This window comes from Bufo bufo, chromosome 4, assembly GCF_905171765.1.
Source record: "Bufo bufo chromosome 4, aBufBuf1.1, whole genome shotgun sequence".
Lineage (NCBI taxonomy): Eukaryota > Metazoa > Chordata > Amphibia > Anura > Bufonidae > Bufo > Bufo bufo.
The window spans coordinates 366,753,709-366,825,797 of record NC_053392.1 but is presented as its reverse complement, the minus strand read 5'-3'; positions in this window follow the sequence as shown (position 1 = coordinate 366,825,797).

The following is a 72,089-nucleotide window of genomic DNA, read 5'->3' as shown; positions in this document are numbered from 1 at the left end:
CTCTAAAACATTAGAGGTGAGGGCCTGCTGCTGATCTGACCCTCTAAAACTTTAGGGGTGAGGGTCTGCTGCTGAGCTGACCCTCTAAAACATTAGGAGCATGGGCCTGCTGTTGATCTGACCATCTAAAAGATTAGGGGCGAGGGCCTGCTGTTGATCTGACCATCTAAAACATTAGGGGCGAGAGCCTGCTGCTGAACTGACCATCTAAAACATAATGGGCGAGGGCCTGCTGGTGACCCTCTAAAACATTAGAGGTGAGGGCTTGCTGCTGAGCTGACCCTCAAAAACATTATGGGCTGGGGACTGCTGCTGATCTGACCCTCTAAAACATTATGGGTGAGGGCCTGCTGTTGACACTCTAAAACATTAGGGGTGAGGGCCTGCTGCTGATCTGACCATCTAAAACATTAGGTGTGAGGGTCTGCTGCTGATCTGACTATCTAAAACATAATGGGCGAGGAAAGAATTTAACTGAATGTCACTGATATTTAGGATGCACAAACGTTATACAGGAGATGTAGCGCAGGTAATGTTGCTGTCACCAGCGGCGAAAATATTAAACTGAATGTCACTGTCACTGATAGTTAGGATGGCAAACATTGTACAGGAGATGTAGCGCAGGTAATGTCGCTGTCACCAGCAGAATTTTTTTTTTACTGAATGTCACTGATATTTAGGATGCGCAAACGTTATACAGGAGATGTAGCGCAGGTAATGTTGCTGTCACCAGCAGCGAAAAAATTTAACTGAATGTCACTGATATTTAGGATGGCAAACGTTATACAGGAGATGTAGCGAAAGTAATGTCGCTATCACCAGCGGAGAAAAAATTTCATTAAATGTCACTGATATTTAGGATGTGCAAATGTTATACAGGAGATGTAGCGCAGGTAATGTCGCTGTCAGCAGCGGCCAAACAATTGCGCTGAATGTCACAGATATTTAGGATGTGCAAACGTTATACAGGAGATGTAGCGCAGGTAATGTCGCTGTCAGCAGCAGCCAAACAATTGCACTAAATGTCACAGATATTTAGGATGCGCAAATGTAACACAACAGATGTAACAGCAGCGGCTAAACAATTGCACTCAATTTAGCGCAAGTTGCGATAATAATATATATTGCAGCCAGATAAAACAATTTTCCTTAAAAGGACTTTTGGGTCTCTAACACTTTTCAAGACTAAACCCTGCCTAAAAAAAAACAATTCCTGTCCCTACACTTATCTGTCCCTTCTGCCAACAAGTGTGCAGGGAGAAGACTCGAGCATCGCGCTCTAGCATGCGCGGTGTTCGGCCGAACACCGTGATGTGCCGAGAATTGCGATGCTCAAGGTTAAATGGTGATGCTCGCCCAACACCAATAACATGCAAACAGGAAGTGACATCCGTTGTTGGTCCACATTGAGGTTTGAGATAGTTTGTGGACTCTCACTGCAATCCTTGGTAGCCATTTGGCGCCGGTGGTGTCGTGGAGTGGGCCTGCTGTGTAACCTGCACTCCCTGAAGTGTATGGTAGCTGTCATGGCACCTAACAGGTAGTATACAATGCAGGTACGTGGAACCTACACTCCCTGAAGTGTATGGTAGCCGTTATGGCACCTAACAGGTAGAATTTAGCGTAGGAACCCGTCTAACAGAGATCGCCTTGACGCTCGGCAGACGGGCTCAAATAATTTTGTACAAAACGATTTGCCAAGTATCTCGCACTTATAGTGTAGCACTTGTTATTATTACGCAATTTTGTACTTTATATTGCAGTTTATTGTCGCATTGCATGTTTCTGTCTTCCACATTGAGGTTTGAAGCACAGAAGTGGAATACAGCATATACAGCAAATCAGTGGGAGACCACATGATGCTTGTCAAATAGTCACAAAGTAGTCGCATGGGCAGCGCCATCTTGATAACTCTCAATAAGTAAACACATGCACAGGATCAGAATGGATGGAGAAAATGTCATACTGAAAACTAGCAATTCAATAGAGCATAAGAAGGATAACAGAGAATGCAGGTGGATAAAGTATGCCACCTGTTGGAGACTAACCAACTAGGTAAAATGATAGATAGATAGATAGATAGATAGATAGATAGATAGATAGATAGATAGATAGATAGATAGATAGATAGATGATAGATATAGATAAAGTTCTACATTCTTGTTGTGATTGCTTGTTCTAACAGATATCAAATGTATAGTCCCTAGTAAAAATATACATTCTTAAAAACACATGTTAGAATCCAACATATCCCAGTATAGATAAATTTGCCAAGACATAGTAAAGGACCAGTATCCAAAACAAGTGGTTTGTTGACAAATACTTAGGGGAAGGTCACTGACACCTGTACTGGTGCCAATTATGTAATCTTCTGAAGCATATCCAGGATGAGACTCTAGCTTATAATGCAGAAATCTAATAGCGGGTTCTCTCCCTATACTCTCCCTACAATCCCTTGCCTGGATACATGGTAGTCACCCCAAAAAGAACGTCCCCACTCAGTTGATGACTTTCCTCTACTTGTCCACTTTATCCACCCAGCCGCAATTGCAGAACCTCCCAGAACTTTGGCCTGAAGAGCTGGTGTACTTTATGTATGTGACTACATTTTAATTGCCAAAATTGCAAAACGGATCCGGACCCAAGTTGCAGACGTGTGAATGGACCCTAAAAGTGTGGTTTCCGCCATTTCACTGTAAGCCGAGCATAGGGAGAGACATGACAAGCACTATAGACAGTTTTCCTAAAAGCTTTTAATTGTAAAATATTGGATAGGGAGAATGCAGGGACAGTGTAGGGAGATTGTAGGGAGAGTTTTTACACACTGTAGGAAGAGCATAGAGCAGTTTCCTCCCTGTTTAATTGATACGTAATTTCATTAAGCCTTGATTCTTAAATAAGCTATCTAATTATACTGTTATTGGGGTGTCCACCTTGTTTAATCGATAAGCAATTCAGTTAGCCCTTGATTCTCAAATCGGGGTGAATAAGCTGGCAAGCTCTATTGTTATCGGAGTGTCAAATAATTTTGATTCTCAAATTGGGGTGAATAGGCTGTCTAATTTTACTGTTATTTGGGTGCCCACCTTGTTTAATAAATAAGCAACTTTATTATGCCATGATTCTCAAATTAGGATGAATAAGCTGCTCAAAACTTAGGTTTAGTACTGTACGGAGATCTGTTTCCGTACAGCATTAAATTAAATGGCCTCCGACAAGGCGAAGTCAGTTATTCCCAAGTCTCGCAGGACTTCGGAGAAAAACGTTGGTATTTGATTTTTAAACTGAAAAACCATTTTAAAACTTGGATCCAAACTCGGCTTCAGTTCTGTCTGGTACCTCACAACCGAAGCCGAGTAGGCGCCAATCCCTCCTGGATTCTGCTGGTTTACACAGCAGACACCTATAGCTAATGTCTGTGATCAGTGATAACGATTATCACAGATATGTAACTGTGACCATGGCATCTGAGAGACTTTTTTTTGGGAATGCTGTGAACCTCTCACTACCGTCTCCAAGACTTCTCCAGAGCTGCACCAGTTCTCTGGAATGCCCTACCCCAAACAATTAGGTTAATTCATAGCATCCACAGTTTTAAACGCTTCCTAAAAACACACCTTTTTAGGTTAGCCTATCACATCCCCTAATCTTACTCTCCTCCATTCACCCCCCCCACCCCCCTTCAGCATCATTCTTCTGAACCTGATCCATCGCCAGATATCCACCACAACCCATTGTAACGGCATACAAGGGAATGCTCCAAACTCCGAACGGAACCTCACGAATAGCTGCTAGCAGACGAATAGGAAACGCACCCAAGCGGCTTACACTCCTAGCAATCAGTCTCTAACAGCATACAGTAAATCCCCCCAAGAACGAGACGAGGCTCCGTGTTGAGGGTCAAGCAGTGGTCACCCAGAGATGTGTGTTTATTGTTCTTATATAACATTGGTACACATCAATACCACCCACAGGGTTTTGTAAAAACAACCAATAAACACGTACAATACAGTAAAACACTCCCACACAAAATCCTCCCCTCTGCCTGTGATACAATTACCTTACACAATGGGTTGATGTAATTATCACAGGCAGGAGAATACACAATGTCTTCTGTCCTGGAGACAACCGAGGAGTAATTCAATTATATCTCAGGAAAAAGGAAATCGCCAATACACACGTGGGGACAATAGGACAGACATCCCTATTTAAATATACAATGTCTTAACCATTACAGTAACATAGACATTTAACATATCCCCAGATGGCTTGGATCTGAGCGCTCAAAATATCCAAACAGCGCTCAGATGCCACAAACACAGTCAAATCGCCATGGGGTTTTAGTTTAGCATGGGCTGATGAGAGGGCCCATAATCCTGGGGCAAGAGGCTGGCAACCAGGCCCCTCCAAAGCCCAGTGGCAAGGTTGGTTTCGCCACACATCTCCCCTTTTCCAAACAGACTAAAAGGGTATCTGACCTTCTGCCGGTCAGTGCCCTTGTTAGTCCAGCAGCCCACCCACAAAATAGAAACAGCAGTACAGCCCACCCACAATAAATGGTTACTACACTTGAGCAAGGGATAAACTTGTCCAGGTGCCTCACCACGGCTGTGTGGGGGACTGGTGGACTGCCTTGGTGGGTTGCTGAGTGGGCAGAGACCTGCGGTACTCTGCCTTGGTGCCAGTGCTACCACAGAAGTAGCCTGGTTGGAGCCTGGTTGTTGGAGCGGGAGACCGACTGTCTCCCCTTTAGATACACTGCTCTGCTGTTGTAGAGAGAGACCGACTGTCTCCCCTTTAGAAAGACCACCATGCTGCTGTGGGGGGAGACCGACTGTCTCCCCTTTGGCTAAACAGCCCTGTTGCTGGGGGACAGGACCGACTGTCCCTACCCCCTGTGCTGTGAGTGCAGAGACCATGGTCCCATCTGCACTGTTGTGGGGTTTACTGTCTCCCCCTGGTGCGTTAAACTGCCGCTGGGGGATGGAGACTGTGCTCCCAATTCCTTGTAGATCACACGGCTGCTGGGGAATGGAGACTGGGCTCCCAATTCCCTGTAGATTACACTGCCGCTGGGGAATGGAGACTGGGCTCCCAATTCCCTGTACATCACACGGCCGCTGGGGAATGGAGACTGGGCTCCAAATTCCCTGTAGATTACACTGCTGCTGGGGAATGGAGACTGGGCTCCCAATTCCCTGTAGATTACACTGCCGCTGGGGATGGGACCGACTGTCTCTGCCCCCTGTAACTCAGCCTGCCACTGGGGAATGGAGACTGGGCTCCCAATTCCCTGCAGGACTGGTGGAGAGACCTCGGTCCCATCTCCCCCGGCCACCTGGGGTTCTTCCCAGTAAACCGCCACAATATCCTCCCACCTGAAGGGCTCTGGACCTGGGTCTGTCATCTTGCTGTCCTGCTGAGCCTTCCCAATGGAGTGGAAGAGATCTCGGTAGTCCTGCTCCAGTTCCCACTCCAGGGTTGCTAGGTGAGCCAGGTCTTTTTCTACCTCATGGGGGTCATCCCAATCCTGCCTAGCCTCCCTCTCATAGAAAATGTCCTGAAGTCTGGACTGTGCAGGGCTCCCGATGTCAGGCTCTGCAACGGACTCCCATAACAAGCCAGGACCATCAAACTCCTCTCCCTCTGGCTTATCATGCTCAGCTGTCCAGGGTATATACTGTGCCATATACCACTAGAGCGCCTGGTAGGCATCCTCCAGGCATAGCTCCTGCCATACCCGGTGCTCTAGTTCCTTCACCCATTCCTCCAGGGGCTGCTCTCCCAGGAAGGGCATCTGCAGGGCCACTTGCTTCTGCTATGGCTGCTCTTCACTGGGGAGACTCTCGCCTCGCTGGTATTGTACATTATCCAGGGCCTGGTACCAGATGCCTTTCCATAATGCATCCCGGCCATCCAGGTCTTCCTCATCGTATGCCACTGCTGGTTCCATCCTGCTGCTGTCAGGGTCGCTGTACTGGGACATGCGTTGCCCTCAAATTGTAATTCCAGGGAATGACGTTACTTTGTAACTGTCCTTCTGGGCTGTGAGAACGATCCCGACGCTTGCCACCAATTGTAACGGCATACAAAGGAATGCTCCAAACTCCGAACGGAACCTCACGAATAGCTGCTAGCAGACGAATAGGAAACGCACCCAAGCGGCTTACACTCCTAGCAATCAGTCTCTAACAGCATACAGTGAATCCCCCCAAGAAGGAGACGAGGCTCCGTGTTGAGGGTCAAGCAGTGGTCACCCAGAGATGTGTGTTTATTGTTCTTATATAACATTGGTACACATCAGTACCACCCACAGGGTTTTGTAAAAACAACCAATAAACACGTACAATACAGTAAAACACTCCCACACAAAATCCTCCCCTCTGCCTGTGATACAATTACCTTACACAATGGGTTAATGTAATTATCACAGGCAGGAGAATAGACAATGTCTTCTGTCCTGGAGACAACCAAGGAGTAATTCAATTATCTCTCAGGACAAAAGGAAATCGCCAATACACACATGGGGACAATAGGACAGACATCACTATTTAAATATACAATGTCTTAACCATTACAGTAACATAGACATTTAACATATCCCCAGATGGCTTGGATCTGAGCGCTCAAAAACAAACAGCGCTCAGATGCCACAAACACAGTCAAATCGCCATGGGGTTTTAGTTTAGCATGGGCTGATAAGAGGGCCCATAATCCTGGGGCAAGAGGCTGGCAACCAGGCCCCTCCAAAACCCAGTGGCGAAGTTGGTTTCGCCACACCCATGAACTCAAAAGCACTACAGATATCGGTTGTTGATTGGCTCATGCAGCCTTAGATCCCCTACTGTGTTTTAAGATACTCGGACCATTGCACAGATCAAGCACTTGTTACATTTTGTCTCACCCATATCTCCTCATAGATTAAGCTCTCACAAGCAGGTTTCTCATTCCTCTTGTTTTAACTGTTGACTTGTTTGTTGCTATGTTATTTATGACTCTGTTTGCACTTGAACCTCCTGAGAGTAAAGCACTGTGGAATATGTTGGTGCTATACAAAAAAAGATTATTTCTATCATTATAACAAAGCATTACACCACAAGAGAGATGAGTTAATAACCTTTTAGGAAAAGAAGACAGCCTGGGAAGACAGAAAAATGGGGACATGCTGTGTTTACCTTTAGATATAGACCAATGGCCGCCTCAACGATTCGAAGAGCAATACTTAATAACTGGCAGATGCTCGAGAATTATGCTAGTCTGAAAGGTAGAACAGGGAGAAAGCCGAGTGAGTTTTCGAACAGGGAGTAAGTTTTGGAACATGCCATACAATAAAAGATTTTTTAGTGAGAAGTAAGTTTCAGGAGGAGGAGAAAAATTGGCTTGATTCTTCAATGGAATTAACACACTATCGAAAATATAAAGGTATACGAAAGTATACGTCCAAATTATTAGTATATCAAACGAATATCACTAAGGATGTTAAAAACTCAAAACCAAAAAAGTTTTATTGGTTGTTTGCATTTAAAAAATAAAGGATGTATAACCCAAAAACATCATGTACTGTAGGTTCAACTAGAGGTGTTGATATATGATATATAGTTGTTCACGTATGACTGCGTAGGTGTTGCACAAATTCGTGCTGCACACCTCTTGCATATGTATCAGTCAAGTGAACTAATCCTCTAGGTGTCTATTTGCAAGCTCAGTCAGAACAATAGTGCAAATAGATACACAATACACTGCTGGAAGTAATGATTAATAGTGTGAAACTCAAACTGCATAGATGTCGCATAAACTTGTGCTGCGCATCTATTAATGATACCAGTCAGATACAATCAATCTTTTAGCAACGCTAGTATCCACTAACAGGCTCAGTCAGAGCAACGATGATGCAGATGGATACATGTAAGTTACTCTGATTATGGCCGTGCACTTTGCCAAGAGCTGAGGACTCCTGATCATTAGTGCTTCACTCAAGCCAGTATGGTAAACTGCTGATATGGCTCATATACAGCCAAAAATCAGCACTAACTGGCAAGAGTGTATAACTTCAGAATGCTCGACGCGTTTCCGTGCATCCTACTTGCGCACTTCCTCAGGAGCACATGTATTAAAGGGTTTCTGCCACCACATTTTCACCTATTTAGCTGTCAGACACTAGCGATCTGCTAGTGTCTGCTCTACCTAACCATGCTATTGTAATCCCTTTCTGTGCAGCGGTTACCCTAAAAAACATAGTTTTATTGCTATGCTAATGAGCCTCTAGGTATTATGGGGGCGTCTTTTCAGCACCTAGAGGCTCCGTCCACTCACCATTTGTGCCGCCCAGTGCGCTCCAGCCTCTAGATTGACAGACTACTTCTCTGCATCTCGGCCGAATTCTCGCGCCTGCGCCGTGTGCTTCTGTATTCGGCGCAGGCGCAGTGATTGTCTCCCTGCGCCGGCATCTTCACTGCGCCGATTACGGTGCAGGGAGCAGTCCAACAGTCACTGCGCCTGCGCCGAATACAGAAGCACACGGCGCAGGCGCAAGTGGGCTGTCAATCTAGAGGAGAGGGGCGGCCTGGAGCACTCTGGGCGGCGGAAATAGTGAGTGGACGGAGCCTCTAGGTGCTGAAAAGACACCCCCATAGCACCTAGAGGCTCATTAGCATAGCAATAAAACTACGTTTTTTAGGGTAACCGCTGCACAGAAAGGGATTACAATAGCATAGCTAGGTACAGCAGACACTAGCAGATCGCTAGTGTCTGACAGCTAACTAGGTGAAAATGTGGTGGTAGAGCACCAAAAGATAATACTAAAGCGCCTTTCTGAGCCGCACTTCTCTAGTTTGAAAGCCGGAGTGCTATCAGTGGGCTCTGGTGTGAGCCTCGGCACTATGGGGGCTGCGAAGTGGCCTCCTGTGTGCTGAGATTTAAAGAGCTGACATCCCGCCCCGGGGGTGTACCTTCGCTCACAAAGCCAAACCGTCGAGAGACACGGCTCTGACGTTGCTGAGTACCTCATTATGGCCTTTTTATGGATTACCCAAATTACACAAAGGCTATGACCCTTTAAAGGACAGACCAATTGTGTCTGGTATGGGCAGTTTGACTGCCAACATTAGTACTTATGTTGATGCAATTTTAAGGCCCTTTGTCATCAGTTTGCCCTCATACGTTAGGGACACTATGGATGTTTTGGGTCGTCTCAATGGCATCCACTGTGACATAGGTACACAATTGGCAAGTTTAGATGTTGAGGCCCTCTACAGTTTGATTTCCCACGACCTTGACTGTAGAGTGGTGCTTACCTTTTTACAACAGAGGGGAGAACATCTAAGACGGCACAATGCGTTCCGAATGGAACTATTGGATTTTATCCTGACGCACAATTTTTTTCTTTTTTATGGTCAGATCTTCCACCAGCTCAGGGTGGTTGCAATGGGGAGCTCTTGTGCCCCAACCTTTGCGAATAGCTACCTGACAAAAGTATGATTTTGGGTTATACACCCTTTATTTTTTAAATGCAAACAACTAATACAACTTTTTTGTTTTTGAGTTTTTAATGTCCTTAGTGATATTTGTTTGTTGATCCTTCAAGGGAACCATAAATATGGCCAGTGTTCGGCCTGTAAGTTTATGGTGTATCCAGCACATAGTTAAACAATTTATTTTATACAAGATGAAATATTTAGTTTATGTAATATTTTGCCCCTGTAGAAGGTTCTATATAGGCAAAACTATAAGATGTTTGTATGAAAGATTTAAAGAACATAAAAGGTCAATAGAAACTGGAATTCTTTCACCTAGGTTGATGGAACATGTTAAAAATGCCCAAAAGGGCGATAGTGACATCCTAACATTTGCAGGTATAGGAGTAGTACATATGGCAGATAAAGGTGGTGATAGACATCGTTTGTTGTTACAAAGAGAAGTTGAATGAATAAATTCCAATGCTATGGGCCCCCTAGGCCTTAATGACAAACACGATCTTGCTGTATTTATATACAACATGCATTGCTTTTATGTTGTACAGTCATGGCCGAAAGTTTTGAGAATTACATAAATATTGGAAATTGGAAATGTTGCTGCTTAAGTTTTTATAATAGCAATTGCATATACTCCAGAATGTTATGCAGAGTGATCAGATGAATTGCATAGTCCTTCTTTGCCATGAAAAGTAACTTAATCCCAAAAAAAACCTTTCCACTGCATTTCATTGATGTCAATAAAGGACCTGCTGAGATCATTTCAGTAATTGTCTTGTTAACTCAGGTGAGAATGTGGACGAGCACAAGGCTGGAGATCATTATGTCAGGCTGATTGGGTTAAAATGGCAGACTTGACATGTTAAAAGGAGGGTGATGCTTGAAATCATTGTTCTTCCATTGTTAACCATGGTGACCTGCAAAGAAACGCGTGCAGCCATCATTGCGTTGCATAAAAATGGCTTCACAGGCAAGGATTTTGTGGCTACTAAGATTGCACCTCAATCAACAATTTATAGGATAATCAAGAACTTCAAAGAAAGAGGTTAAATTCTTGTTAAGAAGGCTTCAGGACGTCCAAGAAAGTCCAGCAAGCGCCAGGATCGTCTCCTAAAGAGGATTCAGCTGCGGGATCGGAGTGCCACCAGTGCAGAGCTTGCTCAGGAATGGCAGCAGGCAGGTGTGAGCGCATCTGCACGCACAGTGAGGCGAAGACTTTTGGAAGATAGCCTGGTGTCAAGAAGGGCAGCAAAGGAGCCACTTCTCTCCAAAAAAAAACATCAGGGACAGATTGATCTTCTGCAGAAAATATGGTGAATGGACTGCTGAGGACTGGGGCAAAGTCATATTCTCCGATGAAGCCTCTTTCCGATTGTTTGGGGCATCTGGAAAAAAGGGTTGTCCAGAGAAGAAAAGGTGAGTGCTACCATCAGTCCTGTGTCATGCTAACAGTAAAGCATCCTGAGACCATTCATGTGAGGGGTTGCTTCTCATCCAAGGGAGTGGGCTCACTCACAATTTTGCCCAAAAACACAGCCATGAATAAAGAATGGTACCAAAACACCCTCCAACAGCAACTTCTTCCAACAATCCAACAACAGTTTGGTGAAAAACAATGCATTTTCCAGCACGATGGAGCACCGTGCCATAAGGCAAAAGTGATAGCTAAGTGGCTCGGGGACCAAAACATTGACATTTTGGGTCCATGGCCTGGAAACTCCCCAGATCTTAATCCCATTGAGAACTTGTGGTAGATCCTCAAGAGGCGGGTGGACAAACAAAAACCCACTAATTCTGACAAACTCCAAGAAGTGATTATGAAAGAATGGGTTGCTATCAGTCAGGAATTGGCCCAGAAGTTGATTGAGAGCATACCCAGTTGAATTGCAGAGGTCCTGAAAAAGAAGGGCCAACACTGCAAAAACTGACTCTTTGCATAAATGTCATGTAATTGTCGATAAAAGCCTTTGAAACGTATGAAGTGCGTGTAATTATATTTGACTACATCACAGAAACAACTGAAACAAAGATCTAAAAGCAGTTTAGCAGCAAACTTTGTGAAAACTAATATTTGTGTCATTCTCAAAACTTTTGGCCACGACTGTACATAGTAACCATGGTGATGGTGGCAGAAGGGGCATATATTGGTGTGCAAGCTGGCATCATCACGTGAGAGGTCTGACGAAGCGCAGTAAGCATGAAACCGCCGTTACCAAGCTGTGTATGTGACCTGCATCCTAGACTAAATATTTTATAGATGAAAATAAAGTGCTGAACTTCATTGTCATGAGTGCAGCTGTTTATTTTTTACATTAAGGCATTTTGAACTATAAAATGTAAGCTCCACTTAGCGCCACTGGTGAATATTTGCCACAGACGTTTACTCTAGTCAGGGACGATTCTAGCTTTTCTGCTGCCTGAGAGAAAAATGAAATGCCCCCCCCCCCCCTCTTTTCCCTCGCTCAGTGCTTTGTGGCCAGGGGCAGGGGAGCACCTAGCCTTTCTGCTGCCTGATGCAAAAATTGAAATGTCACCCACATGCCAAATTCTAAACCAAACCCATTCCCTCCAGATCGGCGGGGGTCCGACAGCAGGCACACCCTCTTATCAGCTGTTTGAGGAGAAGGCAGCGCTATGAGAGCTGCTTTCTCTGCTCTGTTCACCTGCTCATTGCAGCAATTGCAGTTGTGAGCAGGTAAACAGAGCAGAGACGGCAGAGCTCGTATGAAACAAAAAAGCAGACAACCCCTTTAAAGACATACTTGGAAAATATTACATACAGCCCTACAGAACATACAGGGTAATACAGCCCCACATACCTGACTACCTCTTGAAGCTCATCAAGAGAATGCCAAGAGTGTGCAAAGCAGTAATCAAAGCAAAAGGTGGCTACTTTGAAGAACCTAGAATATGACATATTTTCAGTTGTTTCACACTTGTTTGTTATGTATATAATTCCACATGTGTTAATTCATAGTTTTGATGCCTTCATAGTCATGAAAATAAAGAAAACTCTTTGAATGAGAAGGTGTGTCCAAACTTTTGGTCTGTACTGTATATCTTTATATAATAAAACACGTCCACATAAAAGTGATGAAAGTCAGTTAGGAAAAAAGAGATGCATTCAGTAGTATACATAGGTTTAATGAATAATTACCACATGATACATGCGTAAGTCAAAGAAAGTCACAGTGACATAAATAGCCCTTTTGGACTGATTGCATAACAAACAATTCAGGAGACACATTTAAAAAACTAATACCAACCATACAGCAGCTCCACACCAACACGTTTCGCAAATAGCTTCATCCAGGGGGTATATTAGCTGATGTGACAAAGGAAAACAGATTTGCATTCTAAATTTTCCTACTGTGCAGTTTCCCAAAGATATGTCTCTGTTGGATGAAGCACAGGGGTGGACTGGCCATAGACACTACATGGAAATTTCCTGGTAGGCCGATGTCCAGGGGGGCTAACTGAGCCCTCCTCACAGCCGCTGGCCAGGTACATAATGATCTGATGCTCTCAGTATTAATTATTGCTAGGATTATTAGCTGCCCTCTGGATTTCAACTGTATCATTGTCCTCAGTATGGTGATAGGGCAGTATTTTATCCTGCACTGTGGTATTTGGTTTAGTGAGGAGTAGCATCGGCAATATTCGTTTTCGCGATATTTAGCAAATTTTTTGGCCTAATATTTTCCATAAATTCACAAATTCTAGAATACGTGATCTCCAGTCATTATTTTCTTGATTGCGAAAATCGGCAATGTAATACGCATGTATTGCGTGTGCAATACAGGCGTGGCTCACTTTTGCTACATTTTTCAAGCTTCTAGAAGTTTTCTGAGACTGGAGAAAATGCACAGTACAGTAATTCCTATCACACTGCCTAACACCCTGCACTGGAACCATCAGCTACACTATATCACTATCTAACCTACACTGACTATCTCTCACTAACTATCTGTATTATATATATATATGAGCTAACTAACTATCTAATGTAATTTAAAAAGGATCCAGATTACTCAGCAAAGCGCAGAGCACAGCAATGACACTGTTCTTTCTCTCAGAACTGCAAAAAACTGCAAAAAACTGCAGAAAATGGCTGCTGGGGAGTTTCTTATATAGTAAGGGGTAGGCAACTTTCCTATTGGTTGCTAGGGATGTTGCTAAGCTCCTACAAAGATATTGCAGCCTTCTCATTGGCCTACAAGCAAGAAGCAGTGAGGGTTCAGATGAAAAAAAAATCTAGAATATTCGCGATTACGAAGATATAGCACTATATTCTAGATCTTCACGAATTCTCGAAGTGCCGATATTCACAATAAAAATTAGCATTTAGAATATTCGCGATCAACACTACTTTGGTTTTGCTGGGGTGGTATTTTGTGCTCAACTACGGTATTGCTGGCCCTCCCTATGTGTGGCTTATGTTGGCCCGCCTACTTGTGTTGCCCTGCTGTCTGTCAATTTGGACTATCGTACAACATGGTGCCACTTTAAATTTTTTTCCAGGGCCACTTTAAGTTCCCAGTCCACCCCTGATGAAGCATAAGCGTTAACTATAGTCTCATTGACCCAACGATAGATGGAAACTCTAGAAGATTAAAGGGAACCTGTCACCGGAATTTTGTGTATAGAGCTGAGGACATGGGTTGAAAGATGGCCGCTAGCACATCCACAATATCCAGTTCCCATAGCTCTGAGTGCTTTTATTGTGTAAAAAAAACGATTTGATACATATGCAAATTAATCTAAGATGAGTCAGGTTCCCTTTAATTACACTTCTTTAGATGCAAAAAATGTAATCAAAGGGCATCTGTCAGCAAATTTTTAACTTTGAAACTGGCTGACCTGTTGCATGGGCGCTTGGCAGCTGAAGGCATCTTTGTTAGCCCTATGTTCAAATGTGCCCATTACTGAGAAAATGATGTTTTAACATATGCAAAAGATCCTCTAGAAGAAACGAGGACATTGCCATTACACCTAAATGCTCTGCTCTCTGCAACTGTGCACCCGCTGTACTTTCATTGACTTTAGGCATCATCACATTTACACTGCCTGGCCCTTTTAATCAAAGTGGAGAGGGTGTTGCAGTTGCAGAAACAGCGAAGCCTCTATCTCCTTGCTCCTAGATGCTTATTTGCATATTTTAAAACTTTATTTTTCTCAGCAATGCAGGCACTTATGAACATGGGACTAACACAGATGCCTTCAGCTACCAAGCTCACATGCATCAGGTCAACCAGTTTCATACAGTGTCTTGAAAAAGTTATCACACTGATTGAATCTTTCCACATTTTATCATGTTACACCCACAAACCTAAATGTATTTTATTAGGAATTTATACGATAGACCAGGCATGCTCAACCTGCGGCCCTCCAGCTGTTGCAAAACTACAACTGCTAGCATGCCCGAACAGCCTACAGCTATTAGCCTACAGCAGGGCATTGTGGGAGTTGTAGTTTTACAACAGCTGGAGGGCCGCAGGTTGAGCATGCCTGCGATAGACCAACACAAAGTAGCAAGTATGTAGCAAGTACGTGTAAAGTGGAAAAAAAATTATACACAGTTTTCATAATTTTTAATAAATAAAAATCTGGAAAGTGTGGTGTACGTTTGTATTCAGCCCCCTGTACTATGATACTCTTAAATAAAATCCAGTGTGACCAAAAGTCTTCAAAAGTCGCCTAATTAGTAAATAGAGTCATTTGTGTGTAATTTATTCTCAGTATAACTACAGCTGTTCTGTGAAGGCCTCAGAGGTTTGTTAAAGAACATTAGTGATCTAACAGCATCATGAAAACCAAGGAACACCCCAGACAGGTCAGAGGTAAAGTTGTGGAGAAGTGTAAAGCATGATTAGGTTATTAAAAAAATATCCCAAGCTCTGAACATCTCACGGAGCACTGTTCAATCCATCATCCGAAAATGGAAGGAGGATGGCACAACTGGAAGCCTACCAAGACATGGCCATCCACCTAAACTGACAGCCCAGGCAAGGAGAGAACTATCAAAAATGCAAAGCAACTATGATACGTTGTTATATATTTCAGCGCTGCAGTCCAAACAGTGACGTGGGTAAGTCTCACACTATAAAAGAAATGAAATCAAACAGACCGCGCTGCTGTACACCAATATGAATCTCCTCGTCGCTCACAACGGGCTATTTACTCATGAAGAAGCACATGTAGGGCGTGGGTGTGCATGCGGTTCTATGACTTGATATGCTTTTAACAAGAATGTTTTTGTAAGTAGAATAAACTCTTTAATAGTCACAGAGTCTGAAAATACTTCACTATTGTGGCAAATCCTTGATCCCTATTGGAGTGTCCGGAAGAGGAGAGATGTCCAGAGAAAAATAGCCAGTTGTGAGCGACGAGGAGATTCATATTGGTGTACAGCAGCGCGGTCTGTTTGATTTTATTGCCTTTAAGGTGAGAACTAATTAGAGAATCAGCCAAGAGGCCCATGGTCACTCTGGAGCGGCTGTAGAGAGCCACAGCTCAGGTGAAAGAATCTGTCCTAAGGAGAACAAATCTGGACTTTATGAAAGAGTGGCAAGAAGAAAGCCATTTTTGAAAGCAAGCCATAAGAAGTCCAGTTAGCAGTTTGCCACAAGCCATGTAGGGGACACAGCAAACATGTGGAAGAAGGTGCTCTGGTAAGATGAGATAAAAGTAGAATTTTTGGCATAAATGCAAAACACTATGTGTGGCAGAAAACTAACACTGCACATGGTGGTTGCAGCATCATGCTGTGGGGATGCTTTTCTTCAATATGGAAAGGGAAGCTGGTCAGAGTTGCTGGGAAGATGGATGGAGCTAAATACAGGGCAATCCTGGAGGAAATCTTATTAGAGAATGCAAAAATTTTACCCTAAACATACAGACAAATCTCCAATGGAATGGTTTAGATCAAAGCATATTCATATGTTAGAATGGCCCAGTCAAAGTTCGTACTGAAATCCTATTGAAAATCTGTGGCAAGTAATGAAAGTTGCTGTTCACAGATGCTCTCTGTGAGGAATATGGATTAATATTTACTGTCAGCCATGTCCTCACACCCCCATTTGCTGACTGATAGCGGAGGTAGTGAACTCCACAGGAGGGCCCTGCTTCAAAGCCCCAGCCCTGATTGTCATTTGATGCACCTCTTGGCAGGTTCATCAGTATACATGCAAAATAAGTTTTCACCCCCCCCACCATCTGAGTATCTGCTGGCAAGGAAGAAAGCCCCATGGGTCCAGGCTTCAAGGAGGCCCCAGGTGGAGAAGGTCACACCTCAGTCAACCAGTTTAGAGCCAAGCTAAATCCTGCAGGAAAACCCCCAGCAGGAGGTATCAGCCCATGCACCGGATCCATGATACCTCCCAGATATGTTGGCACCTACCTTTCATAAGGAATTATAAATCGCCTGGCCATCGCAGGCGCAAACCAGATACATATTTGTGTCCCGGTGGCCACAATGTACGTGCCTATGGTCTTTGTTTAATGGGGCGAGGTCAGGGGAGGGAGATATCCATATATCCCCATAGAAACCACATAACGGTACCAGGGTTGGACTCTACTTGTAGCCGGAACCCAGGCAGGTTTGTTGGTCCCAGAACCATCTCCCTGTGACTCTCTGGTCTGGAGCTATGAACCCTAAAGGGTTTTGTGGGTCATTTGCTGCCAGCCCAGAGGAGGGGAAGTGGACCCCTCCCTGAGGTCGGGAGGGGAGGGGCCGGCTACAGGTTAAAAGGCTTGTGCCAGCAAGCGGCCGTGTCTTTCTCTGAAGAAGGGTCACATCGTGTAATGTGTTTAGAGGGACCCAGGAACTAGCTGAGATCACGGCCCCTCATGTGGACTCCAGCAAAGAACATCTCACAGCCAAAAGGAGCTTTCATCTTACCCGGTAACTGACTTTTACTCTGCTTAACCCTGTTGCACCCAAATAATCTGTATCTGTAACCTCAGACCACTGTATATATTCTCTGTGTATATTGTGTTAAATCTAGTATGCCTTTACGGCGATTAAATATATAATTTAATCTTGTGCTATCTTGTATCTCAATCACGAATCCCCACGTCCGTGTTTTGGCCTAGTTATAAGCTACCGCGGGTTGGTTTCTCACCCTATATAAGCCCGGACCTGGCTTATATTAAACGAGAAGCTGGTGGCAGATTTCCCGGGCTGAGACAGCGCTGTTTTCACTGTGGCAGTAAAAAGGCTCTCTCAGCTTGTTGCCTCTTTGTGCCCGCGTGGACAGGAGGTGTGTGTGTCAACTGTACCAAGCTGATCTTACCTGCTCCTCTGGAGGGCGTAATATCACGTTTTTGGTAACCAGGGACAATACCGCGTCTTGTGAGCTCGACTTAGTTGACATCAAGCGGGGACGAGGTGTGGTATTTGTCACACTCTCCATCCAGTCTGACTGAGCTTGAGCTATTTTGCAAAAAAGAATGGGCAAAAATGTAAGCCTCTAGAAGTGCATAGCTGGTAGACACATAACCCAAAATACTTGCAGCTATAATTGTAGTGAAAGGTGGTCCTACAAAAAGTTTTGACTTGGGGGGCTGAATACAAATGCACGCCACACTTTCCAGATTTTTATAAAAAAATTTAAACTATGTATCATTTTTAGAGTTTAGCAAACCCGGACTGCAAAGTTCGGGTTCGTACCGAACTTTGCGAGTTCGGGTACCCAGACCCGAACCCGGAATTTTTCACTGAAGTTCGGTTTCGGGTTCGGTGTTCGGGTGACTTTATTATTTTCCATTATAATGGAAAATAATAGCATTCTTAAAACAGAATGCCAAATAAAAATGTCTATTGAGGGGTTAAAAAAAAAAAAACTCCCCTCATCCACTTAATCTCGCAGCCTGTATCTTATTTTCTTCATGACCTGCAAAAGGACCTGCGGTGACGTCACCGCGCTCACCACGTGGTAAGCGCGGTGACGTCACCGCAAGTCCTGCTGAATGAAGAATAAAGTGAAGTCCGGGTCCACATTGACTTAAATAGGGTCCGGGTTTGGGGTGAAGTTCGGGTCAAGTTCGAGTCCCGAACCCGAACTTTGACCTGAAGTTCGGCCGAACCCGGCGAACTCGAACTTCCACGGGTTCGCTCAACCCTAATCATTTTATTTTCATTTCACAAATATTTGATACTTTGTGTTGGTCTATCACATAAAATTCCAATAAAATACATTTAAAGGGAACCTGTCACCAGTTTTATGGGCACATAGATAGTTGACTGATTCTCTTAGCAAAATGCTGGGTCACTTTCTTTAATTGACCCAGTCAATCTGCCAACATCTTGTATTGAAAAGCTCCAGCTGATAATGATGAGTCATGAATATTTATGAGCCCCTGACTATCCCCGCCTACCTGCTGCTGATTGACAGTTTTTTCCCATATGAATCAGCAGCAGGTGGGCAGGGGAGTGGCTATATCTCTGAATTAAAAAAACGCTGGACTCACTGACATCACGCTGGACTCAAATCAGCTCATTAGCATGCTGCATGTAGCATCTTTGTGTGTATATTATGAGGTAACCATCTGTCACACCAGTAAGTGAATACATCTAAGGCACTTTTTAGTAGTTAATGATTGTATATAATTAGTGGGATTATAATCAAATATCCACATGACAGGTTCCCTTTAAGTTTGCGGGTGTAACATGATTTTTTTTTTAAAAGTTCAAGGGATATCAATATTTTTTTCAAGGCACTATAGGTACAAATCTGCTGATAGATGCCCTTTAAAGCTTAAATTTATAAATTGTTATCCTTTCTAAATGAAAAACATTTGGTAAACTGAGTACTCTCATATACACACCATCTTCCACTTCCTGAAGTCAATTTCTTACAAGGTTTGTCTAGGCATAATTCACAAATGAATGGCTGCCAGGAGTGTGTTAAAAAAAGGTCACTCTTTAAAAACAACCTCTGTTCCAGCACTGCAGCAACTAATGGTTCCTGCCGGACCAGAAGTAAAAGGACCTGTTCTTGGTCACGAGCCTAAGCAGTGATGTACCATTCTTTCATTTGTGACAATAATTAAGGATGAGATAAGGAGGTAGATGGTGCGTAGGTCTAGGGGGAAGGGAGGGTTTGATTATTCCGGTGCAGCAGTAATGCTTTTTCCTGATTATGCAAGGGAAACGGTAAAGGAGAGAAGCCAGTTTATTGATGTAAAAAAAATGCTGCGCCTGAATAATGTGAAATATTCAATGATGTTCCCTGCTAAATTACGAATTAAATGGGAGAATAGAACCTGTTTTTTTGATTCGGCAGAAGTGGCGGAGGAGTGTATTAAAAGAAAGAAAGAGTTGAACTGTACTGGGCAGGGGTCGGGTCGAGAGGGAGTAATGCTAGGTAAGAGAGCCAGGGCTAGATACTATCCTGGGTCATAGGAAGGGAGGGAGGGGTTTGTAACTTGTATAGTTATTTTGTTGTTCTGCTTGCTCTCGTTGAGTTGTTCTTTTTTTTTTCTCTCTCTTCCTCTCTCCCTCTCTGCCTTCTCTCTCTCCTTTCCCTCGGGGATCCTCTTATTATACTCCGGAAATGGCTAGAAATATAAATAAACTTTCATGATAATTATCTCTTGGAACATCAGGGGTTTGAGTAGGGGTGTAAAGAGAGTGGCGGTTTTTGACGCAATACACAGATGCCTACGTGCTATAGTTTGTTTACAAGAGACACATTTGACAGGTGATGCGATAAATGGGTTGGCTAGGCCGTGGATACAACACTCATTTCACTCAGTTTATTCATCATACGCTAGAGGGGTGAGTGTATTAATACACCGCGATATAGATATTAAAATAGGGAAAACAGCCATAGATGAGGAAGGTCGATATGTTCTGATTGATTGCTTACTGGAAGGAACATCATGGATAATAGCAAACGTCTATATACTGCCACCCTTTAAAATAGATGTCTTACTAAAAATCCACGATTTTGAGCTTAAGGTAGGGGATAAACCACTTTTAGTAATGGGTGATTTTAATAATGTTATGGATAGTAAAATAGATAGATGTAGAGCAGGTAATGCTCAAAATTTTTGCACGGGGTCTAAACTAAAAAATATAACAGAGGAAAAGGGTTGGATTGATATTTGGAGGGTAATGCACCCTTAATTAAAAAAATATTCATACTTCTCAAAGACCCATAGGAGCCTATCACGGATTGATTTAGTGTTCACTAATAATAAAGGCTCGTTTGATATTGAACACACTATTAAATACGGACAGCGTGGGATTTCGGATCATAATCCAATTATTATAAGCCTAAACACAATAAAATTAAAAAAAAACAATAGGGGTGCACATAAATAAAGGGTTGGATAAATATACTGGGGATACACGATAGGATTTCGAAAGAGATAACGGAGTTTTTTTTATATGAATGAAGGGTCAGCGGCAAATAATATAGTATGGGAGGCCGCAAAGGCTTATATTAGAGGGATATTTATAAAATATACAGCAATATATAAAAAAAGGGACAAGGGAAAAAAATAATGAATTTGGAACAAGAGGCGGAAAAATGTGAAAAAAAGTATATTGAAAATCCTATAGACAAAGATTATGGAGAGTGGATAGAGAAAGTGTCCAAACTGGAAGATGAACGGTTTTTAATGGCGGAACAACAAAAAGAAAATTATGTGAGAGATAATTACATTTGCGCTCATATTCCGGGCAAAAAGTTAGCGGCCTTGGTAGCAAACCAGAAAAATTAAAACAATTACATCCATTGCTTAGTAGACAAATCAGGACATAAAATTATTGAACAAGCGGCCAAAATAGAACTCCTCAAAGAATATTTTGAAGACATACAGCAGTAAGATAAATAAGAATGTAGCCCAAATACAACAGTTTCTGGAGGAAATGACTATCTCTAGGTTAACAACAGATCAATGTGAAACCCTGGAAGACCCCTTAAATGTTTCGGAAGTGGATAAAGTATTATCCAGGATCACAAAGAATAAGGCCCCAGGACTAGACGGAATTCCGTTCGAAGTCTATGTCCAATATAAAGAAATATTAATCCCGAAATTATTGATAATGTTTGGATGATTCGAGGAAGGCAGGAAAACTGCCAGAATCATTAAGAGAAGCCCTAATTACACTGATTTTAAAACCGAAAAAGGATTCAACTCTTCCGGACTCATATCGTCCCATCTCGCTAATCAATACTGACAACAAAATATTGGCTAGGATTCTGGCAGCTAGACTTAAAAGCGTGGTCTCGGGGCTTGTTCATGAGGATCAAACAGGATTTATGGCAGGCAAAACCACAACCGACAATATTATGCGCTATTTTTTGAACACCCAGCTTGAACCCACAAATTGTGGCGAACTATTGATTGTTACCATAGATGCCTCAAAAGCGTTTGACACTATAGAATGGCCCTTCCTGATTATAACATTGAAGAAGATGGGAATTGGTGACAATTTTATATCATGGGTAAAATTGCTATACACTGAAATCTCAGCAAAAGTGATATTAAATGGGGAATATTCTGACAACATAAATATCCGCAGGGGGTTAGACAGGGATGTCCCCTCTCCCCTCTGCTTTTTGCTTTAGCTATAGAACCATTAGCTGATATGGTTAGGCAAGATGAAGAAATTGTGGGTTTTAGGTTTGGTGGGCACGAGGAAAAAATTGCTCTATATGCAGACGATAATATGCTGTTCGTAGGCTCACATAGATCACTCGTGAAGATTTTCCAGGTATTTGACCAATATGGCAAATGTGCTGGGCTCAAGATAAACTGGTCTAATTCGGCCTGCATCCTGATTGATCCTCTGAACAATTTTACACCAGGAGCACTGGAAATTAAGAAGATCAATGAACCCGTCAAATATCTGGGTATTCAAAAAACTCCAAATCCCAAGGATTATATTCAGCTGAATGTGGCCCCCAAAATACAGGAAATTAGGAAGAAAATAGAGGCATGGAAGAGACAATATGTCTCGATGGCAGGTCGTATCTCCTTGGTTAAAATGTGTCTACTACCCCCCCTGAACTATATACTGTGGAATTCTCTGGTAATAATCCCCAAAAAAAACATTTAAAATAATATCTAGCCTTTTAATGGAATTGATATGGAGAGGGAAAAAACCAAGGATAAAAGCACAAATATTGTGTATCCAAGAGAGGGAGGGCGGACTATACGTCCATGACTTGGGACTTTATTTCATTGCTGGCCATATAAAAAACATGATAATGTGGAGTAATACGCAAAGATATAAATCCATGATTGCAGAGATAAATTACTATTTGAATTGATGGACAAGGTTTGGGAGGAGGCAAGAGCATTATGGACCCAGCTTGGACCCCATGTTGACACCATACTGTGGGAAAACACCCACCTTACAGAATTAAAGGCAATCAAACAGAAAATTTGGTGGAAGCATGGTGTTTACAAACTGGGCCAAGTATGGAGACAGGGGGATATAATACTATATGAAGATCTTAAAAAGGAGTATGGACTGGCCAATATAGAACTGAGGTTCTTTTATCAACAATTAAAACAAGCACTGCGAACTTTGCTAGGAAAAGGTACACAAATTGATACCCTCCCGCAGCCATTAGTGAATATCTCCAAGATAACAGCAGGGGGGAAATTAATCTTTAAAATATATGAATGTCTGTTACATCAAAAGACCAAGAAAAAAGCGGCCAATAGCTTAATGCATAAATGGAAAGATGCTATAAACCCCCAGCGAGAAGAGTTTTGGGAATTGGCCCTACAGGAAAAAAATAGGGTTTCAAAGAACTTTTCTTATAGGATTACCCAATTCAATATATTATATCGTCTTTACTACTCCCCTAAGATATTAATGAAGTGTTATAAACCTAAAATTTTTAGCTGCTTAAAATGTGGGGAGGTAGGAGTGGACGATCTCCATATACTCTGGACATGCACAAAGATTCAAGAGTTCTGGTTAAAGGTCAATGATAGAATAGAGCAATACCATCGGTTTAAAGTCCCCAGCCAATTTGAGACATGTATATTGGGGGTGATGGATAAAATCGACACCCCCCAACATGGGGAAATCGCATCTAAACTCCTTTTCCAGGCTAGGAAATGTATTATTGGGCATTGGGGAGGTAGTGCTGTTCCCACGGTTAAGGAATGGGAGAAGTCTACTAGAATCTTACTCGCCAGGGAGAAATTTTTCCTGGCAAATACTAAGAAAAAACACAGATTTGCTAGAACATGGCAGAAATGGTTAATATAGTTACTCCCCTGGAGAAGGCGGGTGGTACGAGAGGGGGCTGTGGGGTGCAGGGGGGAGAGAGGGGCATGAGGTATGAGGAAGTTTTTTTTTTTGTTTGTTTGTTTTTCTCTCCCTCACCGAGAGGGAGTAGACAACGAATAAGGGAGTAGACAACGAATAAGGGAGGAGGGTGGGGAGGGTAAATATATTGATATGTAACTAAAAGACTGCTATGACATTTTTTGTATGATGTAAAAAAACATTAAAGATTTATAAAAAATAAAAGGTGCGCTCCCATTCATCCGGTGTCCTCCAGCCACCACTCTTCCCGCTCCATTCTCAGCATAGGTGCGGGTCCCACAGGTGGGACCTGCAGCTATCAGACAATGGGGGCATATTGTCTGTGATGGGAATACCCCTTTAAGGTCTTTTTTAACACATACACTACTAATGACCATTCATTTTTTTAACTATGCCAGGCAACTGCTTTTTGGCTACACCAACCTTGAAATCAGCAGAAATATATCCATCCCTAACAAAACTGTTAGTTTTCCTATTCATGGGCTTTTCAAGGTTGGTCCATCAGCTGAATACAGTAGAGTACACTTGGAAATAAAAGTGTTGTATCGTATTTTTCGGACTATAAGATGAACTGGACTAATAGAAACACCTAGGATTTGGAGAAGGAAAATAAGAAAAAAAATATTTTCCATCAGCCTCAGATCAGACCCTCCCAATCTCCATCAGCCTCAGATCAGACTCCCATCTCACCCCCAAGTCTCCATCAGCCTCAGATCAGACCCCCATCAGCCTCAGATCAGACCCCCAGACCAAATCAACCTCAGCTCAGACCCCTAGGCCCCATCAGACTCAGATCAGACATTACAAAAAAATAAATAAACTTACCTTGCTTGCTCTGGATGAAGCTGCAGATCCAGGACTCACTGCTTCATTGCTTCTTCCGGCTCCCAGCGTTGTGTGTGCCGGAAGAGACCCTGAAGAAGACCTTGGAAGATGAGTACAACCAACGCAGCGCTGTCCTCACCTCCCAGTGCCTCCCACATGCTAATGTTATTAGCATTTGGACTATAAGACACATTACCACTTTTCCCCCATTTTTGCTATTGTGCTATTACTGTACAAAAGTAGTAAAATATAGACTAAAACTATACATATTTGGTATAGCTGTAACCCATAGAATAAAGTCAGTATACTAAAAAATAAAAAGATAAACAGGAAGCCCATTTTTAGTTTATTACAACTAAAATGGGCAGGTCGTTAAGGAGTCAAATTATACATTATTACAACATTAAAAAAGTCACTCCCTGTCATTGCACCCATTACCTACAAAGAAATGCGCTTTGTGACAAAGTAATTTGTCAAAGTGAATTTTTTGTAAAAATTGGCAAAGCAGCCGAATCAAATTTTCCAATAATTCGCTCATCATCAACGACAGTATCAAGTATAATATTTCAGATGACCATCTGTAATCTAGACAAAACATTTCTGACTTATTTTCGATTCCTCTATGTCTTATATACACTGGTTCACTTGTTTTAGAAGACCATATGCCTAGAAAAACATATTTTTACTGCAATTTTGGGTTGCCATCTTTTGTTTAAACCGATTGCACAGAAAAAGCAGCTTTACAGCTCTGCAGATACGTAAATTATTGTAACTGGTAGTACCTAACGTCAAAAATTAAATATAATTGTTCACAACATAAAACAATAGAAATGTATTTTTACAGTAAATAGTACCTATTATAATCATCCCAGTAAGGTTTATTTGATGTGTTTAAACCACTTACCTTTTCTAAGCTGTATTAAGAATACAAGACTGGTAATTGCATTTCCATTCATTTATGTGTGAATATCAGTAAAGACATTTGGCATCTCATCAACAGGAACAGCAGATGGAGAAAATCTTTCCTACGTGCTTTTTCAAGAGAATTACAAGTTTAAGTGTTTTAATAGACATTGAGGATTAACTGATGTGCACAAAATTGCATGGCTTCAACCATGGTGATTATTTGTGTATGTAAGCACTAATGTAAGGAACTGAAGAAAACAATTACATTTTGTATTTTTTTATTGCATTGTATGGGGATTTCACAAGTTTTCTATTCTTAATTCTTAGCTAATAATCTTAGCTTGTAGAAGTCACTTCTTTTTATAAAGTTCCTTCAAACACTTCCGATTTAAGGTGCATAGATGGAATCCATTTTGAGTTAACATGGGATATTACATTCATTTATTGTCAAAGAGAACTCAACAGTATTAGCTTACTCACTGTAATCTAAATCTACAAAATACATTGCTAGAAATGAAGAAGAGATGCAGTGTTATGCTATTTCAAATTTTCACACTCAAATTTTGCATAAATTTCTGCATGCAATGATAAGAGAGTTTTTGTTAAGACTGGATGATGAAATAATGTGTATGTGCACCCAGGGCCAGCATTACAGGGGGGCAAACTGGGCAATTGCCCAGGGCCTCCATCGTCTAAGGGCCCCCCTGCTTCAGTGCTGCTGTTCAGCTGAATGTCCGTGGAAGCAAACGGGTGGATAGCTAAGCAGCTGCACTTTACAATGCAGTGTAAGGTCCCCTCCCTCACATATAAGAGAAATTATTACCCTACTGCTGACAGCTCCAGACAAAAGCAGCACTCTGTAGGACCTGCCATGATGTCAGGTGCAGGAGGCGGAGCTCAGCAGAGAAGAGAGGATGAAGGACCTGCAATGACCTCACCATCATGTGACCAAAACAGGAGGCAGAGCAGTAATAAAAAAGAAGACCAGTGATGCATGGGAAGAAGTGAAGAAGGATGGATTCAATGTAAGTGCCAGGGAAATGCTGGGAGTTGTAGTCCTCGCCTCTTATACCTCCTGTTATGCAATATCAGAGTATATTACAAGATGAGGTATGAGAAGAGGGCTACAACTCCCAGCATGTCCAGCTTGTTATGTAATATCAGAGCACATTACAAGAGGAGGTATAAGAGGAGAGGACTACAACTGTCAGCATGTCCAGGCCATTATTATGTAATAGGGCACATTAAAATACCATGGATATGCTGGGAGTTGTAGTCTCCTCCTCTTATAATGTACTCTGATATTACGTAATAACTGCTTGGACATGCTAGGAGTTGTAGTCTTCTCTTATACCTCCTCTTGTAATGTACTCTGATATTACATAATAACGGCTTGGACATTCTGGGAGTTATAGTCCCATCCTCTTATACGTCCCCCTGTAATGTGCTCTGATATTAAATAATAATGGCTTAGACATGCTGGGAGTTATAGTCCTCTCCTGTTGTGCCTCCTGCAGTAATGTGCTTTGAATTAGGGCCAGGACGATGGATAGGGGAGGGTAGTTATCCACCTAGGGTGCCACTTCACTACCCATAAAGGGGGGCGCACCCATGGCCGTCCAACTTCACAAGCCTCAGGCCCCTAGGCCTCAATATAAATAAATAAAATAGTCTATGGTACGTTGCCTTTTTCTGCGTCGCAGTTCCCAATCGTGAAGTGGGTACAATTCACGTAAATCTCAATCCTTTTTCCAGTTGGACCGCGCTGCTCCAGAAGGTAGGAAAAACACCACTTTAGACTCCTTCCAATAATCCATGGATATAGGGAAGCAAAAGGCCACAGAAAGCAGCAGAGTCTCCACTCATTCTCCTCTGTCAGACACCAAAGGATAGCCACAATAGTGAAATACCATCACATAAACAGAATAACAGTATTTATTATACTCACAAAAGTGAATAGAATACAAGCAGTATAAAATTGCATACACCAGACCCGAGTTTCGCTTCGAAAAGCTTTGTCAGGGGCATCTGATCCGCCCATTCCAGGGCGGTCTTTTTAAATCACAGGAGGGTGTATGCTCCACCTCTCAAGCCACAATAAATGTATTAAAAAAACAAATAAGTACATACATAAAACAAGTTGATCTACATTACATCATAAGCCATAAAAATAGTATAAGATCATAAAGTTGTACTAAAACTCCGTAGTAATTTTCATTCATATAGATCCACTCCCATAAAACGTCACAACCAATCATAGACCGATACCTCACAGGTCCCACCTACAATCGTTGTTCTATGAGTTTGTTCTAGGACCTTTGAGAGGAGGAGGGAAAGGAGAGTTGATTGGCTGGGAGGGGTCATGTGGTTTGTGATGCAATCGTTGTTCTGAATGAAAGTAGGTGGGACCTGTGAGGTAGCGGTCTATGATTGGTTGTGACGTTTTATGGGAGTGGATCTATATGAATGAAAATTACTACGGAGTTTTAGTACAACTTTATGATCTTATACTATTTTTATGGCTTATGATGTAATGTAGATCAACTTGTTTTATGTATGTATTGGACTTGTTTTTTTAATATATTTATTGTGGCTTGAGAGGTGGAGCATACGCCCTCCTGTGATTTAAAAAGACCGCCCTGGAATGGGCAGATCAGATGCCCCTGTCTAAGCTTTTCAAAGCGAAACTCGGGTCGGGTGTATGCAATTTTATACTGCTTGTATTCTATTCACTTTTGTGAGTATAATAAATACTGTTATTCCGTTTATGTGATGGTATTTCACTATTGTGGCTATCCTTTGTTGTCTGACAGAGGCGAATGAGTGGAGACTCTGCTGCTTTCTGTGGCCTTTTGCTACCCTATATCCACGGATTATTGGAAGGAGTCTAAAGTGGTGTTTTTCCTGCCCCCTAGGCCTCAAGTCTGTGAGGCATTAGAACAGAGCAAGAAGCCACAATGACATCACTGCAACCTCCTGCTCTGGGTCTCGCATGATGACATGATCACGTGAGACCCAGAGCAGGAATGGTGATGTCATAAAACTGTGGTCTGTCATCGCAGACAGCGGCGGGGGATGAGAGGGAGACATTTTTTTTATTTTTATACTAAATGTCCATACTGCTGGGGGCACCAGGGAAGGGGGGGGAAATCATTATATATACTTATACTATATACTACTAGGGAGAAATGGAGGAGCATTATTTACTGGCACTATAGGATAAATTATATATACTGAACAAAAATATAAACGCAACACTTTTGGTTTTGCTCCCATTGTGCATGAGCTGAACTCAAAGATCTGAAACATTTTCTACATACACAAAAGACCCATTACTCTCAAATATTGTTCACAAATCTGTCTAAATCTGTGTTAGTGAGCACTTCTCCTTTGCCGAGTTAATCCATCCCACCTCACAGGTGTGGTATATCAAGGTGCTGATTAGACAGCATGAATATTGCACAGGTGTGCCTTAGACTGCCCACAATAAAAGGACACTCTGAAATGTGCACAGTTTTGCCTTATTGGGGAGGGCGGGGGTCAGAAAACCAGTCAGTATCTGGTGTGGCCACCATTTGCCTCACGCAGTGCAACACATCTCCATCGCATAGAGTTGATCAGGTTGTTGATTTTGGCCTGTAGAATGTTGGTCCACTCCTCTTCAATTACTGTGCGAAGTTGCTGAATATTGATAGGAACTGGAACACGCTATCGTATACACCATGGCATCCCAAACATGCTCAATGGGTGACATGTCCGGTGAATATGCTGGCAATGCAAGAACTGTGATGTTTTCAGCTTCCAGGAATTGTGTACAGATCCTTGCAATATGGGGCTGTGCATTATCATGCTGCAGCATGAGGGAATGGTCGTGGATGAATGGCACAACAATAAGCCTCAGGATCTTGTCACGGTATCTCTGTGCATTCAAAATGCCATCAATAAAATGCACCTGTGTTCGTGGTCCATAACATACGTCTGCCCATACCATAACCAGACCACCACCATGGGCCACTCGATCCACAACATTGACGTCAGCAAACCGCTCACCCACATGACGCCACACACGCTGTCTGCCATCTGCCCTAACCAGGGAAAAGCGGGACTCATCTGTGAACAAAATGCCTCTCCAACGTGGCAGACGCTATTGAATGTGAGCATTGTGAGGCTGGTTGGATGTACTGCCAAATTCTCTGAAATGCCATTGGAGACCACTTATGGTAGAGAAATGAACATTCATTTCACGGGCAACAGCTCTGGTAGACATTCCTGCAGTCAGCATGACAATTGCATGCTCCTTCAAACGTTGCGACATCTGTGGCATTGTGCTGTGTGATCAAAGTGCACATTTCAGAGTGGCCTTTTATTGTGGGCAGTCTAAGGCACACCTGTGCAACATTCATGCTGTCTAATCAGCAACTTGATATGCCATACCTGTGAGGTGGGATGGATTGTCTCGGCAAAGGAGAAGTGCTCACTAACACAGAATTAGACAGATTTGTGAACAATATTTGAGATTAATGGGTCTTTTGTGTATGTAGAAAATGTTTCAGATCTTTGAGTTCAGCTCATGCAAAATGGGAGCAAAGTGTTGTGTTTATATTTTTGTTCAGTGTATATACTGGCACTATGGGGGTGCATTATATACTGGAGATAGTGGGGGGCACTACAGGGGGATATTAGAGCCACTGGGAGCATTATAGTAATATTATTATTACTAGAGTACTGTAGGGGCGTTATTATTATTTAATTCAATATGGAGGACATTGTTGCTAATGGGGGATATCTTGGGGAATATATCAGTATTGGGGGCATGATTACTAATGAGGGCAGTCTGGGTGTATAGTATAGTGTTTGTGGACATGGGGGAGAGCACAGCAGGCACAGTATTAGCGTTAGCTTCAAGAGGTTCTCCGGTTTTTCTCAAATTAATGACCTATCCTCAGGACAGGTCATCAATATCAGATCGGCAGGAGTCCGGAACACCCGCAATCAGCTGTTTCTGCTGCTGTATGTCTATGGGACAGTAGCAGTGAACAGCATACGCATTCTCCTCAAACAGCTGATCGATGGGGGTGTCGGGTGTCGGACATCAGACTGTGTTTTTAGCACATTATTACAAGATTTGGGGTCCCACTTTTGATTTTGCCCAGGGCCACATTTTGTCAAAAAACGTCCCTATATGCACCTCCCAATTCTTATGGAATGGTACATGTTAGGGTTGGCTTGGACATTTACTTGGTGTACCATGCCCATCACCGTCCTGCTTCCCTCCTGTGCCCTGCAGCAACCCAGCAACCGTAGCCCCATGTTCTGTCCCCGCTGCAGGCTGTGTCCTATGCATGCCAGCTAGGCCTCTCCAGTCTGTCTATGGGGCATGTGCACTTCACAGCTTTCAAAGGACCAGGGTGCGTGCAACCCAATTTTCCCTAGCCAATGGCTGGCAACCCTGGCACCTTCAAACATTAATTTCTACTATAAAAAACTTTTACCGAACTCAGGTTCGGTTCCAAGTGGTACTGCGGTTTGTTCTCCAACATGGGGACACAACCAAATAGAACGGAATGTATTTTGGAGCATTCCGTTCTGTTCAGTTCAGTTTTGTCCCCATTGACTATGAATGGGGACAAAACTGAAACGTTTTTCTCCAGTATTGAGATTGAGATGCTGTATATCAATATCGGAAAAGTTAAACGCAAGTGTGAAAGTAGCCTAAGTGTGTCATGTAAAATGCATCATGTTGTTATGCTTTGCCATGTGCTTTATTCCGCCTAGGGACCCCAGCGAGTTTCTAATTTGGTTCTGCACTGTTGTGGTTTAAAGGAGTTGTGCAGTGGCATAAAATTGATGACCTATCCTCAGGATAGGTCCTCAATATAAAATCAGCACGGGTCAGACTCCTGGCACCCCCTTACAATCAGCTGTTTGAAGGAGCGCTCATCCCTATTGAAGGGAATGGGGCTGAGACCAGGGGTGGGATTCAAATTTTCAACAACAGGTTCCCTACTCAACGGCGGACACGCAGCGTCACGACACATGTTTACATATACATACACCATGTATATGCAGCACACATACACATAAATACACCATATATACAATACACACACATACCTCCCAACTTTTAAAAAGCCTAAGGAGCTAAACTATGGAATGGAAGTGCTCATCTCCAGCTGCCGCTGTAATTTTAACAACTGGGTCTGGAGAACCTGAGCGAACTGGCTGAATCCCATGCCTGGCTGAGAGCAATACCAAACACAGTTTGAGAGCAATACCAAACACAGTGGCCCAGATTCAAGAAGCACTTGCGCGGGAACAAGTGTGATTTGCGCCGCGCAAGTACTGATTTGCTCCTATGCAAATTTGCGGCTGATTCTGTAAACCAGTTAAGCCTGAAATGCGGCCATTTTCCCGCGCTCGCTGCCTAGCTGTTCCTGCGCAATTTTCGTGCAATTTTGCGCGGGGTGTAAGTTGCGCCTTCATGGAATTCCCTCAGCGAATATGCAAATTAGGTACTGCCGATGATTCAGAAACATGCACGTGTGATGCGCATCTTGCGCTGGAAGCGTGCAAGCTTTTTTCCCTGGGCAAACTTGCTCCTGTTAAAAGCAGGGGCAAGTTAGCAAAAGATGGCCAAATGTCATCTGAAGGAGCGCGCAACTTCAGCAGCACCTAGACAGACGATCTGAACAAGCAGAGCACCCACATTTTCGGGACCTCACATCTGTGCACCAACATGCCAGGGGCAGCTATGGTTCTTGATATTCTATTGACTGAGCCGACTCGTAGGAGGGCACGGGAGAGGATTTACAGAGGGCGCTACAACCTTTTTCAGATGACTGATACTGAGGTGTATCGCATGTTTCGCTTTAGCCCTGAAGTCATCCTTGAGTTGGTAACAATCCTGCAGGATGACATCAGCAGCCCGACCCATCGGGGACAGGCAGTGCAGCCACTGGTGAAGGTAGTGGCAACCCTTCATTTTTTGGCAACTGGCTCATTTCAGCGCACAGGTGGAGTGGTGGCGGGGATGTCCCAATCCAGCATGAGCAGGTGTGTGCACCAAGTGATCCCTGCAATACTCAGACGAATGGGCACACAATTTATCAAACCAACCACGGCTGACGTGCGGCAGAAGGCAATCAGTGATTTTTATTTATTAGCCAGATTTCCACGCACTGTGGGTGCAATAGATTGTACCCATGTGGCACTACGCCCCCCCCCCCCCCCGGCACCTCGAGCATATCTACTGCAACAGGAAACATTGGCATTCGATAAATGTGCAGATGATTGTGGATGCACATGGCCTCATATGGCATGTCCGTGCCAAACACCCAGGGTCAAGCCATGACAGTTTTATTTACCGACACAGCCCCATCCCAACCGAGTTTGACCAGAACATGTATGGAGACAGCTGGCTGATTGGTGAGTGACATGGGTGTCAGGTATGACTGCCCCCCCCCATGATGCACACATCACAAGGGGCACATGCACGACTAACATCCACCTGTCTTTTCCCTTCCAGGTGACTCTGCCTATGCCCTGGGACCTCACATGATGACCCCATTTCGTAACCCTCAAACACCAGGAGAGGAAAGATATAACGAAGCCCATGCACGTACCCGTGCGGTGGTGGAGCGCACATTTGGCATCCTTAAATCTCGATTCAGATGTCTGGATAAATCAGGGGGGACCCTATTGTATTCACCCAACTTTGTATGCCAAATCGTAGGGGCATGTAGTATTCTCCACAATTTAGCTCAAAGAAGGGGCATGCACATTGAGCTACGCAATGACCTTACCCCCGAACCACGCAACCCCCCCCCCCCCCAAGAAACACTACCGGATCTTCTGAGGGAAGAGCAATCCGGAATGGTCTTGTGGAACGTCTCTTTGCACATTAAACACACCCTGATCTTGTCACAAGTATAATGCATGTATGTACACCACTGTAGTCCCTAGCACACACCCGACACATGCACGCCCCAATTGGATTAGACCCAACAATACCCCATGGTATTAGGGAGCAGCAACGCCGCGTCAAGGCTCCAATTATGTTGCTGTCCATTCATACACCTTTCACATGGCAGAGGGTGACACCCCTTTTCCAGCAGGAGTGCCACCCCCCCCCCCCATTCACACACCAGTCACACTGTAGTATACACTCCTCACCGTGTGTAGGGACTACAAATAAATATAAAAACTCATATCCTGAGCATATAAAAAAAAAATAATCTCATACCCTGAGCATATAGAAAAATAATAAAAAAAATCATATTGTGTTGAGCAAAAAAATGTAGACATAAAATTATTTTTTTGTTTTTTTCTTTGGGCCAAGGGTGCCCCGGCTCTGGCTCCTCAATCTCCGTGGTGCGGAGGAGGCATGGGGTGGGGATGGAGGGGTGGGGGGGAGGAGGGGGGGGGAGGAGCATCAACCCCTACTTCCACACTCCTTGCAGGTGGTGGCTGCATGCCCTCCATGGCGTTGGCCAGGCGGGCAAGGATGGTGTTGGTCTGGGCCAACATCCGCATTTGGCGGGTGGTGGTATCCCGCTGATGCCGGCGGGTAACTCTCGCCTCCTCCTGCACTGCAGCGGTGTTGGCCTGCACCGCAGCTGTCATCCTGCTTAACAAAGCTGGTGTGGTCTCCAGAGCCACCAAGCAGGTGACTATGGCCTTAGAGTTGCCACTAATTTCCCCCAGGCTCTGTGCCACATGTTTGTCCCGGTCCTCATGCAGGGTGAGGGCATGCTGCATAGAGGTGGAGGTGGATGCCATGCTGTCCGCCAGACGACGCACCTCTCCCACCATGGCCCCTATATGGCGGGTCTGCAGGGCCTGCTCCTCCAGCAGACCGTCACGGAGGCTGGAGGATATATGCCTCGTTTTGGACAGAGCCTTCCTGGGAGGAGAGGCTCGGCCACGGACAGAGGGAGAAGGGGAGGGGTCCACAAGGGAGGGGCTTGCCCTGGAGGGGCTTGCCCTGGAGGGGGATGACGTGCTGGGCGGGGGGGTGGTGGGTTGCACAGGGATGGTGGTATCCTCCTGGAGGGAGCCAGAGTCCTCCTGGATGAGGAAAAAGGAATCCTCCTCCAATACCACTTGCTCCTCCATACTTGGCCCCGGTATGATCTCCTCCTGGACCAGCATAGCCAGAATGTCCATGGGGCCTGACTGGACCCCTGGCTCTGGTCTGGATGGGCTGGGTCGAGCCGCAGCCGAAGACGGCCCAGCTTCTTCTTCCTCATCACCACCTGTGGATGACACCAAAACGACATATTTTGCTGGTGCAACACACTTCTCATATGTTCACTTGTACCCCCTCCCATGATGCACAGCAGATATGAAAGAAAAATAACTTACCAGTCCCCAAGTTCCCAACAGTGGAGTCGTACCCTTCAAGTCCCTCCACCTGCTCCTGCACGAACGTTTGTGCAATAAGCTGCTCCTCCTGATTGAGCCGGATCATACATCGCGGACCACCTCCCGTGCCACCGGTATGCTTCCTGATAAGAGCCAGTTTTTCACGGACCCTGCGCCTCATATCATTTAATTTCTTCTGGATGTCATCCCAGGTACGCACTTCATTACCCAGGGCATTGATGTCCAGGGCAATGGCTTCATATATAGCCCTCCTTTGGGCAATGGTGGTGTTTGCCCGCTGGGCACCATATAGGACTTCCTTATGCTGCTGGAGTGCAGCAATCAGGATGTCCATCTCTGCAGCCACAAAGTTGGGCTTCCTTTTTTTGGTCCCTTTGGGAGGTGCCATGTCTTGCAAAAGGGCTGAATTTCCTTGCTCAGGGGGGGTAGGAAAAAGCAGGATGAAATTCAGCAAAGAACCTGCGCAAGTCTGCTCCTATTTATTTGCTCAGTGCAAGCAGCTGAGCAGGATTTGCCCTGAAATTATGCTAGCAAACCTCTGCTGAGCCGAAAATTCCTCATTTACATAGGGGCACACCCACTTTGACTTGCACGGCCTTGCGCCCTCAGCTTTGCCTTAAACAGGAGCAAATTAAATGAACAAACGATTCCTGAATCAGGTGGCAATTTGGCAAAATTGCTCCAGCGCAGAGAAATTCAGCTGAGCGGCTCAAGTGTAAGTAATGGGCAAATCTACCTGAATCTGGGCCAGTGTGTTTGGTAAGCTGCAAGAAGTCTGAGGCGCTCACAGGAGTGCCAGTGCCTTCTGATCTCAGAAAACCCATTTAAGCAACTGAGCACCACAGTGCAGGGGTGAGCTTGGAGAAACTTGAAACAGCATAGAAGCTGTAGAGGAGCAAGGTCTGAGATAGAGGGATCAGACAGTATGCTGCAAGTAACACCCACAGTGGAGTAGCATAGGAACTGTGTTCAGAGACTGTGTTGCAAGGAGAGATACCGTCACCTGAAGAGATATCCATGCAGAGAGGGAAAAGGATGCTCCAGGCCAGAGTGTTGTCACCCAGTGAAGTTGGATGAAAAGACTGCTGAAGGAGAATAGGTCTGTTGCCTCTTAAAAAGACTGTACATTAGCCATCCTATTTACAAATGACTAAGGCCTCATGCACACAAACGTATTTTGTTTCCATGTCAGTTCTGTTTTTTTGAGGATAGGATGCGGACCCATTCATTTCAATGGGTCCTCAAAAAATGCAGACAGCACACCGTGTGCTATCCGCATCCGTATGTCCGTTCCGTAGCCCCGCAAAAAAAATAGAACATGTCCTATTCTTGTCCGTTTTAGGCATTGTTACAATGGATCCACAAAAAAAAACTGATTGCATACGGATGTCATCCGCTTTTTTTTTTTGCGGACCGCCAAACACATACAGTCATGTGCATATAGCCTAAGCCTGTGCCCTCACTGAGAGACTGTAACCATACAATTGTTGTTCCATTTGAGACTATAACGAAGCTAGTTGTCTCTTGCAAGAACGTTGTAGCCAAATGTGTTACCTCAGCTGAGAACAGTAAAGGCATTGTTCCAGTTGCATCTGTGTCCACCTGTTTCTTTTGACCATCCTTGAGTGGGGAGCCACATATACCAATCATAGGCCAAAAACATTCTTTGATAAAGGCTGACCATTTTACAAATGCATGAATCTTTCTCCAAAGCCAAATGTATTATTGCCCTTAAAGGGGTTATCCAAGGCTGGAAATGCCCCGACATATGCCCGGGCCCTCACACTGATTCTACTTACCTGGTTCCCCGCTCCCTCTGCCGCTCCTGGTCTCAGCACGGCCGCCGCTTCTTCTCCCCGTGCGTGGATGAAAACATCCGCTGTTGGGGCGGGCAGCCAATGGCAGGCGGTGATGGGGAAGAGCCTCCCTAGTGCCACCCTCGAGGCTAGAGAGGCACATCCCCATCACCGCCTGCCTTTGGCTGCTCCCTCCTGACACCGGATGTTTTCATCCGAGCACGGGGAGAAGCAGTGGCGGCCGTGCGAGGACCAGGAGCGGCGCGGGGAGCAAGGTAAGTAGAATCAGTGTGAGGGGCCCGGGCATATGGAGGGCATTTCCAGCCTTGGATAATCCCTTTAAGAAAGGCTTCTCCACACTGTGAAATGATTTTATGGTGTCCAAACATAATATAGAATATCACCAACTTCCCCCTGAACACATCTGGATTCTAAAGATTATATAAAAGATGCCTAATATTGATATCGAATTGAATTATGGGTAATAAAAAAAAGCCACTGCTCAGTTTATTTAACACATGTCTTCCTATTTGCGGAGAAACATGTCAATTAAAATGGCTTTCCAGTCTTTAGTAAGTGATGACCTATCCTCGGCAGGATATGCCGTCACTAACCGATTGGTGGAGGAGCACTGCTCCCATTGGGATCAGCAATGGGAGCAGTGCTGTACTAGCAAACTCCCTCCACTACAATGTTGCTGGTTCTTTGCAGCACCATTACCTACACCCCGCGAGAGAGATACCAGAAACAGCTCATCATCAGGTGGGACCTTTATTGATCAGCTAATGGTGGCCTATCCTCGGGACAGTCCATCACTTACTAAAGGCTGGACAAGCCCTTTACACCAAGCAGGGTGTGCAGAAGCAGTACAATGGACTTTTCTCCCAGTGTCCAGCTCATTCTTAAAATTTTGTTTGCTATGAAAAATCGCTACTTTTCAGAGTCAAACACATTACTTTGTAATGAGGGTTTAAAAAACACATAGTGCAACAGCACTCTACAAACCAAAAGTAGAGTACAAAAGTAAATGCTATGCTAATAACTTAGAGATGCTTAGCAAATACATTTTGTACAAAATCATTTGAGCCCGTCTGCCGCACGCCAAGGCGATCTCTATAAGACGGGTCCTAACACTAAAGCTCACCTGTTGGGTGCCATAACAGCGACCATGAAATCCAGGAAGTGCAGGTCCCACATGCTTGCTGACACCTCCCCCCCCTTTTTGTGTTTGCAGTATTATATATGTAACATCCCGGAGTATGTCACTAAACTCTTTCTCCCTGCTACAACAGGTTAGGTGTACATTTATTGTCATCTTGTGTAATCTAACATCACTTTCTCAATTATGTGCATTTTCCAGGCCTGTTGTATATATTATGCTATAATTTCCATGTACACCAGCAGGTGGCAGCAGTATGTAGCAGGACCTTAGCCAGTTTAGTATATCTGGACTGGAATAGTACATTCCAGTCTAGCTCCCCCCTCTTTGAGCAGAAGTGGGCTGGCCCATGTCCTGTCTCATGGGGAGGAAGGAAAGTTCTAGTTAGTGTACCAGCCCCCCTGCTAGGGGAAGGCTGTGTTGGTAGGAGCTCCCAGTTACAGGGATCCTAATCCTGGAGCCAGCCTGAGGCCAAAGATCTCCATTCCCAGACTGAGCCATCAGCCTCAGTGCTGGTAGAAAGCAAGCAGCACCTCCAGTCCTCCAGGAAGAGCATTCCCTGCAAACAGTACTGTGAGTAACTTATCCAGAGACCAGGAGAAGCCAAATTCCTCCTCAGCTAGTCAGGCCTATATCAAGCAGAAGACAGACAGAGCAGAAGATAGATACCTGCCAGATTCTCCAGGCATATGATAAGAAGCAGAAGAGATATTGATTCCTGCCACATATTGCCAATACCTGCTGGGACCCAAGGCTAATGCTGTATCTTGTATGGATTAAAGCTGCAACCAGTAAAGACAAGTTGAAATTTATTACAAGTCTGGATCGCATTCATTATTACCAAAATCCCTCAATTACTCCTACTAACAACACTCAATTTATTGCAAGTGAGCCAGGATCCAGGAGTCCAGCCGTACCAAGGTAGGAGACACCGTTGACCTTACACAGAGACACTATCCCCACTCTGGCATTCCTCACCTGGTACGTGAGTTATAACATCTTAAAGGGCCCTGCAACAGTACCCTGCGCAAGCTGCAATTGGCGTCACGAACAAACCATAGACTTTTATACACATTTCCTGACCCACTGCATAACTGGCCACCGTACCACGGTCCTGCTCATTGTATATATAGGAGTAGTGGCTGACTCCTATAAACAGGGTCGTGCACTCCCTTAGCCTCTTCTGCCTCACAGGCTGATTTTAATTAGCATGAGTATATAGTCTGCTCAGCATGCATGCTGGTATTTGTAGTCCCTGGATTCCATGAAGGCCATTTTGGCTCCACACAGATATGGATCAACAGGGGCCCAGCATGGATTTCATAGTCGCTGTTATGGCACCCAACAGGTGAGCTTTAGTGTTAGGACCCGTCTTATAGAGATCGCCTTGGCATGCGGCAAACGGGCTCAAATGATTTTGTACAAAATGTATTTGCTAAGCATCTCTAAGTTATTAGCATAGCATTTACAATGTAATACACTTTTGTACTCTACTTTTGGTTTGTAGAGTGCTGTTGCACTATGTGTTTGTTAGATGTATATTTGCAGCCACACTAGTGACGTGCACCTGCGCATTGGGATGTGCTGACCCCTCCCCCCCCTTTTTTGTCTTTGTAATGAGGGTGTCATTTGGGATTTTATGCTGTCCAAAAGTCTTTCAAGTTGATTATGAAGCTTCTGTAAAGGTTAGACAATACATTTATTGTAAAGTGCTATGCAGGGGCGTTGCTAGGGTCTCCAAAGATCCGGGGCCCAAGCCCCAATGTATATGGCCCAATTATCTAAGTCGACCAACCGCCCCCTCCCCTCCTCCCAAACACTAGCACTGAAGAAATTTTGTTGTACTTGCTATACAGCAGCGAGTACCTCTCACATCCAGGGCCTCCCAGGTGACGTCTCCTCTGATGTAGATCTCTGTCATCATCTTCTCCGTTTGGTCCAGACAACTTCTCTCAGTCGCCTCGTCTCTGCAGAGTGTGACACACAGACATCTTAGCTTCCTCACTTTTCCATCATCATCCCCCAACCTGGAGTTATCCTGCTGCTTGCTGTGCCTCCCAATTCCCCAAATACTATCCTGAAGGAAAATGAGTGCCATACAGATAATATTCCCCATAATAATAGTGCTCCTCATAGTCCTATCAATAGTAATTCCCTTCTAGAATGCCCTCATTAGAAATACTGCTCCCTAAAAGTGCCCCCAACAGTGATAATGCTCCCCAAGAGTGCCTCCATTAGTAGAAGAGCCCTCCAGTATTAATAATGCCCTTACAGAGCCCCCAGTAGAAATAAGGCCTCCCTATTGTTCCCCCAGTGGTAATAAAGCTCTCTAAAGATCCATCAGTGGTAATAAGGCCCCCCTATTGTTCCCCCAGTAGTAATAAAGATCTCTACAGACTCCTCAGTAGTAATAAGGCCCCCTATAATGTTGTTAGTAGAAATAATGCGGATCTATAAGTCCCTCCTATATAGGCCCCAGTAGTAATAAGAACGCCTAATGTCCCCTGGATTTAAAATGCCCCCACAGGGCCCCCAGTATTTATAATGCCCCCTACTGTTACAATGCTCATCCTGAAGTGCTCCAGTATTTATATCGCCCCATACTGTTATAATGGTACTACAGTGCCCCCAGTATTTATATTGCCGCCTACTGTTATAATGCTCACCCTGAAGCGCTCCCAGTATTTATAATGGCCCTGCAGTGCCCCCTGTAGTTATATTTTTCCGTTTAGTGTCCTCAGTAATTATAATTCCTCAGGCCCTCCGCCATACAGTCCCATGTAAATAACATTATTTCCCTACCTCTGTCATAGAGTCCCATGTAAATACCATCACACCATCTCTCCAGCCCCCTCCAATATACAGTCACATGTAAATAACTTCACAATCTCTCCAGCCCCCTCCAATATACAGTACATAAATAACCCCCTTCCCAGCCGCCTTCAACATAGAGTCCCATCAAAAGAACATCACCCCCTCCCCAGCCACCTTCAACATACAGTCCCATGTAAATATCACCCCCTAAATATTCAGTCCCATGTAAATAACATCACTCCCCCCTGGACACCTTTAACATACAATCCCATGTAAATAAAATCACCCCCTCCCCAGCCACCTCCAACATGCAGTCCCATATAAATAACATTACCCCTCAACATTCAGTCCCATGTACATAATATCACTCCCTCCCACAGCCACCTTCAACATATAGTCCCATGTAAAAACCATCACCCTGCCCCAGCCACCTCCAACATGCATTCCCATGTAAATAACATGACCCCCTCAACTTTCAGTCCCATGTAAATAACTTCCCTCCCTTCAGCCCTAACAGACAGTCCCAATTAAATAACTACAACTCACAACATTGATCTGTCTCTCATACTGAGTAATCTACCCCTTCACTTACCTCTCCTCATGTAGCAGACCTCACCTCAGCTTCTCTTCACTGCTGAGCCTTCCCCTACTGCACTGTTCACATGATGGTGACATCATTGCAGGTCCTTTTCAGCTACTGCATATAGAACTGGTCACATGTAATCACAGGTCCTTTATCTTTTGCAGGGCATTAGATTCAATTGTATTGTCGTCCTGAGGATGGCAATACAGTTGTATCTATCTGGCAGGCAGCACATTTGGGGCCTGGGAGAAAACATCAGGGGCCCAGGCCCCGAATGTTTTAACCTAGCAACGCCCCTGGTGCTATGTACAAGATTTAAAATCACACAACTATAATGAGTTAAGTTTCTAGAAGAGTAGTGACAAGTAACACAGTTATCATGATAACAATAACAGATTTTAATAATACCTTAGCTATAAGCAATTAAAGCTGAAAGAAAATCTCCAAAAAAATAAAGTAAATACAATTATAGCTGGAACTAATTGATTTTTTCCGTTCGAAGTGTTTACACTGCATGCTCAAACGCCTGCAGTGGCTCCTCAGTGACTCATAATATCTAGAGCCATGCCAATGTGGTTTTTGTATCGCCGCCTTTAGTACCTATCTAGGGATTAACCTAATTGCTCTCTCCTAAACTTTACCACTGCAGCATGTATTGTTTTGTTGTCTAATAATTTACGCTAGATTATAAATAGAGATAATTGTCATGATGTGGACGAGAAAGTTAGCTTGTAAGAATAAACACTGGTCCAGATTTACTAATCCTTTAGACCATATACATTTAGACAGGCTGTCAAGACCTGCACCAGATTTATCATAATGGCTCAGGCTGGATGATAAATCTGGTGCATGGAATTAAACTTTTGTCTAAAGGCCCCTTTACACTGCTAGTGTTCCTACGAACACTTGTTGTTGCGATTTTCTTGCCGATGCTTGTCCAGTGTAATGCCTCATGGTATGGGGCAACATACCACACAGAAGGTACAGTAATAGGGACAGATAGGGCAGCAGCATGCACAGTATTCTGTGTATCAGCAGGGCGGAGAGTGTGTGTGTGGGTTTGGGAAATATAGAATGAATGTTAGAAAAGTTAGGATCCAAAGATGTCTCTGTTGAAAACAATTCAGACACATGTTATGGCTGGAAGAAGTCATCATGGTTATATTATATTATTGGCTATAACTTTACTGTAATCACTTGTTCATTATTTTCTGCACAGTACCTCTGTAAAACTAACATCTACCACTGTTTGGTCACAGTGTAGGGGTAATATTGGTCTTCGTACAGTATTTAGTGACAGTTTGTTTAGTACAGTTTGTTTAGTGACAGTATGGCGGATATGATCATAGGTTGGGAGCGCACTCTGGAGACGATATGTTTGTGTATATAGCAAAAGATCTGTGTCCATGGCCATCTGACCAATAATTTGTCAGAAAATCTGTTGGTGTAATACAGCCCTTAGATGGTGGCTAGACAGAGCATGCATACATTAACACTGAAGCCATTGATTTGCCGCCAGTGTACATGTATGTATACAGCACACCATCACTTTAGGTCTGATGTTGACCAGAAATAGCAGGGACGAGAGCAGTGGCACTGAAACTGCGATGATGTTAAAAGATGAGCGCTTTTTTTGTTTGTTATTTTAAGCAATGTCCAGCCAGCCTATAAATATTATTTAATGTTAGATAATACTTTTAGGATTTGCTCAGGGGTGTAGACCCAATAAAAATGTATTAGGGCTTTAGAGCTTAATGCAGCTAAAGCCCTAATACATTTAATGTCATACTTGTGGTCATGCTCATGAAAAAAGGTGAGGGTTAGGCATGGTGGTAAGGTATTTCTTGATACCATATCACAGTGACCATATAGTTATAGATTATAATTCTTAGTTATACGTTATATAGGTTGAAAAAAGAATGCCGACATAGTATCTGTCCTTAGTACTTCTTGGGGTAGGGCACTCTATAGTTTTACTACTGTAACTGTAAAGAACCCTTTCCTGTATTGCTGTCTATATCACCTTTACTCCACACAAAATGAATGTCTCCTGTGTAAAGTTCTTGGAATGAATAAATCATGTGCCAATTCTGTTTATTGGCCACAAGTATATTTGTTCATGTAAATGAGATCACATCTAAATGTCTTTTTCCATGCTGAACAGCCCAATTTTTTTAAGCCTCTCATTATAAGACAGACCTTCCATCCCATTTAATAATCTTAGTGCCAGTCTCTGAGCCCTTTCTAGCTCTCCTATATCCTTTAGTACAGTATAGCTCAAAACTAAATCCCATATTTAAGATGTGGTCTTACAATGCATTTATGTATTTAATATGTATTTAAAGATTTCATTTAAGGATTCTAATATGTTGGCATCACAGGTTTTTATCTCTCTCCTTATATAACCTAAAAATGTATTTGCTTTTGGAGCTGATGCTTGACATTGAACACTGTTGCTTAGCTCCTTAGTCCTTTCTTTTGCTGTGTTCTCTCCATTTATTCCATTTTATGTACATGTAGCCATATGATTACTCTGGCCTAGGTGTATTATTTTACATTTATCAACATTACAGGGGTTTTCCGGGAATTAAGAAAATGAAAATACAGTACTACAGTGTACTTAAATATTGCTTCATTATAAATACACTGCTCAAAAAAATAAAGGGAACACAAAAATAACACATCCTAGATCTGAATTAATTAAATATTCTTCTGAAATACTTTGTTCTTTACATAGTTGAATGTGCTGACAACAAAATCACACAAAAATTAAAAAATGGAAATCAAATTTTTCAACCCATGGAGGTCTGGATTTGGAGTCACACTCAAAATTAAAGTTGAAAAACACACTACAGGCTGATCCAACTTTGATGTAATGTCCTTAAAACAAGTCAAAATGAGGCTCAGTAGTGTGTGTGGCCTCCACATGCCTGTATGACCTCCCTACAATGCCTGTGCATGCTCGTGATGAGGTGGCGGACGGTCTCCTGAGGGATCTCCTCCCAGACCTAGACTAAAGCATCTGCCAACTCCTGGACAGTCTGTGGTGCAACGTGACGTTGGTGGATAGAGCGAGACATGATGTCCCAGATGTGCTCAATTGGATTCAGGTCTGGGGAACGGGCGGGCCAGTCCATAGCATCAATGCCTTCATCTTGCAGGAACTGCTGACGCACTCCAGCCACATGAGGTCTAGCATTGTCTTGCATTAGGAGGAACCCAGGGCCAACCGCACCAGCATATGGTCTCACAAGGGGTCTGAGGATCTCATCTCGGTACCTAATGGCAGTCAGGCTACCTCTGGCGAGCACATGGAGGGCTGTGCGGCCCTCCAAAGAAATGCCACCCCACACCATTACTGACCCAATGCCAAACCGGTCATGCTGGAGGATGTTGCAGGCAGCAGAACGTTCTCCACGGCGTCTCAAGACTCTGTCACGTCTGTCACATCTGCTCAGTGTGAACCTGCTTTCATCTGTGAAGAGCACAGGGCGCCAGTGACGAATTTGCCAATCTTGGTGTTCTCTGGCAAATGCCAAACGTCCTGCACGGTGTTGGGCTGTAAGCACAACCCCCACCTGTGGATGTCGGGCCCTCATATCACCCGCATGGAGTCTGTTTCTGACCATTTGAGCAGACACATGCACATTTGTGGCCTGCTGGAGGTCATTTTGCAGGGCTCTGGCAGTGCTCCTCCTGTTCCTCCTTGCACAAAGGCGGAGGTAGTGGTCCTGCTGCTGGGTTGTTGCCCTCCTACGGCCTCCTCCACATCTCCTGATGTATTGGCCTGTCTCCTGGTAGCGCCTCCATGCTCTGGACACTACGCTGACAGACACAGCAAACCTTCTTGCCACAGCTCACATTGATGTGCCATCCTGGATAAGCTGCACTACCTGAGCCACTTGTGTGGGTTGTAGACTCCGTCTCATGCTACCACTAGAGTGAAAGCACCGCCAGCATTCAAAAGTGACCAAAACATCAGCCAGGAAGCATAGGAACTGAGAATTGGTCTGTGGTCACCATCTGCAGAACCACTCCTTTATTGGGGGTGTCTTGCTAATTGCCTATAATTTCCACCTGTTGTCTATCTCATTTGCACAACAGCATGTGAAATTGATTGTCACTCAGTGTTGCTTCCTAAGTGGACAGTTTGATTTCACAGAAGTGTGATTGACTTGGAGTTACATTGTGTTGTTTAAGTGTTCCCTTTATTTTTTTGAGCAGTGTATATTCCCAAATACCTTTCATTAGTTATATTGGCTTGTTTTGTCTAGGGAGCAATTATCATAGGAAATAAAATGGTCGCTATCCTATTAGTACACACAAAACCTGTTCTAATTACATAGGAGGACGAGTTACTTCACAACACTGAGCTAAAAAGCTGCCTCATCCTCCTCTCTGCTCTACTTGTCAGATATTATGATACTGAATACAGATGATAAGATTTTCAGCTGAATCTCTGTAGGAATGGAGTTCATGAGGAGACTCGAAGTACAGAGAGGAGGTGGGGACGTGACTAATAACCAGCAGCACTTGTATGCAGTCTCCATTATCACAGTCTGTCTGTTTGTCCTCTCTGTACTTCATGTATCACGACCGGCGTGCCGATCACATACGTGACGCAAAAGGAGGGAAAAGGGAGGCCCTGCCCAAGGGAGAGGGAAAGATGGTGACCCCTAACTCACCTAGAGGCTGGCACCTGACTGCCCTGACGTCCCTAGACGGGTTTCTCCCCCGTACGCCGATCACATGCCTAAACCCTGGCTTTCCTTAAGATGAGCCCTAAGTAGTGAATAGGGAGGTGGGAACACTAGTCCGCACCACTAACACTAAAGGGAAACACCAGGGAGAGGACAGACAATACTGCCGAAACATATAATCCCAGGTGGGCGACAACAGCGGACAACAAAAGACCAACAGGGATCCGGAGGGTAATGCTCTGGTATGACAACCAGGAATAACAGCTACACAGCTCCAATGGGTCAGTATAGAAGTCCAGGCAGGAAGCTCTATATCTGGCAACCAGAGAAGTGGGAAAGGGGAATATAAGGAGGTTGGGAGTGCCGGACAAGAAACAGCTGAGGAGAAGAAGCTACGGATCCCTGAGTGAGCAAACAGCACGATCTTTAGACATAGAGAGCGTAGCCACCCGCTGCGACTTCCTGACCCCGGGTATAATGGAGTCAGACGTGGCTCTTGACACCCTCGTGACATCATGTCTCCTCATGAACTTGAGTAGAGTATTGTGGAAGTTCAAATGACAATTAAACAGTAAAACTTACTTTCATTATTACTCGAGGATACCCCCATTTTAACAGGTTATGCAGATGGCCTAATGGACCACTTGTACTGATGTGATTGTACCTAGATCTCATCGAAAACTATGACATAATTTAGTGTAACTTGGTGAAAATTGGCACACTTGTTGCAAATTTGGCTCATGTCATTTTTGAAAAAAAACACTCAGCCTAACTCACCAAGCGGATGTGGCTTAACGGAGAAGGGGTCTGACCAAATATGTAAGGTTTTGCACTAAAATTGCACAATAATTTTGCATAAAATTCAGTCGTAAATTAAGCCAACAAATAGGTGGCATAAAGTTAGGCAAAAGTTTCCAAGAGTGTGAGGTACGGGGTATAATATATGCAGTGTGTACAGGTATATAGTATATACAGTAGTGTAATATGTGAGGTGCGAGGTATAATAGATGCAGTGTGTACAGGTATATAGTATATACAGCAGTGTACTGATATGTGAGGTACGGGGTATAATATATGCAGTGTGTACAGGTATATAGTATATACAGTAGTGTAATATGTGAGGTACGAGGTATAATAGATGCAGTGTGTACAGGTATATAGTAAATACAGCAGTGTATTGACAGCTCGTACCTCACATATCAGTACACTGCTGTATATACTATATATCTGTACACACTGCATATATTATACCTCATACCTCACATATCAGTACACTGCTGTATATACTGTATATCTGTGTATAAGGGATCCCCCATGGGGGATCGAGAGCTTGTGGCAAGTGTGCTGTGTGTATCTACATGGAACATTCCACCACTTTCTATGCCGCCTCGGGGAAGACGGAGTTTAAGATTGTACATTATATAACCTGTACCACAGAAAGAGTGCAACATAAGGGGGCATTGCTTGGCACTTCCATGGTGTTGTTGCTCACTATCTCTAATGGGGACACTGTGGATAGTACAAAGGGCCCACAGTTGTAAGATCTGTGGGAGTGGTGTGGCTGGCACTAACTATTGGCCAACTATTGGTTGGCAGTTATGAGGGCAATCCCAGACACTTGAGTAAATGTATGAGGGCATACAGACATGTACATCCAATGTACATCTTAGGACCCATTCACACACCCGTATATTTCTATCCGCATCTGTTTCGTAGCCCTACAAAAAAGGCACGTTTGTGGGGCACGTTTGTCCTTGCGCCGGTGGACTGGGTCATCACGTCGTGGCGTCACATTCCACCATCTACTTGGACAATGGACCCTCTTATTTTTTGTGCGGCGCCGACTTGCCACTGGCGGTAGCGGAGAGCCGACATCTGTGTAACAAGGGGGTCGGTTTTTCTGCTGCTGGTCACTGGCGGTCGGGGTTGCTGTAATCAACCAATTATACTGGTTTCATGGCACTTTCATGTGATAGTATTGGGCACAATTGTTTGCACAATGTTTTATGAATTGTTTTTTCATTCGATGCACGTATGCACTTTATCTCTTGTATTATGAGGGTCCTCAAACTAATGTAATGTTCATTAAATAGATCAGTATAATAGAATGACATGAGCTACGAAGGGGGTGTATGAGGTTAGGGTCAAGGGATATAAGTTTGTTTTTGTAGGTACTTTTTTATAATTCATGAAATAATTTATATATATATATATATATATATTTATTTTTTTTCTTCTGATGATGGTATTATGGGATGACTGTATCATGTGATCCTTAGGGTTTGGCTGGTGATATTATATTGAATATGTATGGGGTCAAAGGATTATGCACCTGAGGGTCTTGTAATAGGGACTGTAGGACCTTTCGGGATGGTCACGTGATGTTGGCGTCATGATCGGCTGGCAGCTGATGATCACATGGTCCTTTCATGAGTGTACAAGGTCCTAGGATGTATGACTTGAGAACGGGCATTGAAGGACCTTTGAGGCGATCATGTGACGGTGACGTCGGGATCAGGTGACCATCTCATGATCACGTGGTTGGGGGTGATGCGGCCGGCGCATGCGCTGTGTGGCTGCTGTCCGGACGTGCTCCAATTAGGTCGCTTCTTCGGGCGACGGGGAGGCGCTGAAGGAAGCAGTCACACATCATGGGCGGGACCGCGCCAGAACGTCCCCCAATGCAGGTGATCGTGGTAGGTAAATGATTGATCCCTCCTCTTTCGTCTATATATGCCCAACTTGTCTTAGTGTTGAATGTACCTCCTGACGAAGCCTACGTGGCGAAACACATGTCGAGGTTGAGGCATTTGGGGATCCATTGACACCATAAGCAGCAGCAATATGGGTATGTAATGTGAGACTCAGTGTGGGTTGGACTGGCGGTATTAGTCATCATTTAGTAGTCATTAGTCACCAACTATATTATACAGCCGCAGTCTTACTATTAACCTGGGTTTCAATGAGAAGGATGCCAGGATAGTTTGGATGGTCATGTAAAATGTTTGTGGGGATATGGTATTGTCATCACTACCTATTACTTATTCTATTGTCATCCGACTCTTGAACACTTTTGCAACTGTGGCTGCTCAGGGTGCAATTTTCCTCAAGTGCGATTCTCCGCATTGTTGAGCCCTATTCTAGAGGCTCGCTTCTTCATGTCCTATCCCTTTTGACTAACACTGATATTTATTGTTCTATGTAATTCTATGTAATTCAATAAAATTAATTATTTTTATACAAATAGCATCCTCGTTTTTTGGTGTTTATACTGTATATCTGTACACACTGCATCTATTATACCTCGTACCTCACATATCAGTACACTGCTGTATATACTATATATCTGTACACACTGCATCTATTATACCTCGTACCTCACATATCAGTACACTGCTGTATTTACTATATATCTGTACACACTGCATCTATTATACCTCGTACCTCACATATCAGTGCACTACGGTATATACTATATATCTGTACATATTGCATCTATAATACTGTGTAATATATGCAGTGTATATATATATATATATATATATATATACACACAGAGCAGTGTATTGATGTGAGAAATACAAGGTATAATACTGTAGATGCAGTGTTTACAGAAATATGTGGTCAGTTATACATTATGGTCACTGTGTGTGTGAAGTACATGAGGTAGTGGTCACTGTAACTGTGTGAAGTATTATACATGAGTGAGCAATGAGTAAAAAATGACAAGAAGTGGAGGACCTCCTCTTACCACTCCATTCCAGTCTGTATGGATCAATGTAGAGCTGCTTGTGAACTTCTAATACTTACTGTTAGGGGTTGAAGGACATGTGATGATGTCATTACAGGTCCTGGCAGATGTACCTTTCAAACCTAGGAACTACACCATTTTTGGTGCAGTTCCTTTGCTAGATTCTGCACAACCTGTGATGTTATAGATTATGTCATCACAGGTCCTGGCAGATGCACTGTTCTAACCTAGGAACTACACTTTACACTGTGCAGTTCCCTTACAGGACCTGTGATGACATCATCAAAGGTCCTTTAGCTTTAGAAAGATAGACAGGAGCAATTAGGGGGCGTAGCCTCTCCTCCACTTCAGGCCCCTTTTTCTCACAGGTCCCATAGCAGCTGCGTGGTCTGGCTATATGGTAGGTATGCCACTGCATGTAAGTCATAATGGCAAAAGGGATGTAAAGGGCGGTCTCTGGAAGGTGCCATTTGTGTTATACAGTTGACACTCATCTAGTCATTTAATCCCTCTGATGCTGCGGTCAATAGTGACTGTGGCATACAGAGGGACAGGGCTCCCTCTATCCTTCAAAGCACACACTCCTGATTGGAAAAATTTCAGGGTACTGATCAGTTGTGCGGGCAGCCTGGGACCTTGTGAAGGCCCACCATGGTAATATTTCTATTAAGCCTTGCCTGTGGCAGGGTTTAATAAGTAGGCATCACAATCCTCATAGACTGCAATACTAAAACATTGCAGTGTATAAGCAGTGGAGGACTGGGGTGCCAAGGGCCCACCATTACAATTCATTCTGGGGCCCACTGCACAGATACCTGCAAATAATACTAGACAGCAGCAAGACGTTACAAGGTGATTGATTACAGCAGGGAAGTGACCTCAAGAAGGTTAGGAAATGAGGATACTGGCTGGCTTGCCCCGGTGTCTAGAAGTCATCTCAGCCACCCAATGCATCTATAATAATAAACTGCTAAATAATCTACCCAGATTTTTATATGGACATAGGCTGATTGAGATGGTGTACTCTGCCTATCTGTACACTCTACTGTGCCATGTGTTCAGCAGGTGGGGGACTAGGGGCCCAGCTTGTTGGGGGCCCACTGGGGGATTCACCTGTATCCCTGTTGTTATATTTGCATGTATATTTGTAGTGGGGTGCTAGTCCGACATTTAGAAGGACTACAACTCCTATCATGTCCATTCTGTTATTGTGGGATATCAGAGGACAATTAACCCCTTCACATGTACGGCGCTGGGCGGATGTTTAAAGATGGTGCCCGCGCCATAGCCGGGGGTGGCCGTCTGCTTCTTTTAGCAGACACCCGTGGCTCATGTTTGCAAGCGGCAGTAATGCCGATTGCGGACATTTAACCCCTCAGATGCCGTGGTCAATCAAGTGCGCACTTTCGGTGGTGCTCCGGCTCCCCCGTGTGGAGATCGGAGGAGCCGGAGCGTGTATGCAGCAGCCCCTGTCTTTATGAATGACAGGCGGCTGCTGCATAGTATTTCCTATGGAGCCCTTGCCTGTAATAGGTCTCCATGGGGAACTAGTAAAATCATCATAGATTCCAATGCAAGTGCATTGGAATCTATGATAATAGCAATCAGATGATTGACTGTTATAGTTCCCTATGAGAACTATAAAAAAAAAGCGTAAAAAAAAGTGAGTGTAAAAAATAAATACAAAAAAACATAAAAATTCTAATTACCCCCTTTTCCCAAAAAAAAAAAAAAAAAAACACATCATGGGTGTCGCAATGTGCGAAAACACCCATAGTATAAAAATATTAAAATATATTCCTCATACAGCAAACAGCAAAACGGAAAAAAACATCCAAATGGCCGATTCAACGTTTTTGGTCGCTTCATTTTCTACAAAAAAATTAAATAAAAAGTGATCAAAAAGTCACACACACCCCAGATGGTATCAATGAAAAGTTCAGATCGCCCCGCAAAAAAATGAGCCCCCATAGAGCTCTGTACACATAATTACAAAAAAGTTATAGGGGTCAAAATATGGCGACAAAAAAATAAAACTGATTTTTTTCCCACTTTTTATTTTTTTTATCACTATCAAAACGCAAGAAAAACTATACATATAAGGTATCGCCGGATTCACTGTAGAATAAAAGTAACCGGTCAGTTTTATCGCACATCGAACGTTGTAAATAAAAAAAAAAGTAAAACTGTGGTGGAATTGCTTTTTTTTTTGCAATTTCACCACATTTTTTCCCGCTTCCCACTACATCATATGCAATATTAAATGGTAGCGTTGGAAAGTACAACTTGTCCAGCAAAAAACAAGCCCTCATATGGCTATGTGGACAGACAAATAAAAAAGTTAAGGCAGGGAGTGCAAAAAGAAAATGCAAAAGAAAAAGCTCTGGGCTTGAAAGGGTTAAGAGAGGGAGTATCCAAGGTTTCTCAGGTTCACCACTTCTCCACTGCTGAAGTCCAACCATGACTGCACTGATCACATGATGGCGATATCATCACAGGTCCTTCCCACTTCTCCTTTCTACTGCTGAGCTCCGGCCCCTCCTGTATTGATCACATGACGATGACATCATCACAGGTCCTTCAGCTCTTACTCTGTAGCATATTATAGTGCCCACCCTGCACTAGGAATTGTAAGGGCAGTATGGATTTCACTTATGGAGTTTGGGGGCACAGTAAGTTTCAATTATGGAGATACAGTGTCCGGCAGTTCTAGGGGCGAAGTGGCTGGCAGTTATAGAGGCTCTGGGGCTATCACCCCTGGCATCCCTGTGGATAACACCTATGGGGTCAATATTCTGGGATTTCTTGGGGATCTATAGCTGCCAGTTACGGAGACAGCAGATGAAACATAAGGGGGCATTGCTTGGCACTTCCATGGTGTTGTTGCTCACTAGCTCTAATAGGGACACTGTGGATAGTACAAAGGGCCCACAGTTGTAAGATCTGTGGGAGTGGTGTGGCTGGCACTAACTATTGGCCAACTATTGGTTGGCAGTTATGAGGGCAATCCCAGACACTTGAGTAAATGTATGAGGGCATACAGACATGTACATCCAATGTACATCTTAGGACCCATTCACACACCCGGATATTTCTATACATATATATAGAGTATGTCCTATTCTTGCCCTCAATTGCGAACAAAAACAGGCATTTCTATCATAGGGCTGGCTGTGTGCATTCTGCAAAATGCGGAACGCACACGACCGTTATCCACATTTTGCGGATCTGCAATTTGTGAACCACAAAACACATGTGGTCATCTGAATGAGCCCTTAGACCTCATTTACCAAGGGCTGTACTTTGTTACCCCTAGCAACTAATCAGAGCTCAGCTTTCATTTCTTTAACTATTCTGGAAAAATGAAAGCTGCTCGCTGATTGGTTGCTATGGGCAATGAAGACAGTCTTACTGGTAGATAGCTTTGATAAATGGGGGAGGTGCACCTATGTTATTTATTCTATGTAATCCCCTAATATTACATATATAATACACATTTATATATTTAGACCAGGCTATGTTCCAGTTTAGCCACAAAATGGGACACGCGGCTAAATTTGAAAGTTTCCAACGCCATAAAACTGTCATAGAAGATTGATCCATTCGCTCCACAGCATTCACCTGAACAAGTTATTCAGTGCAACGGTATTGGGACACCTAACACTAGCAATGCTCTGCTAACACGGGCAATGCTCTGCTAACATTAGCAATGCTCTGCTAACACTAGCAATGCTCTGCTAACACTAGCAATGCTCTGCTAACACGGGCAATGCTCTGCTAACACTGGCAATGCCCTGCTAACACTGGCAATGCTCTGCTAACACGGGCAATGCTCTGCTAACACGGGCAATGCTCTGCTAACACTGGCAATGCTCTGCTAACACTGGCAATGCTCTGCTAACACGGGCAATGCTCTGCTAACACGGGCAATGCTCTGCTAACACTAGCAACGCTCTTCTAACATTGGGAACGCTCTGCTAACACTAACAACGCTCTGCTAACACTAACAACGCTCTGCAAACACTAACTACGCTCTGCTAACACTAACAACGCTCTGCTAACACTGGCAATGCCCTGCTAACACTGGCAATGCTCTGCTAACACGGGCAATGCTCTGCTAACACTGGCAATGCTCTGCTAACACTAGCAATGCTCTGCTAACACTAACAACGCTCTTCTAACATTGGGAACGCTCTGCTAACACTAACAACGCTCTGCTAACACTTGCAATGTTCTGCTAACACTAACAACGCTCTGCTAACACTGGCAATGCCCTGCTAACACTGGCAATGCCCTGCTAACACTAGCAATGCTCTGCTAACACTGGCAATGCCCTGCTAACACTGGCAATGCCCTGCTAACACTGGCAATGCCCTGCTAACACTGGCAATGCTCTGCTAACACTGGCAATGCTCTGTTAACTTGGTTATTTCATAATTAGTTTCACTGTAAGGGGTATTCCCATCTGGGACATTTATGGCATACAGATGCAGCAGAACTAAACTTGATCGCTAACGCATAAAGTAAAAAAAAATGCCACAAAAAGGTTACTTAACTCTTTCAATGTATTTCAGTGGCTTTTGTCAAAAGATGGCACAAGAAAACACTGTGTGATGTGTTATCAGAGTCAATTTTAGCTCGTCTACATCTGTGTACAGACAGCAAGTCGAGCATGCGTGGCCACCCTTCATTCACTATTCGTTATGGTACTTCAGAAAATAGCTAAACGCCTGTTTGGCTATTTTAAAAAGAGTCCTATAGTGGTGAATGGCAACGTGGCTGCGCTTATGCTGCTTGTTCTCCATTCGCTGAAACCAGCCAAGCTTGCTTGCAATTTTGGGAACTCCCACAGCAATGAATGGAGAGGATGCCGCGCATGCGCAATGTACTCTCCGTTTACTTCAGACCCTAAAGGTGTGACCCTCACCTATCGGACATTTATGGTAGATCCTATTGATATATGCTGTATATGTCCCAGATGGGAATACCCCTTTAACATTCTCCCTGAGAAAATCAAGCATACACCCCTGAAACCAAAGAACACAAATTAAAGACACAGAATAAAGACACAGAACACGTTAATTGGGGAATAAAAGGCCAAATTGTTTATTTAAAATATTTAAAAAATGACAAACCCCTGACTCACGGAGAGTCACCCTCCAGCACTCAGGAGAGGAAAACCCCCTGTGGAGGAAACCTCTAGGGAACCATGGCTGGAGGGCTGCCCTTCCCTTGGGCTTAGAGGGTAATGCCACTATGTGGCTGCCACATAAATAGTAGAGGGGGGGTGCAGCAGCCGGGCTGATTTGGTTCGCTAGGCGGATGTCCCTTTCTTCCCGTTGGGCGATGGGCTTCCTGCTAGAACCTCCAAAGGTGCGGTGGGCGGGGGTAGTCAAGCTCAAGGTCCTCCGGCCATCAAGTACGGCACCAAATATGGCCGCTCACTCGCTTTTTACAAAGGTTCTTCCCTTATGACAGACGTGCTTGTGATGTCACAGGTGTCTATGACTAATGTTCTTAGCAGTGTTCTGAATGGTTAACCCTTTAGTGACTGTCAATGTGCCTTACTGCAGAGGCCCTTAACCCCTTCCTAACCACACTTTGTCAATATACCCCAGTTTGGATAACCGCTGTATGTTTATGCTTCCCCCTTAAAGCGAACCTGTCACCATGATTTTGCGCATAGAGCTGGGGACATGGGCTGCTAGATGGCCACTAGCTCATCTGCAATACCCAGTCCCCACAGCTCTCTGCGCTTTTATTGTGTTAAAAAAACGTTTTGAGTGATATGCAAATGACCTGAGATGTGTCCTGTAGCCGGAGATGAGTCAAGCGTCAAGGAGCCCAGCACCGCCCCGCGTCCTCCGAATCTCCTCCTTGCCGGCTGACGTCACAGAGCTGGAGCGCCGAAATCTCGCGATGCGCGAGCTAGCGCATGCGTAGTTCGTTCCCTGTGCTGATGCATCGCAAGATTTCGGCGCTCCAGCTCTGTGATGTCAGCCGGCAAGGAGGAGATTCGGAGGACGCGGGGCGGTGCTGGGCTCCTTGACGCTTGACTCATCTCCGGCTACAGGACACATCTCAGGTCATTTGCATATCACTCAAAAGTTTTTTTAACACAATAAAAGCGCAGAGAGCTGTGGGGACTGGGTATTGCAGATGAGCTAGTGGCCATCTAGCAGCCCATGTCCCCAGCTCTATGCGCAAAATCATGGTGACAGGTTCGCTTTAAGTTCGCAGGATTTTCTGCTTCGATCTGTTCTGTTACTAAGATCCACTGGTCCAGGTGCCGACACCGAGCATCCAGACCAGTGGCTCTTATTTAACCCCTTCCAGACCTCACCATGTAAATGAACAGACTAACAGCATAGTACAGTCAGTTTTATACCCCCTCCCTTCCTCTGATAGCCATAATAACAGCCTACACATACTGGGAGTTGTAGTCCTCTCCTCTTGTACCCCCTCCCTGTAATGTCCTCTGATATCACATTATATCAGTCTCGACATGCTGGGAATCATAGTCCTTTCCTCTTATATCTTCCTATAATGTCTGCTGACGCTGGTATATAGATTATGCTTTCCATTCTGTGTTATATCGTCACCTACTGTCCTGGGTATGGTGTCCTCCCTGTGGGGGTTAAGAAAGTGATCACCCTAACATATTATATAATGGATGAACTACATGTAAGATTGCCACTTTTCCCAGCAGTTTACTGGTAACACCGGCTAGGTCAGTAGTTTACCAGGCAGATGGCAACCCTAGTGGGCACCCCACCTATTAGCTGTTTTTGGCAGCCTGGAATCAAAAGGCTCCATCCACTGTGCAGTGGCCTTGAAGTTGCTGCCATACTGCAGCTTGTAACAGGATGGTGCTGCCCCTTAAAATTATATCATCCATACTTTGCACTTTCAGGGACACCGGCTCTTACACTCAGAGGAAGCCCAGCAGTCATGTATGATGTCTGTCCTCTTTACCTGTCTTCTTGTGCCTGACGTGTAAAGGAGCCCAGCACCAATCAGGGATGTGGCTGATGATCAGTCAGATGTCTAGGCTCAGTCAAGGAGAGAAAACAGCAAGAGGCAGTTGAGGGGAAGATGACAGTTGGGGTGAGGGAAGAGAGTGTCTAATGGCCTCCAGAGCGTGGCCCTGACAAGACAGCCCTGATCCATGTGCTCCACCACATCTTGTTAGTGTGAGTTGTTAGAAACTGAAAACTAGTGCCCTCAGGGCGAGATCTGTTCAATTGCCCATAGCAACCACCAAGCTTATAATAACAATGTAATGTAACCGCTAAACACTGCGCCTCCTGCTTGAGTAAAGTCAAGATGCAAGTGTCCATCTCATGGCTGCACCATCCTCAAGTGGCTCCCAGGCTAGGGCCGAGGGTCACATATAAAACCAACGGGACCATGCTGTTAGTCTGTTCATTTACATGATGCAGTCTGGAAGGGGGTTCAATAAGAGCCACTGGTCCGTGGGCTCGTTGTCGGCAGTGTTGTCAGTAACAGAACAAACCTACTTCCCCAAAGCAGAAAACCCTGTGATCGTCGGGGGACCAAAACCGGGATATCCTGACATAGTGCGGTCAGGAAGAGGTTAAGTTCTTCTGCAGCAAGGCACATTGATTGTCACTAAAGGGTTAACCCCTCAAACACTGCCATGAACATTAGTCATAGACACCTGTGACATCACAAGCACGTGTGTCATAAGGGAAGAACCTTTGTAAAAAGCGAGTGAGCGGCCATATTTGGTGCCGTACTTGATGGCCTGAGGACCTTGAGCTTGACTACCCCCGCCCACCGCACCTTGATTTGGAGGTTCTAGCAGGAAGCCCATCACCCAATGGGAGGAAAGGGACATCCGCCTAGCCAACCAGACCAGCCCGGCTGCTGCACCCCCCCTCTACTATTTATGTGGCAGCCACATAGTGGCATTACCCTTTAAGCACATGGGAAGGGCAGCCCTCCAGCCATGGTTCCCTAGAGGTTTCCTCCACAGGGGGTTTTCCTCTCCTGAGTGCTGGAGGGTGACTCTCCGCGAGTCGGGGGTTTGTCATTTTTAATATTTTAAATAAACAATTTGGCCTTTTATTCCCCAATTAACATTTTCTGTGTCTTTATTCTGTGTCTTTAATTTGCGTTCTTTGGTTTCAGGGGTGTATGCATGATTTTCTCAGGGAGGAGGTTAAAGGGGTATTCCCATCTGGTACATGTACGGCATATATCAATAGGATGTACCATGAATGTCCTATAAGTGTGGATCCCACTTCTGGGACCTGCTCATATCTCCAGAACAGAGGTCTGAAGTAAAAGGAGAGCACATTGTGCATGCGTGGCGTTCTCTCCATTCATTGCTGTGAGAGTTCCCAAAATAGTGAGCATGCTTGGCTGTTTTCAGAAGTCCCATAGCAGCGAATGGAGAACAAGTAGCAGAAGCACAACCACCTCTCCATTCACCACTATGAGACTCCTGAAAATAGCCAAACCAGCGCTCAGCTATTTTCTGAAGTTCCATAGCGGTGAATAAAGGGTGGCCCCGCATGCGTGACTTGCAGTCTATACGCTTTGGGGGCCGATCCTATGACATAAATATTCCAGATGGGAATACCCCTTAAAGTGAAATTCATTTTGAAATAACCAAGTTAGCAGAGTGTTGATAGGACTCTTAGCAATGTTTGGAGTCCCAGCAACGTTGTGTCGAATGAGAGAAGTTGCTGCTGACAGCAAGGGTCAAAGACTCTTCAGGTGAACGCTGTGGGGCGAATAGATCAATCTTCTCTGTCGCAAGAAACTTGTGTAAATGGACCCTTAATCGCGTATCCCAGTTTGTGCCTAATTCGGAGCACAGCCTTGCCTAAATATATTATGTATTATATATGTAATATTAGGGGATTACATACAATAAATAATAACATAGGCACACCTCCCTCTTGAGGAATTGATTCTCATTTATTAAGGCTAACTACCAGTAAGACTGTCTTCATTGCCCATAGCAACCAATCAGAGAACAGCTTTCATTAGGGGCAACAAGGATAGTCCTTTGTAAATAAGGTCTAAGATGTACAGGAGCAGATTTTTCTCATGTCTGTATCATCACAATACAGCAATAACACAAATGTCCCAGTGCCTGCATTGTGCCCCTTTACCATAAGTGCCAGACTGAGCCCTCATACATTTACTCAAGAGTCTGGAATTGCCCATCATAACTGCAAACCATAGTTAGTTCCAGCCACACCACTATTACAGATCCCAGAATTCTAGGTCACTTGTGCTAACCACGGTGTCCCCATTATAGATAGTGAGCGACAACACCAACCAACATCCCCATACATTTAATCTGCTTTTTCCATAATTGGCAGCCTTAGATCCCCAAGAAATCCCAGCAATAATAACCCCATAGGTGTTAACCACAGTGATGCCAGGGGTGATAGCCCCAGTGCCCTCATAACTGCCACCCACTGTGCCCCCACAACTGTCAGCCACTGAGTCTCCATAAGTGAAATCCACACTGCTCCTACAACTCCCAGCAATACTAAAAAAGGGTTATCCCATCATTAATATAAAAAATCTAAATCAGACATAATATAGTACATGACAATGTCTCTCTAACAAAGCTAGAACTAGCCCTGTACCTCACATGGATGCAGAGATCTTCCCATTCATTTCTCCAATTGTTCTGCTAGATTCTCTTCAGGCTGGCACCTCAGGGGACATGTCCTTTCTCAGGAGGTGTGTCCATTCTGCTGCAGCTCTGAGCATGGACAAACAAATAAGAAAAACAGCAGGTGGCACTATACAGATACATTTTATTGAATAACTCAGTTTGTGCTCGTTTGAAAACCATAGAATATATTTCATGGGACAACCCCTTTGACATAAGAGATATCTATACTGATGCCAAAGGTGACAACTGAAGAGAAATGTGACTCCATCTTGTTTGCTCTAAATATGTAAAGAATTGTGATATAACATCTCACCCACGCACTGTTTCAAGTTCCCCCACTGTGAGTTAAGTTTTGCTTATCTGTCCCACAAACGTTCTTGCCTTATTCAGAGTCATTCGGCGCAACTGCATACATTCTTATATGTGAATGATTAAAACCTATTCTTTTTGCTTACTGCATGTACACATACCATATAAGGATGTTCCGGTAGTATGTGTATGAGCAACAATGTGTATCTTTATGATTGGTTTAACGCTGTTGTTATGCAAACTTTTCTACTGCCTATATAAGGCCAAGCTATAGCATAATAAAGTTAGAGTATTTCTCAGTGATACCTGTGTGTGTGTCATGTTATTGACGGCTGAGAAATATCTCTCCTGACGTCAGTAAAATCAAATCAAGGTGGTCGTAGAGGTCCAGAAAGGTCCAAATCCTTTCAGTCTGGGGGCTCCGTCCGGGATAGAGAAGGCCATCCTCGTGTCCGGTAAGAGAGACATCCCTTTTGTCCACTGCCCGGTCCGAGGGCACTGGCCACATCTCTACCTGTGAGTTTTCTTTATGTATCCGGGATACATTGTTAAGCCTTAAAAATAGACTCAGGGAGTTTATAATAAGTACTTGGAGTACTTTCATGAATGAGACCAGCACTTGGAGTGCCTCGCACGGCAAAAAGTCTCAGGGAAACTGACCTACCTTGGTTTGATCCATATAGATAAGATTACTATTACTATAAAGTGATAAGATCAATTATTGATTATCTGTCTTGTTTTGTGGAGGTCTTGTCTGGGTGTCTTGTCTACAGACATATCGCCTTGTTACTATTGCTGTGTATTGTCATATATTATTATGGGTGGACAAGGTTCAAAAGTGGAGTTTCCTCCTCCAAATGTAGGAGAAACATGTAAAGAATATGTTGCAAGGGTTAGTCCCACAAATTACTACCTCATCAATCCGTGGGTAGATAACTTGGCTGGATGGACAGAGTTTATGGACGCATGTAGTCCATTTCCATGTGACGGTGACAATAGTCCCTATCACATGGATATGGTCAAAGGACTGTGTTTGGGAGACAAAGTAGCCTGGCCACACTTTGACCCAGACCCACAGTGGGACACAACATATATGCAAAAAGGAGGAGAACAATGGTTAGAAATAGCATGTCATTGGTATGATAGGCCCACAAAAAAAGGCCAAATCCCCTAAGACAAGCGTCCACACCAATAGAATCACCCAGTGTTCGGGATAAAATTGATATGTTCAACAAATCACCCCCTAGTGTCTCATCCACGCGACATCTCCCACCTATCTCCCACCTATCTCCCCCCCTCCCCCACAGGTTGTACAAAAAAACACACGTTTCACTGAAAAGACACAAAGGGAGGAAGATAGGTTAACCAGTCCCGTCGCCCTACACACTAGGAGTAAAAAACAGGATAAGGGACATGGGGATTCTTTGAAGGGACATGAGGATTCATTCCCCTTTATGACAATAGGAGATCAGTTAATGAAGAAACCCATAGAAATAGAGGACATCAATAGGATTATCAAACATTGTCCCAAACCCACTACAGCACCATTAGGTATCTGAAAAGGGCATGTAAGGGGAGAAATTACACACAGGATGCACTCAGGGTGGGATTGGGTTAATATACCCAGCATTAGCCTCATTCAGACAGCCCCTGATGCTACTACATACAGCCTGAACACAGAACAGGGCAGGAACAAGATGTTGGAAGAACTCACGGAACACATGAAAGAGGTTTTCAAACAGAGGTCCTCCCTCCCCATAGCCGTAGCATGCAAACAAAAGAACAATGAGTCAGTTACTGATTTCTGGAGGCAGTTCATAGATTGATGGAGACACGAAGCAGGTCTCACAGTGACTAACCAAGATAGTTTGGTTATCTCAACCTTTGTAAACAACCTATTGCCTAGTTTGATGCTTACCGTGAAACAGAACGTATCCTCCTGGACTTCTGATGACGTTGCAGATTTTGAAAAGCATTTATATGAGAAAGAGGCAGCAGGCTGTTTCGAGGTAAGGAAATCTATAACTACTTATGGGTATGCCGGCAACAGAAACCAGAGGGGATGGGGGAACAGGAACAGAGGCTATCAAGGTCAAGGTAACAGAGGTCCACCCCAGTCTCAGCAGAAACCTAACAGCCCAAATCAAACCCCTGAGCAGCAGCAGCAACCATCTGCCACTGTATGTTTTAATTGTGCTAAAGAGGGACACTGGGCGAGGCAATGCCCATTGCCCAGATGACAGCGCTACTCAAACTTTGGCACTCAGTGCAGTAAGCCTCTTAGGTACAGATTTGTTCTGCAAGTTCAAACTTGAGGTTTTTGCATCTCAGGGAGGACTGGATGTGCGATCAGATCTCATATCCATTGTCAAACCCTCATCATCATAATTTTTTCCTACACTCGCCACATTTGAGTCACAAGAATTGGAGGACATTGACCCTAATCGGTGGTCATCCAGAGACTATGACACAGGATTCATTGACTGTACTCCATATAGGGCCACACTCAGAGCAGATGCAACCACAGTGTACCAAAAACAATACCCACTATCGAAAGAGAAAATCAAAGGGTTAAGACCCATGATACAGGAATTCCTACGGACCGGAGTCCTAGAGGACTCTGTCTCACCATACAGTACACCCATCAATCCAGTGACGAAGGCCGATGGTACGTTAAGATTTTTACAAGACTTAAGGGCAATTAATAGTCTCATCATCCCTATTGTGCCCATTGTACCTGATGTGACACAACTGCTTTCAACCATCCCTGCAGATGCTGTCTGTTTCAGGGTGATAGACCTGAAGAATGCTTTCTTCTCTATCCCGGTTGAGGGTCGTCAACTCACCTGGTGCAGGGTGCCCCAGGGATATGATGATTCACCTGTAGCGTACAGCATTGTCCTCCAAGCCAGTTTAAAACCATGGCACCCCCCCCCCCCCCCCAGGGTTCTGTACTCTTGCAATACGTGGATGATTTGTTATTGTGCAGTGTGTCAGAGGAGGCCAATGTAACAGATGGTTTATCTTTGTTGAAATGGTTGTCTGAATGTGGACACAAGGTGTCACGCAAGAAAATGCAATGGTGTAAAAAGCAAGTTAAATACTTGGGCTTTGTTCTCACAAAGGAAGAAAGGAGAATCAGCACAGAAAGAGTCCAGTCTGTTGCGGGCCTGGTCACCCCGCACACCAAGAAAGAAATGTTATCTTTCCTTGGTATGATAAACTACTGCGGACAATGGATTCCCGATTGCTCCTACTATGACAATGTAATGGAGACAAGCCACTCTGGCAGACATGCCAGATCTCATCAGGTGGTCTGAGGAAATGTTTAATGCATTTGATTATTTGAAATGTTCTTTAATGACAAGTCCGGGTTTGGGCCTCCCTGACTTCAAACTCACATTCCACGTATATGCTCGAAAAAATTGTAAAACCATGGCGGGTGTGCTGACACAATATCACGGAGGCAAGTTACATCCTTGTGCCCTTTTCTCAAAGGTGGTTCCGGCATCCGTCCAAGGAATGCTGGCCTGTCTGAGATCTCTTGCAGCCTGTGCTATGATGGTTGAGCTTGCAACGCCACTCACAATGGGACATGAGACTATCCTGTACACCACACATGATGTAGTAGGCCTTCTCAAAGGCATACACACACAGGACATGTCCGCACAAAGACTATCTGGATATGAGATTCTACTCCTCAGCAATCCCTCCATCCAAATCAAATACACAACACACACCTCAGGTCCAGCACCTATCTTGAATGCCCTATTAGGACTTAAAGGACCTGAGGATCACTTGACAGAGGCACATGATTGTACACACGCCATACAACATGAGACATCACCCCGCTCTGATTTACAATCTGTACCAGTAGAAGGGGCTCCTGATGTTTTTGTTGATGGATCCTGCAGCAGACCAAATGACAACACTTATCATGCAGAATATGCTATTGTTATGCTACAAAAACAAAAAAAACAAAAGGGATCCTCATGCCCAAGCTAAAATTAGCATATACAATCTATGTTGCGGCAGCAGTACGAGGATCAACCTATAAACAATCACGAGTACTAGCTCCCATGAAATATGCAAAACCTATAGAAGAAACTAAGCTGACTATGTACTATTATCAAATATCTAATCAAGTATCTAATAAATACTTTATTAATTACAAAACATGATATATATAACATAGTACATAACATAAGGCCGAAAAAAGACATTTGTCCATCCAGTTCGGCCTGTTATCCTGCAAGTTGATCCAGAGGAAGGCAAAGAAAAACCCCTGTGAGGTAGAAGCCAATTTTCCCCACTTTATGGGAATAATAAATTCCTTCCTGACTCCAATCAGGCAATCAGAATAACTCCCTGGATCAACGACCCCTCTCTAGTAGCTATAACCTGTAATATTATTACGCTCCAGAAATACATCCAGGCCCCTCTTGAATTCCCTTATTGTACTCACCATCACCACCTCCTCAGGCCGAGAGTTCCATAGTCTCACTGCTCTTACCGTAAAGAATCCTTTTCTATGTTTGTGTACAAACCTTCTTTCCTCCAGACGCAGAGGATGTCCCCTCGTCACAGTCACAGTCCTGGGGATAAATAGATGATGGGATAGATCTCTGTACTAACCCCTGATATATTTATACATATTAATTAGATCTCCCATCAGTCGTCTTTTTTCTAAAGTGAATAACCCTAATTTTGATAATCTTTCAGGGTACTGTAGTTGCCCCATTCCAGTTATTACTTTAGTTGCCCTCCTCTGGACCTTCTCCAGCTCTGTTATGTCTGCCTTGTTTACAGGAGCCCAGTACTCCATGTGTGGTCTGACTAGCGATTTGTAAAGTGGTAGGACTATGTTCTCATCACGGGCATCTATGCCCCTTTTGATGCAACCCATTATCTTATTGGCCTTGGCAGCAGCTGCCTGACACTGGTTTTTGCAGCTTAGTTTGCTGTTTATTAAAATTCCTAGATCGTTTTCCATGTCGGTGTTACCGAGTGTTTTACCATTTAGTATGTACGGGTGACTTGCATTATTCCTTCCCATGTGCATAACTTTACATTTGTCAGTGTTAAACCTCATCTGCCACTTATCTGCCCAAGCCTCCAATCTATCCATATCCCTCTGTAGTAGTATACTGTCCTCTTCAGTGTAAATTACTTTACACAGTTTAGTGTCATCTACAAAAATTTATACTTTACTATGCAAGCCTTCTACAAGATCATTAATAAATATATTGGAGAATAGGGCCCAATACTGACCTCTGAGGTACCCCACTAGTGACAGTGACCCAATCTGAGTGTGTACCGTTAATAACCACCCTCTGTTTTCTATCATTGAGCCAGTTACTTACCCACATACAGACGTTTTCTCCCAGTCCGAGCATTCTCATTTTATATACTAAGCTTTTATGTGGTACAGTGTCAAATGCCTTGGAGAAGTCCAGATATACGACATCCATTGATTCGCCGCTGTCAAGTCTAGAACTTACCTCCTCATAGAAACTGATTAAATTAGTTTGGCATGACCGATCCCTCATGAAGCCATGCTGATATGGCGTTATTTGCTTATTTCCGTTGAGATGCTCTAAGATAGCATCTCTCAGAGAACCTTCAAACAGTTTACCCACAACAGATGTTAAACTTACCGGCCTATAGTTTCCAGGCTCTGTTTTTGGACCCTTTTTGAATATTGGCACCACATTTGCTATGCGCCAATCCTGTGGGACCTTCTTTGTCATTATAGAGTCTGCAAATATCAGAAATAAGGGTCTGGCTATGACATTACTTAATTCCCTTAGGATACGGGGGTGTATGCCATCCGGTCCTGGCGATTTGTCTATTTTAATCTTTTTAAGTCGCTGATGTACTTCTTCCTGGGTCAGACAGGACACTTTTAATGGGGAATTTATTTTTACATTCTGCATGTCATCTGAAAGTGTATTTTCCTCAGTGAGTACATTGGAGAAAAAAATATTTAACAGCTTTGCTTTCTCCTCGTCGCTCTCTGCGACTCCCCCCTCATTACTCTTTAAAGGGCCGACACCTTCAGATTTATACTTTTTAACATTTATATAATTGAAGAACAAGGACATGATCATTAAAAACCAAGTGGACAGAGAAAAACACCATCCTGATGGGACATAGGCTACAGGCAATATTGTCATAAGTTAGTGTATAAAAAATAATAAATTAATAGATATCACAAAGGTAGGTCATATATCATAACACAATATATATGTGGAGAACCGCAGGTGAACAGAATAATAACTGCTGGTCCAGAAGGAGGATCCAGAAATAACCACCCACTTCCACCCATACAGCCTAACAGCATAGAAGAAATATAAAAGACCCCCTGACATACAGCACTTGTCCTGGTAGGTTCTCTTTTATATTTCCTCTATGCTGTTAGGCCTCATGCACACGACCGTTGTTTTATTCCGTGTCCGTTGTTCCGTTTTTCGTGATTTTCTGCGGACCCATTGACTTTCAACGGGTCCGTTGAAAACTTGGCTAATGCACCGTTTGTCATCCGTGATCCGTGGTTCCAGTCCGTCAAAAAAACTGTCCTATTATTTTCGCGGAAAACGGTTCGCGGACCCATTCAAGTCAATGGGACCGCTAAAAAAACACGGAGGCACACAAGATTGTCATCCGCGTCTCCGTGTCCGTTTTTTTCCTATCATTTGCATGGCAAACCTGTCTTAGATTTTTTTTTACTTTCCTTTATGTCTGGTGAGCCTCCAAAAATAAAGGAAGACACACGGAAACAAAAACGGAAACGGATCACGGAACAACGAAACCCTATTTTGCGGAACAGAACACAACAACGGTCGTGTGCATGAGGCCTTAGGCTGAATGGGTGGAAGTGGGTGGTTATTCTGTTCACCTGCGGTGGGTTATTATATATGACCTACCTTCGTGATATCTATTGATTTATTATTTTTTATACACTAACTTATGACAATATTGCCTGTAGCCTATGTCCCATCAGGATGGTGTTTTTCTCTGTCCACTTGGTTTTTAAGGATCATGTCCTTGATATATATCATGTTTTGTAATTAATAAAGTATTTATGATATTTGATAATAGTACGTAGTCAGCTTCGTTTCTTCTATAGGTTTTGCATATTGTTATGCTACCCGATGTTGTCCTGGAAGCCAGACCCATCACATACCAATCTGCACAAGCAGCAGAATTAGGCTACTTTCACACCTGCGTTTAGGTTTCGGATCCGTCTGGTATCTGCACAGACGGATCGCACCTATAATGCAAACGCTTGTATCCGTTCAGAACGGATCCGTTTGCATTATCATGAACAAAAAAAAAATGCAAACAGATGATAATGCAAACGGATCCATTTTGACTTACATTGAAAGTCAATGGAAGATGGATCCGTTTTCAATTGCACCATATTATGTCAGTAAAAACGGATACGTCCCTATTGACTTACATTGTAAGTCAGGACGGATCCGTTTGGCTCAGTTTCGTCAGACGGACATCAAAACGCTGCAAGCAGCGTTTTGGTGTCCGCCTCCAGAACGGAATGGAGGCTGAACGGAGGCAAACTGATGCATTCTGAATAGATCCTTATCCATTCAGAATGCATTTGGGATGAACTGATCCGTTTTGGGCCGCTTGTGAGAGCCTTGAAACGGATCTCACAGGCGGACACAGAAACGGCAGTGTGAAAGTAGCCTTAATTGCACTCACGAGAGCATGCATACTACCATTTACACTGACAGCAGGTACGCACATGGAGTGGTCTGGGACCACGGGGTCATTTGGCAAAGGAGAGGATTCATTGCAGCTGATGGTAAGCACATCTCACATTAACAACTTGTCATACAACTTTTAGAAGCCATAAGATTGCCCTCACAGATTCCAATTGTCCACTGCAGGGCGCATACTGGTGGTAAAGATCATGTGTCCCAAGGCAATGCCCTGGCAGACGCGGAGGCCAAGAAGGCTGCACTGATGGCCCCGGCCACATTGCAAATAGTGAATTTAGTACCTCCTTCACTTGAGTTAACTCAGATGCTTGTGGATCTCCAGTCCTCAGCTACTGATGATGAAATGGCCGATTGGTGTTATCCAATCTTGCAGAAGAATCCTAGGACAGGATTAATCTGCAAAGAGGGGAAACCATGCATACCACATCACAGCTCCCCTCTGTTCATTGCACATTTCCATGGAGTAGGACACAACAGCATTCAAACAACACACAAGCCGCTAGCACAGAATTTCTATATTACAGGCATCAAACAGTTAGTGTCAGATTATGTGGGAAGGTGTATCACATGTTTGAGGAACAACCCAAACACCAATGTCAAAGTCCCACATCAACACCTTGATTACCCCACCACTCCTTTTACACATCTGCAGGTAGACTTCACACACACATACCTAGACAGAAAGGTAAAGAAGAATACGCCTTGGTCATAGTTGACATGTTCTCAAGATGGCCAGAGGTCTACCCTACAAGATCAGAAGATGCCAAAACTGTAGCAAGGATACTGACAGATGACATCATTCCAAGGTGGGGCTGTCCATTGGTAATTGAATCTGACCAAGGGCCAGCTTTCACCTCAAAGGTAAACAAGGAGCTGACAAGACTCCTTAAGGTTGAATGGAAATTTCATATCCCATACCATCCACAAAGCTCCGGCATTGTGGAACGCATGAACAGAACCCTAAAAGATAAATTGAGAAAGGCAACAGGGGGCACATTTGAGAAATGGAAAGATATACTGCCAATAGTCTTAGCTGAGATCAGGATGACTCCTAATAAAAAGCTAGGGATATCACCATTTGAGATACTTATGGGGAGACCTTTTCCCACACCATGGGCAAAGAACCCCCTGGTAGTACAGGAAGGAGACCTCGACCTCATTAGAGAAGAATATGTAACCAGATTGATTAAAGCCCTAAGTGAAATTGAGGAAAAAGTTGCTTGTAAGTCTCCTTGTCTTCCACAGGAACCAACTCACCCATTCCAAGTGGGAGATATCGTTCTGATAAAGAAATTAAAGAAAGGAAAATTCGCAGGAGACTTCACCTACGGACCACCGACTACAGTGGTAGCCGTGACCCGCACAGCTGTACTTACAGAAGAAGCACTTACCTGGGTCCACGCCACTAGAGTAAAACTGGTAAAGGAGGCACACCAAAAGGAGGTAATAACGGGGACAGACAGTCCTGACCTCGATAAAGGACAAGGTGAGGTACTAACGGGAGCAGACAGCTCTGACCTCTACCAGAATGCACTCCCTCAATTCTGGAAGATGGCACAGGCGGTCCACTTGGACTGTGGGATTTCTGATGATCCTACTGACTCTGCCGGAGGATAACAAAGCTGAAGTTGCTATAACTCAGAAAGGTGGAATCACTACCTTCTGGTACAATTCCTCCAGTACTCACGTTGCAACATGTATCATACCATGTGTACGGAAACTGATAATGAAAGGAGTATCAAATATGTCATTTTATGAGACTCTGCTGCCTAAGGGCTCATTCAGACGGCCGTATGCTATCCGCAAAAATGCGGATCCGTTTTTTTGCGGATTAGATGCTGACCCATTCACTTCTATGGGGCCCTTTTCTATTCCACAGTTCCGCAAAAAAAATGAAACATGTCCTATACTTGTCCGTGAAAATCAGGACATGGCCCCATTGAAGTCTATGGGTCCGCAAAAATACTGAATGCTATCCGTTTTTTTGCAGATCCGTTTTTTTGCGGATCCGCAAAAAAACGGATAGCATTCAGTATTTTTGCGGACAGCATACGGCCGTCTGAATGAGCCCTAATCCTGAAGACAACTCACCTGAAGGATATAGAAAATATCTGGCAGTATACAGGGAAAAGGGCAAGGGTAAGAACCATATTATCTAAGAAATTTGGTTCTAAGAGGGGATTGAGGAGAAATGTGACTCAATCTTGTTTGCTCTAAATATGTAAAGAATTGTTATAACCTCTCACCCACGCACTGTTTCAAGTTCCCCCGCTGTGAGTTAAGTTTCGCTTATCTGTCCCAGGACAGATTCTGGGAATCCCCCAGAACTAGTACAAACGTTCTTGCCTTATTCAGGGTCATTCGGTGCAACTGCATACATTCTTATATGTGACTGATTAAAACCTATTCTTTTTGCTTACTGCACGTACACATACCATATAAGGATGTTCCTGTAGTATGTGTATGAGCAACAATGTGTATCTTTATGATTGGTTTAACGCTGTTGTTATGCAAACTCTTCTACTGCCTATATAAGGCCAAGCTATAACATAATAAAGTTAGAGTATTTCTCGGTGATACCTGTGTGTGTGTCATGTTATTGACGGCTGAGAAATATCTCTCCTGACGTCAGTAAAATCAAACCAAGGTGGTCGTAGAGGTCCAGAAAGGTCCAAATCCTTTCAACAACCATAGGGTGAATATACATCCTCTTTCTGTACCCTAAAAAAACTGTCCAGTGGGAATTTATAAATTGCAAAAATGTCTTGGATTGTCAAGGGGGGGGTGGCGTTGGGGGGACAGCAGGGTGGAAACTATATTCTGCTGCAGTGCAAGAGCTGAAGGACCTGTGATGATGATTAGTGCAGGAGGGCCGGAGCTTAGCAGTGGAGAGGAGAAGTGGGAAGGGCCTGTGATATTAGTGTCATGTGATCAGTGCAGGAGAGGCCAGAGCTCAGCGGTGGAGAGGAGAAGTGGGAAGGACCTGTGATGATATCACCGCCATGTAATCAGTGCAGGAGAGGCCAGAGCTCAGCAGTGGAGAGGAGAAGTTGGAAGGACCTGTCATATTAGTGTCATGTGATCAGTGCAGGAGAGGCCAGAGCTCAGCGGTGGAGAGGAGAAGTGGGAAGGACCTGTGATGATATCACCATCATGTGATCAATGCCGGGGGAACAGAGTTCAGCAGTGGAGAAGTGGTGAGCCTGAGAAACCTTGGAAGTTGTATTCCACTCTTATACCCCCTCTCTGAATTGTCCTCTGATATAACATGCTGGGAGTTGTATTACTCTCCAGTGTCAGACTAGGATACCTAGGGCCCACCAGTAAAATTAATTCTGGGGACCACTGCACGGATACCTGCAAATATTACCCATACACACAGTGGCGGACAGCAGCAAGACACTACAAGGTGATTATAGGGGTCCCTGCAGTGACCTCAAGAAGGCAGGTGCCTAGAAAAGGAGGTTACTGGCTGGCCTTCCCCGGTGTCTAGAAGTCATCTCAGCCACCCAATGCATCTATAATAATTAACTGGTAAATAATCGACCCAGTTTTTATATGGCCATAGGCTGGTTGAGATGTTGTATTCTGCCTATCTATACATAGTGAAGTCAGTTTACTGTGCCACGTGTGCAGGGGGAGAGGGTCTAGGGGCCCAGCTTGCTAGGGGCCCATCGGGGAACCACCTGTACCCCTGTAGGTCAGTCCAAGCCTGTGTATAAGTAATCCAATAATCACAAATTCAAGTCCCCTATGGTGACTAAAAATAAAAGTTAAAAAAAAAAAAGTTTTACATTCAAATTAAAACTTAACATATAAAAATAAACCATAAAATGTAAACATAATTGGTTTTGCTGCACCTGCAAATGTAAGAACTAGTAAATATAACAGTATTTATGCTGCACTTTGAACATTGTAGTGAAAAAAAATCTAAATGCTTTTGCGTCAACTTGCACCCCCCAAAAAATTAAATAAAATGTATGCTCCTCAAAATGGTACCAGTATAAATTACAGCTTGCCCTGAAGAAAGAACTGTAAGTGAACTGCAGATAGAAACATTAAAAAGTTTTAGAATACAGTGACACAATGCAAGTTTTGTCTGTACACTTTTTTTTTTAACCTCTTAGGGACATATGACGTACCGGTACGTCATAATGCCCTGGTACTTAAGGACACCTGATGTACCGGTACGTCATGTGTAGTTCCGATCCCCTCCTCGCGGCGGGCGGTGATCGGAACTGGGTGCCTGCTGAAATCAATCAGCAGGCACCCTGGGACAATGCGCGGGGAGTCCCGTGATCAATTCAGACCTGCGGTTTGCTGCGTTTACTGGTCGTTGCAGCGGGCGGTCAGCGGTGCCATCTGGTCCCCGTGCTGCTGCAATGGGGACCCGATGGCATGGAAGGCAGCGCGATGCCTTCCTTAGGCATCGGCGCTGCCTTCCTGTTAAGAGCCTGTGAGATCCAGCCCCCTGGATCTCACAGGCAGGAAGCTGTATGAGTAATACACACTGTATTACTCATACAGCCAATGCATTCCAATACAGAAGTATTGGAATGCATTGTAAAGGGGATTAGACCCCCAAAAGTTGAAGTCCCAAAGTGGGATAAAAAACAAAGTGAAAAAGAAGTTGAAAAAATAAAGTTTCCCCCCCAAAAAATTAAAAGTTTCAAGTAAAAAAAAA